The following is a 52,298-nucleotide window of genomic DNA, read 5'->3' as shown; positions in this document are numbered from 1 at the left end:
CCGAAAACTCGTTACACAACACAAGCATACAACACACCCAAACAAAAATTTAAAGGCCCTGAAACACAATATCAATACACCGGCTCGAAGTCGGTTAAATTAGCAGGAAAAATTGACTAACATCAAGCAAGCAACAGTGCTCCAGTGGGTAGAGGTTGCATTCGAGAAACGATTCCATCGATATCGATGTGTGCGCTTTTCAATTTGACTTGGATGAAACGTGCCTGTGCTTGTCTGGGGGCCCCTTCACTTGTTTTGCAGATGTGTATCGAAAACAGACAGCTGTTTTCACGCAAAAAATGGTATTCACATCTCAAGCCGGAGATCGTGGAGCGTGCCTGCTTTTTTGCGTGAAGACAAGATGAACAACCGTTAAAGCTATACTGAAGTCAAAACTGAAAGGTGGTTTACGGGGCCCCAACGATTATGTGGACTCTTCGATGAAGGGGCTCCGTCGGTAAGGGCTCACGTCGGTAAAGAGGCCCCGTCAATAAGGGGCCCCGTCAATAAGGGATCCCGTCCATTTGGTATCTTGGTGTGGATGGTCGGTGCACGAGCTCACCAAAAAAACGCGGAGACACTTGCTGCTAAAATCCAATGCACAGAACACAGAACGGAACGCTGCGTTTAACCACAAAGAAACCCCGTTTCAACAGCCACAAGCACACATCATACACTGACAAAAATTTAAAGGCCCCTACACAAAATTTCAATACACCGGCTCGTAGCCGGAGAAATTAGCAGGAAAAATTGACACCAAGCTCGCGTCGCTTTAAAAAGCCTAGGAAGGTCGTTTGGTCAACGGTGCTTCAGTGGGTTGAGGTTTCATTCGAGAAATGGTTAAATCGATGTCATTGTGTGCGCTCTTGGCTGGGATGAACCGTCCTGTTCTTGTATATGGGGCCCCTGCTACCGTTTTGCGATTGTGTGCCGAAAGCAGACAGCTGTTTCACACGAAAAATAGTATTCACATTCCTGGCCTGGGATAGTGGATTGTGTGTGTCTTTTAATGCAAAAACTAAAATTTTCATTCTTGGCCCTAATCGAACACATCAAGTTTGTAACCGAAGAGAAGGGGAAATGGGAAAGGTTTCAGTTAGAAGGAAAGGGGGAATGGTATAAAAATACTCAAGGAACCTATGTACCATGTTCATTTATACATGGTTTTTATCGACTATTTCAATTTTTGCGAATACAACAAGACCAAAAACCGTTACAGCTGCATCTACATACAGCCATACACAGCCATAATACGAAGAACAATCTCCATTGCCTCGGCCATCTGGGGCCCTGTTGATGATCCCGTCGATTGAGGGGCCCCTTCCATTCGGTGTTGTCAACCCAATATACCCTCATTTTCCCCCCGGGGGTTATGTTTACAATCAAATTTACTATAACTACCAGACCTATCAGAAGCATATTTATTTTATTTAACAGAAGCATTTACTATCAGAAGCAGAAAACATTTGCCTTTTTAACATGTGAAATATTTTTACCTTATTGGAAGCGCAGAACGCTGCAATACATGCCCACAGCTCAAAACAATATCATTTCATCATCGTTGGCCCAAAGCGTTGGATCAAATGCATTGAACGTTACGCACGAGTTGGGTAAAGTGAAAATCCGTTACAAGAGATGCCTCACGCAAACTACATGCACATACGACAATAAAAGGCTCTGAACCCGATCTCACAACGGTTCGTAGCCGTAGGAATTAGCAAGAAAAATTGGCTGACACCAAGCACGCTCTTTTTATCTGTTGAGGCTTCATTCAAGAATCGATGCCGTTGTCGATGTGTGCGCTCTTTAATTTGGCCTGTGTCTATGTTATCACGCAAAAACTAAGAACTCGTGCCTCGGCTAATCTTTGAGGTCCCAGTCAAAATTGTGGACTGGATGAAGTGATGGTGGAAAGGCAAGCTGTTGAAGGGTTTTAGATCAGATTTGGAAGGGTCGACGGAAAGGAAATATCGATATGAATGATCGCGTAAAATTTGAACTAATTAAGCTGTCGGTAGCGGTCGGCAAAGTCTGGCCTGCCACAATATGCAGTCAGGCCCGAGAAAATATTTGCGTGATTTTGAAAGATAGGAAGATCCTATTCATTAAAATTAGCTGAACATATTTTAATATGACAATTCATATCGTTGAACTCTTCCAAATTTCATCACCATAACATGGATTGTCGGACCATTCAATATGGTCAAATTTGAGGAGAAATTAGAAAATAGAAACGAATAATTCCATAAAAACCTGACTGTTGATTGTACGAGAACAATGGTTACACACTATTGCTTTTTAAAGATGCAACGATTTTCTAGGAGCTTTTTTATTTTGAGAGAGAAATTGACTGTCAAACTGAGTGGATGTGCCTTCCTCGTGCTCCTGATTTTTTATGCTGTTTTGCCGTGTTATTTCTGGAATTTCAACATTTGCAACAGTGGTGCTGCTGAGTTGTTCGTACTGGCTAGTGCGTGCCTTCGATTAATATAAAGTTGCACTGGAGTTCTTCTGTTAATTCAACATTTTTGCCGAGAAAGTGTTTGGCTTCGTTTCTGCTCCTGTCACTCATCAGTGTAGAGTTGCGTACAAGCAGTGTTGTATACAAGAGAGAGAACAAACATAGAATGAGAGGAAGTGTGAGAACGTTGACTAAAAGAGAGGGAATTGTGGGAGAGAACATTGGTCACTGTTGGAAGTTATATAAAGAGAACGTTGGTGAGAATCGAGGAGATGGTTAATAAACGGTGACGAGGAAACATCAACGATACCGTGTTTATTATTTAAAAGAGGAGGATTCTACAATTGGCGCAGCCGGTAAACGAAACAAGAAAAGAGGAAATTTGAAACGAGAAAGGTGAGTCAAGGAATTTGAGTACAAGAAAAAAAAAATGGTTCAATTAATCATGATAATTATTATAAAATAATTGTGATATGTGCGAGTGATAAACATGATTATGGTAGCAAAGTGTGGTGAAACCGGTTATAATCCCGAACGAACAATGTGAAGTCCGTTATAAAACGTAAAAACGAATAAGCGTGTGGTAGTAGTTAGCAAGCGAAACAGTCCGACTAACAAGAGAATAATAAAAGAGTGAGAATTTAAAAGCTAAAAAAAAAAAAATAATAATGATAATAATAATAAAAAAAAAATTAAAGATAAACGAAGATGTGACAGGTTAAAACAAACAGGGTCCGGATATACCGTAGCAAAAGTGGCTGAGACCGGTGTAGTACCGTAGCGCCCAGGAAAGAGTCCGGATATCCGTAGCAGAATTGTGAGACCGGTTCATTCCGTAGCACGTATTTGAGTCCGGCTATTCCATAGCATAAAAGAGTCTGGAAAATCCGTAGCATAGCGAGGAGGAGTCCGGTAGAACACCGCAGCACCAAGGGGTCTGGATATACCGTAGCAAAAGTGGCTGAGACCGGTGTGGTACCGTAGCGCCCAAGAAAGAGTCCGGATATCCATAGCAAAATTGTGAGACCGGTACATCCCGTAGCACGTATTTGAGTCCGGTTATTCCATAGCATAAAGAGTCTGGAAAATCCGTAGCATAGCAAGACCGGTAGGATACCGCAGCGCAAAGAAAATTTGATAAAGCGAAAAGTAACCGAAACCAGTGCGGAACCGTAACATTAAAAAAAAAGATATATAAAGCGAATGAAATTAAGGAAATTAGAAAAGATAAATAATGTGCGACATCAAAGTGTACAGAGTGGAAAGGAATGAAAATGTTGCAAAAGAAAGGACAAATTCGAATAATGTAAATGGTCAAACAGAGCGTGTGGTCAAATCGTATTGCTAGAAGTTGGTTAAAATAGTCTGTGCCCGAAGAAACAAGTGGCAATCTAGACAACTGAGGCACGACAGATTTTGTAGAAGACAAAAAGAAAAAAAAATGAAAAGGCATGTGTGGTCCGACGTGCATTCGCGGTGAGAATAGGTAAATTTTAAGTTCTTTGGAACAGTAAGACAACAGCTATTGTGTGACGGATTCGAACGAGGGGACAGCGTGTGTGTGTGATATAATAAACAAGTGACCATCTGGACAACTGAGGCACGACAGATTTTTTAGAAGACAAAAGAAAAAAATATGAAAAGACATGTGTGGTCCGACGTGCATTCGCGGTGAGAATAGGTAAATTTTAAGTTCTTTGGAACAGTAAGACAACAGCTATTGTGTGACGGATTCGAACAATGGGACAGCGTGTGTGTGTGATATAATAAACAAGTGACCATCTGGACAACTGAGGCACGACAGATTTTTTAGAAGACAAAAGAAAAAATATGAAAAGACATGTGTGGTCCGACGTGCATTCGCGGTGAGAGTAGGTAAATTTTAAGTTCTTTGGAACAGTAAGACAGCAGCTATTGTGTGACGGATTCGAACGAGGGGACAGCGTGTGTGTGTGATATAATAAACAAGTGACCATCTGGACAACTGAGGCACGACAGATTTTTTAGAAGACAAAAGAAAAAAATATGAAAAGACATGTGTGGTCCGACGTGCATTCGCGGTGAGAGTAGGTAAATTTTAAGTTCTTTGGAACAGTAAGACAGCAGCTATTGTGTGACGGATTCGAACGATGGGACAGTGTGTGTGTGTGTGTGTGTGTGTGTGTGTGTGTGTGTGTGTGTGTGTGTGTGTGTGTGTGTGTGTGTGTGTGTGTGTGTGTGTGTGTGTGTGTGTGTGTGTGTGTGTGTGTGTGTGTGTGTGTGTGTGTGTGTGCTTGTATGTGTGTGTGTGAATGTGAGGCATAATAAACAAGTGACAATCAGTGACAATAGAACCAACGAATTTAGCGAGGGTTGAGAACCCTAAGGCGAATTGAGCCCAAGGCGGGGCAGTAGATTAATATTTTATTGTTTATTTATTTTCTTTACTACATGTAGCAATTATTAGTAAATGATATTTGAGTAAATATTATTCCACATAGGTTTTAAATTACATACAAGTGTGAGTGTAGGTGCATTTCATATTGATCAAGTTATTATGAAAGAGATAGAGCGAAGTTTATTGCGAAATATTATTGCTGGTTCAGTAGTGTATTTAGAGTATGGGAAATAATAACAGCAATAAATGTCATAAAATTAAAAAAAGGGAAAATAAACAATTAATACAAATACTAATATTTATAATTTAAAAAATTAATTACAGATGGATACTGAACATTGGCCTTTGCAGCCATTCAATGATATTGCAGATGCATCGGATTTACGTCGCGAGTGGGAAGAATGGCATAGAGCATTTGAACTGATTGTCACACTGAAGAAAATCGAAACACAAAGCGAGAAATTAGCATACATGCTGGCACGTGGAGGTCGGGGCTTGCAGCGGATATATTTCAACTTAGCAGCGGTGCCAGGAGAACAACATCCAAGGGCAGTTTCGATACCGTTTAAACAATTACCAGTACCGGAATACGACAATGCCATCAAGCGACTGAACCACTTCTTTCTCGGGAAAGAAATGAAAGGATAGAGTTAGAAGTGTTTCGGTCACTTAAGCAAGAGAATGAAGAGTCCGTTAATCAATATGTTCTGCGTCTTCGGGCACAAGCTTCTCGATGTGACTTTCAGGACCGAGTAACAAAAGAAATATTACATCAAATAACAATAGGAGCAAAAGACGAAAGAGTTCGGGACAAAGGCTTAGAAGACATAATGGAATTAGATGAGCTTATTAATTATGCAACTAACAGGGAAGTATTAATAAGCCAGAAAATGAAAATTAAGGACAAAGAAATTGAACCGTCAATTGCATACGTCAAACAACAACCAATGATAACAAAAAGAAAATGGCAAGATACTAGCTGCCACCGTTGTGGGTCATGGCGACATAACGGAAATTCTAATGAGTGTTATGCTAGAAAAGCTCGTTGTAATGCTTGCGGGCGCATAGGACATTTCGGTAGATGTTGCAAAACGGAAGGAGGAAATGTAACAAAGAATAGGTTTCAATGGAAAAAACCGAAAACAGAATCATCAGGACATATGCAGCGAAATCAAAGACGAAACTCAGATGCGGTAGACAACCTTAATGAGGTAATATAATAATAATGAGGGCTCGTAGAATCCTTGTAGATTTGATAATTAAAATAATTAATATTATTATAGCGATTAACGACATCACGGCTTTGGGAGAACGGTATGGTCACATGTACATTGGATCATGTTCCTGTTGAATTTTTAATAGATTCAGGTGCGTCTGTGAATACCGTTACGGAGGAAGTATGGAAAACATTACAAGAATTCAAAGCAGATATTCACGATATCACGTACGACTGTAACAAGAATATAACTGCGTATGCGAGCAAACAACCCTTAAAAATAATTCTTAAATTTAAATCATTAGTAACAGTTAACGAAAATAAGCCAACGGTATATGCGGAATTCTTTGTAGTGCAGAATAGCAACAAATCATTGTTAGGCAAAACTACTGCCGAGCAGTTAAAAGTGTTGAAAGTAGGTTTAGAGGTACAAAATTTAGAAGAACAAATACAACCTTTTCCAAAATTTCCAAATATTCAGATCCGATTATCCATTAATAAGGCAATACCTCCAAAAAAAATATCGTATATTAGAGTTCCAATTGCGTTAGAAAAAAAAGTAGACCGTAAAATTCAAAACATGCTTGATTCTGACATAATTGAACCAGTCTTAGGCCCTCCGGAATGGATATCCCCAATGGTAGTAGTACCAAAGGGAAAAGATGATATAAGAATTTGTATCAATATGAAATATCCAAACCAAGCGATCCAACGCGAACATTTTCCGTTACCAGTTATTGAAACATTGTTAAACAAGTTACGTGGATGCAAAATATTTTCTAAACTCGATATTACTTCGGCATATCACCACATTGAACTTCACCCAGACTCAAGAGCAGTTACCACTTTCATGACTAGCAAAGGGCTTATGCGTTTCAAGAGATTAATGTTTGGAATTAATTGTGCCCCAGAAATATTCCAAAGAATTATGACTCAAATGTTAATAGGAATAGATGGAGTGGTAATTTACATTGACGACATAGTTGTAGCAGGTGAAAATAAAACAGAACATGATAAACGCTTAAGGCAAGTGTTAGGAGTCTTAAAACAAAATAACGCAACCTTGAATAAGGAGAAATGTGTAATTAGTGCTGACAGTTTAGAAATACTTGGGTACAAAATATGTTCGTCAGGTATTGCACCCGCTGAAGATAAAGTAGAAGCCATTAAGAATTTTAGAAAACCAGCAACAAGGGAGGAAGCTAGAAGTTTCTTAGGTTTGGTAAACTTTGTAGGGCAATTTATCCATCATCTATCGAGTAGGTCAGAACCTCTACGTAAGTTTATTAGAGGAGAAGTAGAGACATTTGGCAAAGAGCAGGAAACAGCTTTTGATGACCTGCGTACAGAGTTGTCCAACAATGTTCGTGAATTGGGGTTCTATAAGCCCGAGGATGAGACAGAATTGTATGTTGACGCATCTCCATCGGGATTAGGAGCTGTTCTTACCCAGAGAGATAAGGAAGGAAAATCTCGCATTATAAGTTTCGCGTCAAAGGGTCTAACGAAAACAGAAAGAGTCTATCCTCAAACTCAAAGGGAAGCTTTAGCAGTTGTATGGGCAGTGGAAAAATTTTATCCATACTTGTTTGGGATAAAGTTTACAATTTTCACCGACCATAAGACGTTAGAATATATCTTTGAAGGAAAACACCAACATGGTAAACGGGCATGTTCAAGAGCGGAAGGATGGGCTTTGAGATTACAACCATACAACTTTGTAGTTAAATACATTCCCGGAAACTGTAATATTTCTGATAGTTTATCGAGATTGGGATCAAATTGGGATATCAACAAACCATTTGACGAAGCTTCAGAGCATTACGTCTATACTATTGACAATGAATACGAGGCGATCACATTAAGCGAAATCAGGTCAGAAACAGCACAAGATGAGACAATGAAGAAAGTTGTCAAAGCTATAGAAAATCAGACATGGGGCCCAAACTTGGCACATTATCAGGCGTTCAGCAAAGAACTAGGAATTATACAAGGTATGGTTGTGAGAGATGACAGGATAGTTCTACCAGGAAAGCTGAGACAAAAAGCATTACATATAGCTCATGCAGGACACCCAGGAGAGGTAACAATGAAAAGAAAATTACGAGAGAAAATGTGGTGGCCATTTATGGACAGGGAAATAGAGTCGTACGTCAAAACGTGTAGTGGATGTGCAGCAGTAAGAAAAATGGGCACAGCAGAACCAATGATACGAAAAGAAATGCCTGAACGACCATGGCAAGACATAGCAGTAGATTTTTTTACGGTAAAAGAATTTGGAACGTTCCTGGTACTAGCTGATTATTATAGTAGATTTTTAAAAATTGTGGAAATGAAAAACATTACAGCAAGTAAAACTATTGAAGCTATAGAAACGATATGCAAAGATCAAACATTCCCCGAATCGATCAGGTGTGACAATGGGCCTCCATTTAGTAGTGAAGAGTTCAGAACGTATTGCAAAACAAAAGATATAAAGATAGTACATTCAATTCCCTATTGGCCCCAAATGAACAGACTAGTAGAGCGAAATAATAGAGGAATACTAAGAACATTAAGAATTGCAAAGGCACAAAACAGTGATTGGCGTAAAGCTATTGAAGAGTATGAACATATGTACAATACTACACCACATTCCATAACAGGTAAAGCCCCCCTAGAATTATTAAATGGGAGGCCAGTTAAGGGACTATTACCATCATTAAAAACAGCAACAGATTGGAACCGCGACAAAGATGTGAAAGAGAGAGATGCGATACGGAAAATGAAAGGAAAAATCTATGCGGATGAGAAGAGACGATCCAAACCTTCTGACATTGAAGTAGGAGATATAGTTCAAATATGGAACTATCACCAAGGGAAGGCAGAGCCAAAATATGGAACTGAAAAATTTAGAGTCATAAAAAGGGTTGGAAACGATACTATAGTAGTAAGTGATGAAGGAGTTAAATATCGCCGGCCTGTTGCACATTTATATAAGATTCCCCTGGTAGAAGCGATAAAAACAAAGAATTCACAAAATAGTAAACAAAAAGATGATAACCAAAGTGTAGGTAATCGTCCAATAAGAGTTCGAAGAATTCCAAATAGGCTAAAGGATTGAGATAATAGTTTTTTTTTCTCTCGTATATCAATGTAAATATTAAAATACAATGTAAGTTTTGTAGTACTTTTGAAATTGGATTAACTTCAGAGGAGAAAAAGGATGTAGAGTTGCGTACAAGCAGTGTTGTATACAAGAGAGAGAACAAACATAGAATGAGAGGAAGTGTGAGAACGTTGACTAAAAGAGAGGGAATTGTGGGAGAGAACATTGGTCACTGTTGGAAGTTATATAAAGAGAACGTTGGTGAGAATCGAGGAGATGGTTAATAAACGGTGACGAGGAAACATCAACGATACCGTGTTTATTATTTAAAAGAGGAGGATTCTACAATCAGTTTGTGCTGAGTCATCGTTATGCAGTGCTCAACCTGCAATGCACCCACCGATAGTGCTAATTCGGTGTCTTGTGCCGGTGTTTGTGGTTCCAAGCATCACACCCATTGCACGGGGTTGTCCCGTGATTCTACTCGTGAGCTTGGGCGTAATAATCAGTTATTGTGGTTGTGCAAAACATGTCACGAGTTTCGCAATGGCACAAATTCACTTCTCACAAGTGAGATAGCAGCCCTACTCGAATTGGTGAAAGCAGATATTCTCACCACAATTGACTCATCTCTCTCTTCTCTTAGATCGGCTATCAAGAGCGATTTGCTTCCTGAGATCCTCGCTCTCGTTGATAAGCGAGCGCTAGCACCCATATTAGCTAAGCCGTCTGTTAGCAACGCATCGCGAACGCACACATCCACTAATGTATCGTCGCTCAATGCCACAAATACATCCAGAACGACTTTCGCAGACAGCTTCCGCTCGCCGTACATTTACTAACTCAACGGAGCTCACTGCTGATATCCAAGCTGCGAACGATACCAACACTGTGGAAGATTCTGACAACTGTAACCACTACAATCATCGTACTAAGCCGACTAGTGATGTTAGTGCTGGAAACTATCAAACATATACACAAGCATCTTCTGATCCTGTTTTGAACCAAAACACCACCAACACGGGCATAGCCGAGAAAGTATGGTTATACTTCACGAACATCAAATCGCATGTCTCTGCTGATGATATGCGTGTGTGGCTTAAAGCTGTGCTACCAACGGACGATATTAATGTTTACCGTCTCACGAAAAAGGGTGTGAACCTGGACTCGCTGTCCTTCATATCGTTCAAAGTGAGTGTTCCTAAATCTCTTAAGGAGCTTGCGCTGCGGTCTATTATTTGTCCAGTTTCACTTACTGTTCGGGAGTTTGTTGCTCGTGGCCTACCAAAGCAACGTGTACATGAAAGGGCTCGATTTGACCCTTCTGAGCTTATTTCGCATCGTAAAAATAGTGAAAATTGCTCTTCAGCTGTGCCAAAAACTACCGCTCATCCGGATCATTTTTTGGAACATCGATCGCCACCCCCACAGCGCGGGATTCTATCACCATCCCAGATGACCGAGATCCTAGAGGCTATTCAACTGGAGTTTCCTCCCACACCGCCTCAGTTATCACCGGGGGTGGGGCTTCATTCACAATCCAATCTCAGCAACAAGAACCGCTCACCACAGATCAGCCCGTTTGCCAAACGGATAGCTCACAATTAATAGACCCATTCGTGATGTATTACCAAAATGTTGCCCTTACTGAAACCTGGTTAAATGAATCGATTCCATCCAACATGGTCCTTGATAGTGATGCCTACAACATATACCGCTGCGATCGAAGCAGGTTATACAATGAACGTTCGCGTGGGGTGGTGTGCTACTTGCATGTTCCGTTCGATATCCTTCTGTGGCACTTAACATTAATCAACCCACGCTTGAAGCTTTATGTATACGTGTTTCTTTTTCTAAGTTTCGTCTTTATGTGGGGATTGTTTATGTGCCACAGTATTTGAGCAGCGACCGCAACTATTTGGAATCCCTTTCTGCTTTCATCAGTGATGCATACATGCAAATGAAACCGAATGATCATCTTATCCTTCTGGGTGACTTCAATCAACCTGCGTTAGAGTGGTCGCTTTCTACCGCAGTAAGGCCAGATTCATCTTCAGCTATAAGACATTATGTGCCACATATTTCTTCGAATACATTCAGTTCCTGCTTTTTGGATATGTTAAACTTGCATGAACTCTATCAGCTGAACGGGGTGCATAACCATTTAAATCATTATTTGGACCTGGTGCTCTCCAACTCTGCTGCAGCTGCTTGTTGTTCTGTGTATCCTGCTTCGTCACTGCTCCTGCCCCAGGATGCTCATCATCCTGCTCTAGAAATTGCGTTACCGTCTTCTTTATTTAGGGCTAGTAGGGTTAAGATTGTATTACCTTCTGCTCCTAATTCATTGAGTGTTCGTTATAATTTTCGGCTCACAGACTATCGTAAACTTAATTCAAATCTATCTCGTTCCGACTGGTCTTTTTTTATCAATGTACATCGGTCGACGAGGCTGTCCAATCGTTTAATGCTTTGTTAACCTCTGCACTTCTTTCATGTACACCTATTGTTCGATCCTCCTAATCCTCCCTGGTCCAATCGTACTCTTCGCAACCTGAAAAAGGATAGAATGAAATATCTTAGCAGGTATCGTCTGAACCGATCTGCTTTCTACTTTCGTTTATTTAAGTACGCTGCCTCTGCGCATCGACTATACAACAGGGCTCGTTTTGAGGCCTATTCGAGTAGACTGCAATCGCGTTTCCGTTCTGATCCAGCATCCTTCTGGCAATTTGTTAGGATACGAAGAGGGTGCAATACGTTACCTAATGAAATGGTACTTGATTCTCGAACTGCCTCTACGCCTGTTGAGATCTGTGAGCTATTTTCTGCACATTTTTCCCAAATGTTTGAGCCACCATTTTCAACCTTTCACTTTCTCTTGGGGTTTCTCCTGCTCTTTGGAAATCCTGTTGGCTTTTTCTGGTACACAAAAAGGGATGCCGTAGCATTGTTTCTAATTATCGTGGGATAACCCAAACATGCGCCACAGCCAAAACTTTTGAGCTATGTATCCTTCCAACCATACTTCATAGTTGTAGGTCAGCTATAAGCCCTAAACAGCAAGGGTTTATGCCTGGTAGGTCTACTTCAACTAATCTCATGTCTTTTGTTTCCAATATTTTTAGATCTTTTGAGGCCGGTACCCAACTTGATGCAATATACACCGACTTTCATGCTGCTTTTGATAGTTTACCTCACTCTTTATTATTAGCTAAATTGTCTAAACTTGGTTTTGGTGATGGCATTATTAGCTGGCTGTCCTCATATTTAAGTAATCGATCATGCAGGGTTAAAACCGGGTCGTACTTATCTGAGGAGTTTTTTTGTACGTCAGGTGTCCCTCAGGGTTGTGTGCTAAGTCCACTTCTGTTTTCTTTGTTCATCAATGATGTTTGTAATGTTTTACCTCCTGATGGTCATCTCCTTTATGCGGATGATATCAAAATCTTTTTACTTGTGTCTTCTTCTTCTGATTGTTTGAGACTTCAGCATTACCTTAAAGCTTTTGTTCATTGGTGTTCATCCAATTTACTTCGCCTGTGCCCTGAAAAATGTTCTATTATTTCTTTCTCTCACTCTCTTTCTCCTATTTTTTCAACTATACTCTATCTAACTCGTCCCTCTCTCGTGTTATGTCCATCCGTGACCTTGGTATTATACTTGACTGTCGTCTTAACTTTAAACTGCAGGTTGATGAGGTGCTACTAAAAGCAAATCGAACCCTTGGGTTTATCTTACGTTTTACCTCTATTTTTAGAGATCAAAGCATCCTAAGAATCCTTTATTGTGCTTTGGTAAGGCCTATTCTTGAATATGCTAGTATCATCTGGAATCCTCCCACTATTGATGGCTGTTCGAGAATTGAAAGCATTCAGCGCCTCTTTACCAGGATAGCCTTTCGTCGTTTGTTCGGTGCTGCCTCACTAACTCCCTATGAAACGCGATTGCAGTTATTCAATCTTCACTCTTTAAGCTTCCGCCGCCAAGTGTCTCAGGCTTGTTTTATTCGTGGCTTATTACTTTCTGCTACTGATGCTCCTGATTTACTCTCGTCCATCTCGCTGTATGTTCCCTCTCGTTCTCTTCGTGCACGTGATCCTCTGTCAATTGAAACACGTCATACTCTTTATACTTTCAATGACCCTCTTCTGTCCTGTTTCAGGTTGTTTAACCACTTTTACTATCTCTTTGATTTCGACTCCTCTCTTAACTCTTCCCGTAACCGGATTTTTTCTTCTAATTCCCTTTAATTATTCTCCTTAGTTTTCTATTACTCTCTTTTTTTTGTTAAGTTTATGATAGTCTCTACGCTCTACCCTTGTTTTTTTTTCTTTTCTTTTTTGCTAGATCAAGACTAGGCTAGTTAGGCTTAGTTTTTCATGAATTATTTTGTTTATTTGTTAGGGTTTATTTAGTTTTAAGTCTGCTTTATTTAGCCTTGATGGCGGATATTGTATTAAATAAATGAAATGAAATGAAATACGCTATCAATTTGTCTGACCTGGCCTTATTTGTCGGTAAAGCCTCATAATAGTTGTTTACGTTTTTTGTTATTGTTGCGTTTTGACAGCTAGGGCTACGTTCATCCAGCATATTGTGTGCGTATTTTCACTGGGTGAAGCGTTAGCGTTCGTTTGAATTGTCTATGTATTAGTGTTAGGTCCGTTAGGCTAAGAACAAAATTGTCAACCATTGTCTTAAAAGGATTCGTAATATACTGACGCGTACGCCAAACGGTCACCTTTAAACCCTAAGCATTTTTCACTGCACTTTAACATAAAATATTCACAACGTAGGGCCGATCACGAACATTTGGTGCCGTGACCAGGATTGGTGTATTGTGAAGTGAAATTGTTGCTCGTTTTTTTGTGATTTTGCTGCGTGTAAAAATCTGTTGACTTTACGTTTTTCGTCACCGACCATAGACAACGAACAGTTTCTTTCGAAATTCGTTGTCCAGTGCTTGTTGCGTGTTGTGACTTGATTGTTGAACATTGTGTAATTGTTTGATTGGTGTGATAATTGATCATACGCACGGACAGAACATTTGTGAATTTGTGTTTCGTGTTCAGTGTCCTGTGTTTTTAGCGCCATTGTTCCATCTGCCATTACGAGACTGATATGGCTAACGCTGTAAATTTGCTGTCCAGACGGCGAACCCTGGATGAAAAAATTCAGCGAGTTATAGCATTTGCTGATAATTTTGTGCCTGAGCGGGATGAATTTAGGCTTGGCTTGTTCATCTCCGACACCGAACGTGTTGCAGCAGAGTTCGATACAGTGCAGCAGTTGATCGAGGATGGAGCAGCACCCGAAGCGCGCGAAATGGAGAGCCATTTTCGCGCTACGACTGAGGACGCCTTAATGGCCGCGAGGGCCAGCCTACAAGCGTTGTCGCGGCCATCGCATAATGCTATTCCCGCCTCATCGACCATTGGTACATCTGGAGTGAGGCTGCCAACCATTTCTCTTCCAGAATTTGACGGCAATGAGATGCAATGGGCGACATTTCGGGACACTTTTGAAGCACTAATCCACTGCAACGAAGAGGTGCTAACTATCCAAAAGTTCCATTATCTTCGAGCTGCGCTCAAAGGTGAAGCTGCAAAGTTGCTGGAATCGATTCCGTTGTGTGCATCTAACTACAACATTGCCTGGAAATCGTTGGTGGACAGATACGCCAACGAGTATCTACAAAAGAAGCGTCATCTACAGGCAATGTTCAACATCGGCAAGGTGACCAAGGAATCGAACGCATCGTTGCACAGGCTGGTTGACGATTTTGATCGTCACGTTAAGATGCTGCATCAGCTTGGCGAACCAACAGCGCAATGGAGCACCGTGCTAGAATATGTGTTGTGCACCAAGCTTCCCGATGAGACGCTACGGACGTGGGAAGATTATGCTTCCACCCTCAGCAGCCCGAACTACAGCATGCTAATTGAGTTCCTGCAAAGAAAAATGAGAACATTAGAATCGATTTCTATGAACCATCCGGCAACGAGAGAAGCTACTCATCCTAGTTTTGTACGGTGAGCCCCACAGCACCTTTCTTCCTGCTCAACCATGGCGAGCAGTTCAAAAGGTGCCCGCATTGCCAGCATGATCATGCCTTAAGCAGTTGCTATAAGTTTTGCCGTCTTCCTCTGTCTGAGCGTTTTCAGATAGCTATTGAGAAGAAAGTTTGCCATAATTGCTTAAGAAAAGGTCATTTGGCAAGGAACTGCGCTTCATCGTCCCGGTGCAAACACTGTAGTGAGAGACATCACTCTCTTTTGCATCGTTCGTCTGCAGTCGGTACGGAACCGAAACTCGTGTATGCGGAAGGACAAGAATCTACAGGAAGGAATGATCGTTACCAAGCACAGTCGCTCAACGTTACTAAGCATCCTATTCGATCGGAGGAAGTGTTTTTGCTCACTGTTCGTTTGAGCATAGTTGATGCTGATGGTAAAGAGCATTCGGTACGCGCTTTGCTAGACTGTGCTTCTCAACCCAACCTCATGACAGAGAAACTTGTCAAATTGCTGCAGCTACAACGGTGTCCTTCTAACGTTAAAATATCGGGAGCTGGAAAGATATCTCGTGACGTTCGGGGATCAGTGTTTGCTGAGATACGCTCCAGGAGGCAACCATTCAGCTGTGGTGTTCAGTTCCTGGTAATGGACAAGCTGACATCCAATTTGCCTTCTGAGACTATAAGTGTCGGTCACTGGTGTATCCCAAAAGGCCTCGAGCTAGCTGATCCCGAATTCAACACATCGCAGCCGGTTGATTTGGTGATAGGTGTCAAGCACTACTATTCATTCTTCCCCAGTGCAGCCAGAGTTCATTTGGGTGATGAGTTGCCGCTATTGATTGATAGTGTGTTTGGTTGGATTGTTGCTGGTTCGGCTACGTTACAATGCCCGGAACCACAGGTAACAAGTTCAAACGCTATCTGTATGATGTCGCTGGAAGAGAGCATCGAACGATTCTGGAAGACAGATTCATTAGTGATGAAGGATGGCTACTCGCCTGAGGAACGAAGATGCGAGCAGATATTCCGTGATACAACGGCGAGAAATGAGACTGGGCGTTATATCGTACGCTTACCCCGTCATCCCGATTTCGGCATCAGACTGGGTGCTTCCAAGGTAAGCGCAGTACGAAGATATGATCTGTTGGAGAGGAGATTCGCTAAAAATGCAAAGTTGAAGGAAGAGTACCATGCGTTTATGAAGGAGTATCTTGAACTCGGGCACATGAGTTTAGTTCGGGATGGAGATGCAGTACCTGCTGAGTCGTATTATTTGCCACATCATCCTGTGTTCAAGGAGTCTAGCACCACAACGAAAATCAGGGTCGTGTTCGACGGTTCTTCTAAAACCACCAGCGGGTACTCGTTGAATGATGCTTTGTGCGTGGGACCAGTGGTGCAGGACGACTTGCTAGATCAGCTTTTGCGGTTCCGCACGTATAAGGTGGCATTAGTTGGCGATATAGCAAAAATGTACCGCCAAATACTTCTTCATCCTGACGATCGACCGTTGGTGCGAATCTTGTTTCGCTTCGATCCGCAGCAGCCGGTGCAGACCTACCAGCTGAATACTGTTACGTATGGTCTCGCACCTTCATCCTTTCTCGCTACGCGCGCTCTTATTCAGCTGGCTGATGATGAGGGTAATGCATACCCACGAGCGGGCCCCGCTCTACGAAAGAATTTTTACGTCGACGACTTCATCGGTGGGGCCCAATCAGTTGAGGAAGCCACCTGCCTACGAACTGAATTGGCTGAGCTACTACAAAAGGGCGGATTTGAGCTGCGGAAATGGACGTCGAACTGTGTTGATGTGGGTTGAGGTTTCATTCGAGAAATGGTTAAATCGATGTCATTGTGTGCGCTCTTGGCTGGGATGAACCGTCCTGTTCTTGTATATGGGGCCCCTGCTACCGTTTTGCGATTGTGTGCCGAAAGCAGACAGCTGTTTCACACGAAAAATAGTATTCACATTCCTGGCCTGGGATAGTGGATTGTGTGTGTCTTTTAATGCAAAAACTAAAATTTTCATTCTTGGCCCTAATCGAACACATCAAGTTTGTAACCGAAGAGAAGGGGAAATGGGAAAGGTTTCAGTTAGAAGGAAGGGGGGAATGGTATAAAAATACTCAAGGAACCTATGTACCATGTTCATTTATACATGGTTTTTATCGACTATTTCAATTTTTGCGAATACAACAAGACCAAAAACCGTTACAGCTGCATCTACATACAGCCATACACAGCCATAATACGAAGAACAATCTCCATTGCCTCGGCCATCTGGGGCCCTGTTGATGATCCCGTCGATTGAGGGGCCCCTTCCATTCGGTGTTGTCAACCCAATATACCCTCATTTTCCCCCCGGGGGTTATGTTTACAATCAAATTTACTATAACTACCAGACCTATCAGAAGCATATTTATTTTATTTAACAGAAGCATTTACTATCAGAAGCAGAAAACATTTGCCTTTTTAACATGTGAAATATTTTTACCTTATTGGAAGCGCAGAACGCTGCAATACATGCCCACAGCTCAAAACAATATCATTTCATCATCGTTGGCCCAAAGCGTTGGATCAAATGCATTGAACGTTACGCACGAGTTGGGTAAAGTGAAAATCCGTTACAAGAGATGCCTCACGCAAACTACATGCACATACGACAATAAAAGGCTCTGAACCCGATCTCACAACGGTTCGTAGCCGTAGGAATTAGCAAGAAAACTTGGCTGACACCAAGCACGCTCTTTTTATCTGTTGAGGCTTCATTCAAGAATCGATGCCGTTGTCGATGTGTGCGCTCTTTAATTTGGCCTGTGTCTATGTTATCACGCAAAAACTAAGAACTCGTGCCTCGGCTAATCTTTGAGGTCCCAGTCAAAATTGTGGACTGGATGAAGTGATGGTGGAAAGGCAAGCTGTTGAAGGGTTTTAGATCAGATTTGGAAGGGTCGACGGAAAGGAAATATCGATATGAATGATCGCGTAAAATTTGAACTAATTAAGCTGTCGGTAGCGGTCGGCAAAGTCTGGCCTGCCACAATATGCAGTCAGGCCCGAGAAAATATTTGCGTGATTTTGAAAGATAGGAAGATCCTATTCATTAAAATTAGCTGAACATATTTTAATATGACAATTCATATCGTTGAACTCTTCCAAATTTCATCACCATAACATGGATTGTCGGACCATTCAATATGGTCAAATTTGAGGAGAAATTAGAAAATAGAAACGAATAATTCCATAAAAACCTGACTGTTGATTGTACGAGAACAATGGTTACACACTATTGCTTTTTAAAGATGCAACGATTTTCTAGGAGCTTTTTTATTTTGAGAGAGAAATTGACTGTCAAACTGAGTGGATGTGCCTTCCTCGTGCTCCTGATTTTTTATGCTGTTTTGCCGTGTTATTTCTGGAATTTCAACATTTGCAACAGTGGTGCTGCTGAGTTGTTCGTACTGGCTAGTGCGTGCCTTCGATTAATATAAAGTTGCACTGGAGTTCTTCTGTTAATTCAACATTTTTGCCGAGAAAGTGTTTGGCTTCGTTTCTGCTCCTGTCACTCATCAGTTTGTGCTGAGTCATCGTTATGCAGTGCTCAACCTGCAATGCACCCACCGATAGTGCTAATTCGGTGTCTTGTGCCGGTGTTTGTGGTTCCAAGCATCACACCCATTGCACGGGGTTGTCCCGTGATTCTACTCGTGAGCTTGGGCGTAATAATCAGTTATTGTGGTTGTGCAAAACATGTCACGAGTTTCGCAATGGCACAAATTCACTTCTCACAAGTGAGATAGCAGCCCTACTCGAATTGGTGAAAGCAGATATTCTCACCACAATTGACTCATCTCTCTCTTCTCTTAGATCGGCTATCAAGAGCGATTTGCTTCCTGAGATCCTCGCTCTCGTTGATAAGCGAGCGCTAGCACCCATATTAGCTAAGCCGTCTGTTAGCAACGCATCGCGAACGCACACATCCACTAATGTATCGTCGCTCAATGCCACAAATACATCCAGAACGACTTTCGCAGACAGCTTCCGCTCGCCGTACATTTACTAACTCAACGGAGCTCACTGCTGATATCCAAGCTGCGAACGATACCAACACTGTGGAAGATTCTGACAACTGTAACCACTACAATCATCGTACTAAGCCGACTAGTGATGTTAGTGCTGGAAACTATCAAACATATACACAAGCATCTTCTGATCCTGTTTTGAACCAAAACACCACCAACACGGGCATAGCCGAGAAAGTATGGTTATACTTCACGAACATCAAATCGCATGTCTCTGCTGATGATATGCGTGTGTGGCTTAAAGCTGTGCTACCAACGGACGATATTAATGTTTACCGTCTCACGAAAAAGGGTGTGAACCTGGACTCGCTGTCCTTCATATCGTTCAAAGTGAGTGTTCCTAAATCTCTTAAGGAGCTTGCGCTGCGGTCTATTATTTGTCCAGTTTCACTTACTGTTCGGGAGTTTGTTGCTCGTGGCCTACCAAAGCAACGTGTACATGAAAGGGCTCGATTTGACCCTTCTGAGCTTATTTCGCATCGTAAAAATAGTGAAAATTGCTCTTCAGCTGTGCCAAAAACTACCGCTCATCCGGATCATTTTTGGAACATCGATCGCCACCCCACAGCGCGGGATTCTATCACCATCCCAGATGACCGAGATCCTAGAGGCTATTCAACTGGAGTTTCCTCCCACACCGCCTCAGTTATCACCGGGGGTGGGGCTTCATTCACAATCCAATCTCAGCAACAAGAACCGCTCACCACAGATCAGCCCGTTTGCCAAACGGATAGCTCACAATTAATAGACCCATTCGTGATGTATTACCAAAATGTTGCCCTTACTGAAACCTGGTTAAATGAATTGATTCCATCCAACATGGTCCTTGATAGTGATGCCTACAACATATACCGCTGCGATCGAAGCAGGTTATACAATGAACGTTCGCGTGGGGTGGTGTGCTACTTGCATGTTCCGTTCGATATCCTTCTGTGGCACTTAACATTAATCAACCCACGCTTGAAGCTTTATGTATACGTGTTTCTTTTTCTAAGTTTCGTCTTTATGTGGGGATTGTTTATGTGCCACAGTATTTGAGCAGCGACCGCAACTATTTGGAATCCCTTTCTGCTTTCATCAGTGATGCATACATGCAAATGAAACCGAATGATCATCTTATCCTTCTGGGTGACTTCAATCAACCTGCGTTAGAGTGGTCGCTTTCTACCGCAGTAAGGCCAGATTCATCTTCAGCTATAAGACATTATGTGCCACATATTTCTTCGAATACATTCAGTTCCTGCTTTTTGGATATGTTAAACTTGCATGAACTCTATCAGCTGAACGGGGTGCATAACCATTTAAATCATTATTTGGACCTGGTGCTCTCCAACTCTGCTGCAGCTGCTTGTTGTTCTGTGTATCCTGCTTCGTCACTGCTCCTGGCCCAGGATGCTCATCATCCTGCTCTAGAAATTGCGTTACCGTCTTCTTTATTTAGGGCTAGTAGGGTTAAGATTGTATTACCTTCTGCTCCTAATTCATTGAGTGTTCGTTATAATTTTCGGCTCACAGACTATCGTAAACTTAATTCAAATCTATCTCGTTCCGACTGGTCTTTTTTTATCAATGTACATCGGTCGACGAGGCTGTCCAATCGTTTAATGCTTTGTTAACCTCTGCACTTCTTTCATGTACACCTATTGTTCGATCCCCTCCTAATCCTCCCTGGTCCAATCGTACTCTTCGCAACCTGAAAAAGGATAGAATGAAATATCTTAGCAGGTATCGTCTGAACCGATCTGCTTTCTACTTTCGTTTATTTAAGTACGCTGCCTCTGCGCATCGACTATACAACAGGGCTCGTTTTGAGGCCTATTCGAGTAGACTGCAATCGCGTTTCCGTTCTGATCCAGCATCCTTCTGGCAATTTGTTAGGATACGAAGAGGGTGCAATACGTTACCTAATGAAATGGTACTTGATTCTCGAACTGCCTCTACGCCTGTTGAGATCTGTGAGCTATTTTCTGCACATTTTTCCCAAATGTTTGAGCCACCATTTTCAACCTTTCACTTTCTCTTGGGGTTTTTCCTGCTCTTTGGAAATCCTGTTGGCTTTTTCTGGTACACAAAAAGGGATGCCGTAGCATTGTTTCTAATTATCGTGGGATAACCCAAACATGCGCCACAGCCAAAACTTTTGAGCTATGTATCCTTCCAACCATACTTCATAGTTGTAGGTCAGCTATAAGCCCTAAACAGCAAGGGTTTATGCCTGGTAGGTCTACTTCAACTAATCTCATGTCTTTTGTTTCCAATATTTTTAGATCTTTAATCCAATATTTAGCCGGTACCCAACTTGATGCAATATACACCGACTTTCATGCTGCTTTTGATAGTTTACCTCACTCTTTATTATTAGCTAAATTGTCTAAACTTGGTTTTGGTGATGGCATTATTAGCTGGCTGTCCTCATATTTAAGTAATCGATCATGCAGGGTTAAAACCGGGTCGTACTTATCTGAGGAGTTTTTTTGTACGTCAGGTGTCCCTCAGGGTTGTGTGCTAAGTCCACTTCTGTTTTCTTTGTTCATCAATGATGTTTGTAATGTTTTACCTCCTGATGGTCATCTCCTTTATGCGGATGATATCAAAATCTTTTTACTTGTGTCTTCTTCTTCTGATTGTTTGAGACTTCAGCATTACCTTAAAGCTTTTGTTCATTGGTGTTCATCCAATTTACTTCGCCTGTGCCCTGAAAAATGTTCTATTATTTCTTTCTCTCACTCTCTTTCTCCTATTTTTCAACTATACTCTATCTAACTCGTCCCTCTCTCGTGTTATGTCCATCCGTGACCTTGGTATTATACTTGACTGTCGTCTTAACTTTAAACTGCAGGTTGATGAGGTGCTACTAAAAGCAAATCGAACCCTTGGGTTTATCTTACGTTTTACCTCTATTTTTAGAGATCAAAGCATCCTAAGAATCCTTTATTGTGCTTTGGTAAGGCCTATTCTTGAATATGCTAGTATCATCTGGAATCCTCCCACTATTGATGGCTGTTCGAGAATTGAAAGCATTCAGCGCCTCTTTACCAGGATAGCCTTTCGTCGTTTGTTCGGTGCTGCCTCACTAACTCCCTATGAAACGCGATTGCAGTTATTCAATCTTCACTCTTTAAGCTTCCGCCGCCAAGTGTCTCAGGCTTGTTTTATTCGTGGCTTATTACTTTCTGCTACTGATGCTCCTGATTTACTCTCGTCCATCTCGCTGTATGTTCCCTCTCGTTCTCTTCGTCCACGTGATCCTCTGTCAATTGAAACACGTCATACTCTTTATACTTTCAATGACCCTCTTCTGTCCTGTTTCAGGTTGTTTAACCACTTTTACTATCTCTTTGATTTCGACTCCTCTCTTAACTCTTCCCGTAACCGGATTTTTTCTTCTAATTCCCTTTAATTATTCTCCTTAGTTTTCTATTACTCTCTTTTTTTTTTGTTAAGTTTATGATAGTCTCTACGCTCTACCCTTGTTTTTTTTTCTTTTCTTTTTTGCTAGATCAAGACTAGGCTAGTTAGGCTTAGTTTTTCATGAATTATTTTGTTTATTTGTTAGGGTTTATTTAGTTTTAAGTCTGCTTTATTTAGCCTTGATGGCGGATATTGTATTAAATAAATGAAATGAAATGAAATGAAATGAAATACGCTATCAATTTGTCTGACCTGGCCTTATTTGTCGGTAAAGCCTCATAATAGTTGTTTACGTTTTTTGTTATTGTTGCGTTTTGACAGCTAGGGCTACGTTCATCCAGCATATTGTGTGCGTATTTTCACTGGGTGAAGCGTTAGCGTTCGTTTGAATTGTCTATGTATTAATGTTAGGTCCGTTAGGCTAAGAACAAAATTGTCAACCATTGTCTTAAAAGGATTCGTAATATACTGACGCGTACGCCAAACGGTCACCTTTAAACCCTAAGCATTTTTCACTGCACTTTAACATAAAATATTCACAACGTAGGGCCGATCACGAACATTTGGTGCCGTGACCAGGATTGGTGTATTGTGAAGTGAAATTGTTGCTCGTTTTTTGTGATTTTGCTGCGTGTAAAAATCTGTTGACTTTACGTTTTTTCGTCACCGACCATAGACAACGAACAGTTTCTTTCGAAATTCGTTGTCCAGTGCTTGTTGCGTGTTGTGACTTGATTGTTGAACATTGTGTAATTGTTTGATTGGTGTGATAATTGATCATACGCACGGACAGAACATTTGTGAATTTGTGTTTCGTGTTCAGTGTCCTGTGTTTTTAGCGCCATTGTTCCATCTGCCATTACGAGACTGATATGGCTAACGCTGTAAATTTGCTGTCCAGACGGCGAACCCTGGATGAAAAAATTCAGCGAGTTATAGCATTTGCTGATAATTTTGTGCCTGAGCGGGATGAATTTAGGCTTGGCTTGTTCATCTCCGACACCGAACGTGTTGCAGCAGAGTTCGATACAGTGCAGCAGTTGATCGAGGATGGAGCAGCACCCGAAGCGCGCGAAATGGAGAGCCATTTTCGCGCTACGACTGAGGACGCCTTAATGGCCGCGAGGGCCAGCCTACAAGCGTTGTCGCGGCCATCGCATAATGCTATTCCCGCCTCATCGACCATTGGTACATCTGGAGTGAGGCTGCCAACCATTTCTCTTCCAGAATTTGACGGCAATGAGATGCAATGGGCGACATTTCGGGACACTTTTGAAGCACTAATCCACTGCAACGAAGAGGTGCTAACTATCCAAAAGTTCCATTATCTTCGAGCTGCGCTCAAAGGTGAAGCTGCAAAGTTGCTGGAATCGATTCCGTTGTGTGCATCTAACTACAACATTGCCTGGAAATCGTTGGTGGACAGATACGCCAACGAGTATCTACAAAAGAAGCGTCATCTACAGGCAATGTTCAACATCGGCAAGGTGACCAAGGAATCGAACGCATCGTTGCACAGGCTGGTTGACGATTTTGATCGTCACGTTAAGATGCTGCATCAGCTTGGCGAACCAACAGCGCAATGGAGCACCGTGCTAGAATATGTGTTGTGCACCAAGCTTCCCGATGAGACGCTACGGACGTGGGAAGATTATGCTTCCACCCTCAGCAGCCCGAACTACAGCATGCTAATTGAGTTCCTGCAAAGAAAAATGAGAACATTAGAATCGATTTCTATGAACCATCCGGCAACGAGAGAAGCTACTCATCCTAGTTTTGTACGGTGAGCCCCACAGCACCTTTCTTCCTGCTCAACCATGGCGAGCAGTTCAAAAGGTGCCCGCATTGCCAGCATGATCATGCCTTAAGCAGTTGCTATAAGTTTTGCCGTCTTCCTCTGTCTGAGCGTTTTCAGATAGCTATTGAGAAGAAAGTTTGCCATAATTGCTTAAGAAAAGGTCATTTGGCAAGGAACTGCGCTTCATCGTCCCGGTGCAAACACTGTAGTGAGAGACATCACTCTCTTTTGCATCGTTCGTCTGCAGTCGGTACGGAACCGAAACTCGTGTATGCGGAAGGACAAGAATCTACAGGAAGGAATGATCGTTACCAAGCACAGTCGCTCAACGTTACTAAGCATCCTATTCGATCGGAGGAAGTGTTTTTGCTCACTGTTCGTTTGAGCATAGTTGATGCTGATGGTAAAGAGCATTCGGTACGCGCTTTGCTAGACTGTGCTTCTCAACCCAACCTCATGACAGAGAAACTTGTCAAATTGCTGCAGCTACAACGGTGTCCTTCTAACGTTAAAATATCGGGAGCTGGAAAGATATCTCGTGACGTTCGGGGATCAGTGTTTGCTGAGATACGCTCCAGGAGGCAACCATTCAGCTGTGGTGTTCAGTTCCTGGTAATGGACAAGCTGACATCCAATTTGCCTTCTGAGACTATAAGTGTCGGTCACTGGTGTATCCCAAAAGGCCTCGAGCTAGCTGATCCCGAATTCAACACATCGCAGCCGGTTGATTTGGTGATAGGTGTCAAGCACTACTATTCATTCTTCCCCAGTGCAGCCAGAGTTCATTTGGGTGATGAGTTGCCGCTATTGATTGATAGTGTGTTTGGTTGGATTGTTGCTGGTTCGGCTACGTTACAATGCCCGGAACCACAGGTAACAAGTTCAAACGCTATCTGTATGATGTCGCTGGAAGAGAGCATCGAACGATTCTGGAAGACAGATTCATTAGTGATGAAGGATGGCTACTCGCCTGAGGAACGAAGATGCGAGCAGATATTCCGTGATACAACGGCGAGAAATGAGACTGGGCGTTATATCGTACGCTTACCCCGTCATCCCGATTTCGGCATCAGACTGGGTGCTTCCAAGGTAAGCGCAGTACGAAGATATGATCTGTTGGAGAGGAGATTCGCTAAAAATGCAAAGTTGAAGGAAGAGTACCATGCGTTTATGAAGGAGTATCTTGAACTCGGGCACATGAGTTTAGTTCGGGATGGAGATGCAGTACCTGCTGAGTCGTATTATTTGCCACATCATCCTGTGTTCAAGGAGTCTAGCACCACAACGAAAATCAGGGTCGTGTTCGACGGTTCTTCTAAAACCACCAGCGGGTACTCGTTGAATGATGCTTTGTGCGTGGGACCAGTGGTGCAGGACGACTTGCTAGATCAGCTTTTGCGGTTCCGCACGTATAAGGTGGCATTAGTTGGCGATATAGCAAAAATGTACCGCCAAATACTTCTTCATCCTGACGATCGACCGTTGGTGCGAATCTTGTTTCGCTTCGAGCCGCAGCAGCCGGTGCAGACCTACCAGCTGAATACTGTTACGTATGGTCTCGCACCTTCATCCTTTCTCGCTACGCGCGCTCTTATTCAGCTGGCTGATGATGAGGGTAATGCATACCCACGAGCGGGCCCCGCTCTACGAAAGAATTTTACGTCGACGACTTCATCGGTGGGGCCCAATCAGTTGAGGAAGCCACCTGCCTACGAACTGAATTGGCTGAGCTACTACAAAAGGGCGGATTTGAGCTGCGGAAATGGACGTCGAACTGTGTTGATGTGCTGCATGGGCTGGATGAGGCACAGGTTGGAACCACAACCAAAATGAGCTTCGATTCTCACGAAGCCGTGAAGACACTTGGCATCAGTTGGGTTCCACAAGGTGATTGGCTGGTGTTTGAAGGTGTGTGCCAGCCAGACGACGATGTGATCACCAAGCGATCTGTGTTATCTGCCATCGCAAAAATGTACGATCCTTTGGGGATGATAGCGCCGATAATCATCCGTGCTAAGATGATTATGCAGGAGATATGGGTGTCGTCACGTGATTGGGATGAATCGTTGCCAGAAGACATCGTATGCAAGTGGAAGCAATTTCAGAAGGAGATACGATCTCTATCACAATATCGAATGGACAGATTCATACTGCTTCCTGAGGCGCGAAACATCGAGCTGCACACTTTTGCTGATGCATCTTCTGCAGCCTATGGTGCTTGCACATATGTGCGGTGTGAAGACGCTGGGCGAGTTCGAGTCATGCTTTTAGCGTCTAAGAGTAAAGTTGCTCCGTTGAAAAATCTGACTATTGCTCGGTTGGAGCTGTGCGCCTGCGTTCTAGCCGCGCACTTGCATCACCGCATAAAAGGTGCCATTGATGTGGCCGTAAATGCATCATATTTTTGGACCGACTCAGCTATCTGCATGCATTGGATCAAGGCGCCACCGAGCACATGGAAAACGTTTGTGGCAAACCGTGTAGCGGAAATCCAGCATTTCACTAGTGGTGCCAAGTGGAGGCACGTAGCTGGAGTCGAAAACCCTGCTGATTTGGTATCGCGTGGGATGGAGGTGTCCGAGTTCAACAACAGTCGAGCGTGGAGGCATGGACCAGCTTGGCTTGAGCATTCGCAGGATGCTTGGCCCATGCCCAATCCACAAAGCATTCCTGAAGTGGCAGAGCAAGAGAGGAAGGAGTTAATTTCGGCAGTTACCGTATGCCACAACGAATTGTTTCTGTATTGGTCATCTTATACTCGCCTGGTGAACGTTGTCAGCTATTGCATGCGATTCATTGCCATGCTCCCTCATCTAAGGCAATAAGGAGGAAGAAGAGTTTTACGATCCTCCGAGGGGAATGCGCAACTGAAGGACGTTTCATCTCGTAAAGTTCTCAGCGCTCGGGAGCGAGCAGCAGCAGTTAATGCCTTAACACGCCTTGCCCAACGTGAGTCTTTTGCTGAGGAGCTACGCGATCTGCAAGGAGGAAAGAGGGTCAAAAAACAATCAGAGCTGAAAAGACTCACCCCGTTTGTGGACGAAAAGGGTATCATCCGGGTTGGTAGACGACTGAATTTGTCACAGCTGCCGTATCAGTCGAAACATCCCGCACTGCTGCCGAAGGGTCATCCATTGGCTCGATTGATTGCTGAGCATGATCACAAGATGCTTCTTCACGGAGGAGGACGGTTGCTGCTGTCAGTCATACGAGAGAAGTTTTGGCCTTTGAACGGAAGAATGTTGGTCAAAAGCGTAGTTCGGAGCTGCATAAAATGTATTCGGTACCAGCCTACTCTTGCAGAGCAGCATACTGGCCAGCTGCCCGCTGCCCGAATTATACCAAGTCGGCCCTTTGCTGTTACCGGGGTCGATTATGCAGGTCCCCTGTACCTAAAACCTGCGCATAGGCGCGCAGCATCGTTGAAAGCGTACCTGTGTGTCTTCGTGTGCTTTGCAACAAAGGCGGTGCATTTGGAGCTAGTGGGAGACCTGTCAACTGACGGTTTTCTCGCGGCTCTACGGAGGTTTACGGCGAGGAGAGGTGTTCCGGATCATCTCCATTCGGACAATGGGAAAAACTTCGAGGGAGCGAGGAATGAGCTACGAGAGCTTTTTGCGACTTTGACGAGTGAAGCTGCGCAGAGTACCATCGCTTCATCGTGCGCGCACCAGGGAATCTCCTGGCACATGATTCCACCGAGAGCTCCTCACTTTGGCGGCCTTTGGGAAGCCGCGGTGAAAACGGCCAAACGTCATCTGTTCCGTCACCTCGGAGCTACTCGGCTCTCCTTCGAGGGTTACTACACCGTACTGCACCAGATCGAGGCAGCTATGAACTCTCGTCCTCTCTTACCGCTTACGGATGATCCCAATGATTTAGCCGCACTAACACCTTCTCATTTTTTGATAGGCTCCTCATTAACGGCACTTCCGGACCCTGATATGACGATGGCACACACTAATGCACATGAGCACTTGGCGAAGCTGCAGCTATTGGTGCAGAAGTTTTGGAAACACTGGCAAAAGGAGTACTTGCAGGAGTTGCAAAGGACCCGCGCGTTGCCAGGCAGGCAGATCAAATCCAACCCGGTCGAATGGTTATCCTGATGGACGAGTTGCTGCCTAGTACCCTGTCATATACGTCTGACAGCTGTCCATCGACAGAAACTGCTAGTTGGGTAGCAAACAGCTGTCAGTGAGAATAAACGGCACTCTGTGTCTGAACTACGAACGAAACACATGTGTCTTCCTTCCACGAGTTATAACAATTGGCGACGAGTGACAAATTCTGAGAACCCTGGAACGCTAGCGCTACGCAGTTAAAGAAAAGCTGAAACAATCGGGTATAAGTGGAGACAGTGTCATGATCGAAGAGAAACCAACAAGCAGTGGTACAAAGCAGAACATCGCACAGAGTGAACAACGCACCACAATGGCAAAATTCGATATGGAACCTTTTAACAAAGGGCTCATGCAATGGGCCCGCTGGGTGAAACGCTTCGAAGGAGCAATGTCGGTATTTGAGGTTAAATCGAATAATAAAAAGCCATGCTTCTGCATTACATGGGTGTTGATTCATACAATTTATTGTGTGATCATATTTCTCCGGAAGAACCAGAAGACAAAACATACGAACAAATAGTGAAGTGTTTGGATGAGCTGTTCGACCCGAAACCCCTCGAAATGGTGGAACTATGGAAGTTTCGTCAACGACTTCAGACTGAAGGCGAAACTGTAACGGAGTTCATCACGGCTTTGCAAAAAGTGGCGGCTTATTGTGATTTCGGGCAATATTTGACAAAGGCGCTCAGGAACCAGCTAGTTTTTGGTGTACGGAATCCAAGAATACGCAACCGGCTGATTGAAGAAAGAAATCTAACACTGGAAAAAGCTAAGCAAATTGCTTTAGCCATGGAAGCCGCCGGAGATGGCGCTGAAGTGCTGAATAGCAGAAGTGCTGAAGTGCTGAATAGCAGAGGTGCTGAAGTGAAAGAAGTAAACATCGTGAGCAACACAACGAAGAAAAACGTCGAGTGTTATAGATGTGGAGAATCACATTTTGCATATGTATGCAAGCACAAAAGAACCGTCTGCAAAAAGTGCGGGAAAATTGGACATTTGCAGCGCGTCTGTCGCACGAACAATAGAAGCAAAAGTGTGAGGTTAATTGACGAACAACATCAAGACAGCGAGGAGAACGAAGAGGTAAACTCAATTTTGATCAACAATTTATACCAAAATGCAAACCATACCGCAAAAATATACATAACACTAAAAGTCAATAATACTAAAATTAAATTTGAAGTAGATTCAGGATCCCCGTTTTCTATTATCAGTATGAACGACAAACAAAGATGGTTTAAAGATATCCCTATTAGAGAATCAGATATAAAATTACAAAGCTATTGTGGAGGATCTATAAAGTTATTTGGTACAATTAGTGTTATAGTGGAAAATGCTAAAACAAAATTAACACTATTTGTGGTAGAGTCTAAAAGAGGACCTATTGTAGGAAGAACATGGATGCGAGATTTGAAATTTGATTGGAACGAATTATTAAGTAAGGGGAACTCGTACGTAAATCAAATTGTCACCCATTCTAATACTAATCAAGAAGTGATAAAAAAATTAAAAGAAGAATTCGAGGTAGTCTTTCGTAAGTCATTAGGAGAGATTTCAAATATTCAAGCATCTCTTATCCTAAAAGAAAATGCGTTGCCAATATTTCTAAAAAATCGTACTATACCATTTGCATTAAAAGAAAGTGTCGAGAAAGAAATTAACGATTTAGTAAATCAAGGAATTTTAATAAAAGTCAATCGCAGTGAATGGGCTACACCAATAGTACCCGTAAAAAAAATCAGGAAACCGTGTACGATTGTGTGGAGATTATAAATTAACGGTGAACAAAAACTTGGTAATAGACGAGTTTCCTTTGCCCACAATAGAGGAGCTTTTTGCTAACATGGCTGGGGGAGAAAAAATTCTCGAAAATAGATTTAGCGCAGGCATATTTACAGATGACAGTTAAACCTGAACATCAGGAATTTTTAACACTGAACACTCACATGGGACTATTCAGACCAACACGGTTAATGTACGGGGTTGCTTCTGCCCCAGCCATATTCCAAAGAGAAATCACACAGATTCTCCAAGGAATTCCAGGCGTTTCTGTATTTTTAGATGATGTTAAAATAACAGCTCCTGATGACAAGACCCATGTGGAAAGACTGCGCACTGTTTTAAAACGATTTCAAGACCATAATATGAGAGTGAATGATAGCAAATGTAATTTCCTTGCAGATTGCATAGAATACTGTGGATACAGGATCGACAAGTACGGTATTCACAAAATGAAGGAGAAAATTACTGCCATTCAACTAATGCCAAAACCAAGAAACAAAGATGAGGTAAGAGCTTTTGTAGGCCTTGTGAATTATTACGCGAGATTTATCCCAAATTTAAGTGAAAAGATCTATCCCATAAATAATTTACTTAAAAACGAAATTCCTTTCGAATGGCATGAAGGTTGCCAGGACGCATTTGAATGGATCAAAAAGGAAATGCAATCTGAACGGATCTTGGTACACTACGATCCTAGCTTACCAATAGCTCTAGCAGTAGACGCTTCGCCCTACGGAGTTGGCGCCGTTTTAAGTCACATCTATCCAGATGGCAAAGAATATCCAATTCAATACGCATCTCAAACACTATCACCAACCCAACAAAGATATACTCAGGTGGATAAAGAAGCATATGCGATTATTTTCGGAGTTAAAAAGTTTTACCGATATCTTTATGGAAGAAAATTTATCTTAATAACCGATAACAAGCCAGTTTCTCAAATTCTATCACCACAGAAAGGTTTGCCAACGCTATCAGCAACTCGCATGCAACATTACGCTGTATTTCTAGAATCATTCAATTTTGAGATTAGATATCGACCATCAAAAGAACACGGAAATGCTGACGGAATGTCACGATTGCCAATCCGAGACATTCAGCTGGAGGATACAGAAGAACCCGATGAAATTGAACTAAATCAAATAGAAAATCTTCCCGTATCAGTAGAAGAACTTAGTAAAGAGACTAGCAAAGACATAAATGTTCAATTACTAATAGACGGATTAAATTCAGGGAGAACAGTATCCATTAACGATCGTTTTGGAATCGACCAGACACAATTTTCTCTTCAAAAGGGATGTCTTATGAGAGGCGCTAGGGTCTACGTTCCACCTCAATTACGAAATCGAGTCTTAGACGAACTTCATGAAGGCCATTTCGGCATATCACGCATGAAATCTCTTGCTAGATCTTATTGTTGGTGGAAAAATATGGATAACGACATAGAAAGATTATCAAAAACTGTGTTTCTTGTGCAAAAGTAAGAAAAGATCCTCCTAAAGTACCAACTCATGTATGGAAGCGTCCACAATCAGTTTTTGAAAGAGTACATGCGGATTACGCTGGGCCATTTATGGGTATATATTTTCTTATTCTAGTAGATGCGTACAGCAAATGGCCTGAAGTAAAAATAACACCGGATATGAATACAGACACTACTATAGACAAAATGCGAGAAATTTTTGCCACTTTTGGCTTGCCATCAATTTTAGTGACCGACAGAGGTACACAATTCATGTCAGAAAAATTCCAAACATTCTTAAAATCTAACGGAATAACCCATAAAACAGGAGCTCCTTACCATCCCGCAACAAATGGTCAGGCAGAAAGATATGTACAAACAATTAAAGATAAAATTAAAACTATGCAATGCCATAAATCTGAAATTCCAAAAAAGTTACAAAACATACTGCTAGCGTACAGGAAAACAACTCATCCAAGCACAGGGGAAAGTCCCTCGCGGTTAATGTTAAACAGACAGATACGGTCTCGGCTTGATGTTATGGTACCAAAAATCGAAAAGAAATCCAATCCCGAAGTAGTACACAAAACGACAAGATCATTTGCAGTAAACGAAAGAGTAGCAGCAAGAGATTTCCTTTCCCAGACCGAAAAGTGGAAATTTGGAACGATTACAAAGAAGCTAGGAAAACTGCATTACGAAATACGATTAGACGATGGAAGGATGTGGAAAAGGCACATAAACCAAATGAGATCTGGTCCTGAAGAAATATCAATCCACCATAGTAGTAACCAAAACATAGAACCTTGGATAGATGAATCAGTTTATCTGCCAGATAGGATGGAAGAGTTTCAACTCCCTCATGATTCAGAAACGGAGATGGTTAGATCTGATAATATCAATGAAGATTTAGCTTGTGGAGAAGAATCTCAAACTCAAGTTAGGAGATCAACAAGAACTCGACAACCACCAATTCGATACCGTGATTAGGGATTATTAGTTTAATTTAGAATATAAATATGAATTGTCTTTCACACTTTAGCAAGTAATCACTTTATATTGTTAGGAGGAGAGAGTTGTCATATACGTCTGACAGCTGTCCATCGACAGAAACTGCTAGTTGGGTAGCAAACAGCTGTCAGTGAGAATAAACGGCACTCTGTGTCTGAACTACGAACGAAACACATGTGTCTTCCTTCCACGAGTTATAACATACCCGTTGGCCGTTAGCGCGTGTGATAGAGGTGCACCCCGGTCCGGACGGGCTGGTGCGAGTAGTTACCTTGCGTACGATAATAGGTTTAATTAAGCGTCCGTTAGCCAAAATATGTCCTTTGCCAGTAGAAGAGAGAGGAAATAACACTTTGCCAACAGCTTCGAAACCGAAATGTCCGTATTTGTCGATTTAATGTTTGTGCACCGCGCTTCGTCGTTGTATAAAGAAAACCACGCGGTTTATGTCAGGTCTGAGTTAGTGTTAGTGTTAGTGTTGATGGTACATCAAGGCGAGGAGTATGTTTACGTTTTTTGTTATTGTTGCGTTTTGACAGCTAGGGCTACGTTCATCCAGCATATTGTGTGCGTATTTTCACTGGGTGAAGCGTTAGCGTTCGTTTGAATTGTCTATGTATTAGTGTTAGGTCCGTTAGGCTAAGAACAAAATTGTCAACCATTGTCTTAAAAGGATTCGTAATATACTGACGCGTACGCCAAACGGTCACCTTTAAACCCTAAGCATTTTTCACTGCACTTTAACATAAAATATTCACAACGTAGGGCCGATCACGAACAATAGTAATGAACGATTGTACGCTTGTCTCGATAACTTTTCAGCTGTTAAGGTTTTTGTACCATCTTCAGATATATCCTGAAAACAATTTGCAACATGGAAGGAAGAGTACATTAAGAAGCGATATTGTGATTTTGCTTAATTGTTTGGAAGTTTTTATGACTTTTGCACACTATGCTGCTGACTCTTAATTGAAGAATCTTTACAATCAATTTTAGTAATTGTAATTTAATAAAATGAATTTGAAACTTGCTTGGATGATATAATAATTTAAGAAAAACAACAATATTGTTTACGTTTCATGTTTTTAAATGCCCATAGTTCCGAGTGAAATATTTCAATTGCGTTATTTGCATATGCGTTTCACCGATAAACGAAACGATTGACAGGTGCTGTTTTTGTGTGTATTGGTAGGGAATTAGATCGCGGGAATAAGCTGCCATAATGATATTGATTCTTGTAACCGACCACGAAGGAGAAACTGCTCTCGACAGCGCGCGTTATAATAAAGTTTTGTAAAATTGTGAAAGCGTGTTCTGGTTTTCATAAAAATATAACACAACGTAGGGGTTTGCGTGATCATAAATTGGTGCCGTGACCAGGATTGCTGCGGAAATTTAATTAAATAACTTTTGTGCCTGTTTGTCCGTTTATTTGGTGCTCCATCCCTTCACAGTACCGTCTTTTTGTGAACATTTGTGACACTACTTTCTCCTTCGTGATTTGTGAACATTCTTTTCGGTTAAATCGTGGACCTTACACATCGTTATTTCGCTAGTTGCTGATTCACGTTTTTTGGTTTAAAGTGTTTGTGCGCCCGTGTTTTGTCCTGCTACGTCTGTACGTTTGCTGCGTAGCAATTGCGACAGTTTTTTGGACACACCTTTTTTTGGACACCATTTTCAAAAATCAGGACTAAGATTTTGTGCGTTACGTTTTCCGTGAGTGTTTGATTTATTCGTCGTGTAAATCGTCTTCTACGTTAGGATACGATTCTTTGAACATTTACGCGTTCGTGTTGTAACCCCGTCCCGCGTTCCGCGTCTCGCGTCCAATATTTCCGTATTCTACACGTCGGTTTAAGTGTCGAGTGGTTTCGCGCGCAAAATCGTCATCTTAGTTCATCGTCCTCAGCGCATCAAAAATGGCCAACATGGAGCTCCTGCTTTCCCGCCGCTTAACCCTGGAAGAGAAATTGAACCGAGCATCTGTTTTCGTGTCGAACTACGTTCCTGCTAGAGACTGCTCCCAAGTACCGTTTCGGATTGCGGAACTTGAGAATCTGGCGGCCGAATTCGACAATGTTCAGCAGCATATCGAAAACTTGGCAACATCAGAGTTACGTGGAGAAGAAGGCCAAGTTCGTGCTGTCATCGAAGAGAAGCTGTACGTCACGAGAGCATCATTAAGTGCGCTTTTGCCGCACGCGTCCTCTGCTACTTCATCTGCCAGCAGCGTAGCAGTGTCCGGCATAAAACTGCCTACCATTGCCCTACCGGAGTTTAGTGGAGACGACATGCATTGGGCTGCTTTTCGTGACACGTTCGAAGCGCTTATACACAACAATTCCGAAGTAATGGAAATTCAAAAATTCCATTATCTTCGCGCTGCATTAAAGGGTGAAGCTGCGAAGCTCATTGAATCGGTTCCATTATGCGCAGGAAATTATCAGATAGCTTGGAAGTCTTTGGTAGATCGCTACGCTAATGACTATCTGCAAAAGAAGAGACACCTGCAGTCAATATTTTGTATGGCTCGTGTAACTAGGGAATCTAATGTGCCCCTGCATAAGCTCGTGGACGATTTTGATCGTCATGTAAAAATGCTGCAGCAACTCGGCGAGTAAACGGAGCATTGGAGCACCATGCTAGAGTATGTGCTGTGCACCAAGCTGCCAGAAGAGACCCTAAAAACGTGGGAAGATCATGCCTCCACATTAGAAACGCCTGACTACAATACTTTGATCGCGTTCCTGCAACGAAAAATGAGAATACTTGAGTCAATCTCCATGAACCATCAATCAAGCAGAGAGCCTACCTACCCACAGATGAGACGAACGCCAACGCATCTTTCTTCGTGCTCGTCTGTTGTGAGTACTACGAGAAAATGCCCACACTGCCAACATGACCATCTGCTGGGAAACTGTTACAAGTTTATCCGCCTTCCGCTGTCTGAACGTATGCAGATAGTCCATACGAAGAGGGTATGTAACAATTGTTTAAAGGTAGGACATGTAGTACGTAGCTGCCCTGCGGTACATAATTGTAGACATTGTGGAGAGAGGCATCATTCTTTGTTGCATCGCGGTTCGAATAGCGCACCCGAAAGCCGAACGGAATCTAGTATGGCGATGTCAGCCTCTCCCGGTCCTCACAAAGCCATAAATGAAACTGTCGTGCACAGCCAAAATGCTGCTGGAGACATCGAAATAAATGAGCATGTTTTTCTTCTCACTGTGCGATTAGTTATCGTTGACGCATTTGGCCAGGAACATCCGGTTCGCGCTGTGCTGGATAGCGCGTCGCAGCCGAACTTAATGACCAAACGGCTCGCATGTTTACTTCAACTACCACGAGAGAGAGCGAATGTAAAAATCAACGGTGCTGGCAGTTGTACATCTCATGCTCGAGAAGCGGTCGCAGCTGAAGTGGTGTCAAAGAAGCAACCATTTAGTTGCACAATGAAGTTTTTGTTGAAGTTAACTGCTAACCTTCCTGCTCAAGACGTATCTATGACGCTGATTGGAAAATACCAGAAGGAATCGTGTTAGCAGATCCTCAATTCAATAAAGCGCAGCCAGTTGATTTGATCATAGGGGCTAAACACTATTACTCGTTGTTCCCCTCCTCTGCGCGTTTGCAGTTATCTGATCAACTTCCGTGGCTGATCGAGAGTGTATTTGGTTGGATCGTAGCCGGCTCAGCAACTGTGCAATTTCCTCCCCATTCTCCTGTGTCACAAGTATCTGCAGCCGTGTGTATGTTGTCGCTGGAAGAAAGTATGGAGCGGTTTTGGAAGATCGAATCGCTGCAAAATAAAGATGGATACTCTCCCGAAGAAAAGAGGTGTGAAGAGCTGTACCAGAAGACGACGGAGAGAAATGAAGAAGGTCGATATATCGTACGCATGCCACGTCATCCGGACTTTGGACTAAGGCTTGGCGAATCTAAGTCAGGAGCACAGCGCAGATTTCACCTTCTGGAGAAAAGGTTTGAACGCGATTCAAAAGTGAAGGAGGAGTATCACGCGTTCATGAGAGAGTATCTGGATCTTGGGCACATGACAGCAGTAGGTAAAGGAACGCCGGAACCTACAGAATGTTATTATTTGCCACACCACCCTGTATTTAAAGAAACAAGTACCACGACCACGAGTACCAAAATACGGGTAGTATTTGATGGCTCGGCGAAAACCACAAGTGGCTTCTCTCTTAATGAATCGCTTTGCGTTGGCCCAGTGGTGCAAGATGATTTGCTGGATCAATTGTTGCGTTTTCGCACATACCGTGTTGCATTAGTTGGAGCCATTGCCAAGATGTATAGGCAAGTGTTAATGCACCCTGATGATCGGGCTCTTGTACGCATTTTGTATAGACTAGTTAATTTGGCCCGGTTACAGGGTTATGCAAGATAATTTCTGGGGTATATAATAACCTGCAGGCAACGGATTTCTTAAAATACAACGCAAATTCCATGTGGTTTTTAATTCCAAGTGATGCATTAATCCCGAATCCATGTAATCCTGAAATTTTATAGAACTTATTCTGGTGCTGGAACTGATTCCATTCCCGTATAGGTATTATAATTTGTCATAAACCTGATCGTGGAACTGATCCTAACCCCTTACTGATCCTAACCCCTTACTGATCCTTTTTACTGATCCTGATCCATTCCGGTCGGGAAGTTGATCCCATTCCCATACCGGATCTGAAAAATATCTTGACCCTATAGGGTAAACGTACCTATAGTGGTGTAGTAACAATAGTGGTAGTATGGCTCTAAAATGTGATAATAAGATTATGAAGAACAATTAACTTATTTATTTCATTGTTTAATGTTCTCTGTTCTTTTAAAAAAGGCTATAAAAGTTAAATTGGGCCATTCCATTGCAGTGATAGAAACACAACATATTTTGTGAAATGTGTCAACATTCTTCCAAAATCCTTAGGATTTCAAAACTCATATTTTTGCTAACGTTTTAAATGACCACATAACAATGCAATTATTATTTTTTAACACAACTTTCGTGAAATGTTATTGATTTACTAATATTTATTGCCTTTTGACCATATTTTCGCATTTTTATTTGTTTTTTTTTACCATAGTGCCATTATAGGTACAAAAAACAGCCATGTTGCTATAGTGGTCATAATTATAAAATTAGTAAATACCGAACATTTTAGATTTTTTTCCGCGATATTGTTAACATTTCGTATTGTTTACACTAAAATAAGCAACGGAAGTTTCCTGTAAGTAATTTACCAAAAAAGTCAAAAATTCGTATATTCAACTGAGTGAATAACCGACTTCGAATCAAGCTTACTCTTACTGGTTTTTAAAGACTACAGTTATAAAGTTTTTAAGTTAATATTTCAATCACTAATCACACTTAATACATTTTTACGATCAAATTATGTAAGAAAACAATATTATGGAAGTGATTTATACTATTCATTTGAAAACAGCTTCAAACTAAGTTCCGTGTTTATTATACACAGTTTTTAAGTATCTTTGTTTACCAACACGATAGTAACACAATACTACGACTATAGGAACCATACCACCATTATAGGTACAACGAAGCAGTCACAAAAATATACATTTTTCGTAAATTTGTTGTGTTTGATGGTTAAAATGCTTGTGATTGCGAAGATAAAACATATTCCCATTGCTTTCTGTTAAAATATTCATAAATTTACCTTCCTGACACTTTAAATCTATTAAAGTACATTTGTACCCTTACATTGATATTTTTACCCTACCGGTACTTAAATTGTATATATATATATATCGGTATAACAGCTCCAAAAACCGTACCGGCCTTGGAATTGATCCCAAACCCACACCAGAACCTACAATGAACCCATAACGGTCCTGGAACTGATCCTGACTCCATGCAGATCTTGCAACATATACATTTCGGTACTGGAACAGAACCCCCTACTGATCCTTGAAATGATTAAGATTCCATGTCTGTCATGGAACAGATCCTGATTCCTAGCCCAGATACTGCTTCCTTATATACTTCGGGACCTGAATAGTACCTGAATCTGATTCACTAATCGAACCACCCAGTCCAATGTTCCTATTTTTATCTCTTGTTGCATCGAGGGGTCCCGCGGTACTATCGTCAACTCGGACATTTTAATAACATGCCCGTACCATGGACCGTCCCATGGACCGTCGCCCTAATCAAGGATTAACTATCCGGCTAAGTGGTACTAAGTATCGAAAACCTGTATAGACCGGCATGTCCTGTTACTCCTAAAAGAAGGTTATTTGTTTCAGTTACTTTTTCGTATAAATGTTTTCGCAACGTTTTCATACATCCGGATCCAGTTCTTTGGACCACTGATTGGAACATTTTACTTACATGTAGTAGAAGACATTCTTTAGCTTTGCTTAAACAAAAAATTAGGCCCATGCATAGAAAAAGACCACGGAAAAAAGTTCAATTATTCAATTCTGACTGTAATTTGTATCATTCTTCCTTTCATACCTTTCAAAACACTAAAAACTAAGTCGGCGTTGCGTTTTCTACAGTCGATGTGGTTGCCATTGTATGGATGTAAACTAAACAAAAATCATCCAACCGCTGGAAAGTAACGCTGATCAGCCTTTACTAGAATTTTATAATAGAGATTCTCACCACAACACCCTTTGCAAGAATATGAGCTGAATACCGTAACGTATGGACTGGCTCCTTCTTCGTATCTTGCGACACGAACGTTATTGCAATTGGCAGAGGATGAAGGTGATGGCTACGCTCTTGCTGGATCCGCGCTGAAGAAGAATTTTTATGTCGACGATTATATCGGTGGAGCGCAATCCATCGAAGCTGCCATCCAGTTACGGAAAGAGTTGAGCGTTCTACTGAGCAAAGGAGGTTTCGAGCTGCGAAAATGGACGTCCAATCGTCTAGAGGTGCTTGAGGGTTTGGATGGTTCTCAGATCGGTACAAAATCATCGTTGTGTTTCGCTACCCATGAAACGGTGAAAACCCTTGGCATCAGCTGGCAGCCTCAAGAAGATGTGTTGCAATTTGATTGCATGATACAGCCAGACAGTGCAGTCGCAACAAAACGGTCAGTACTTTCCACTATAGCTAAAATGTATGACCCTTTAGGAATGATGGCTCCAATAATCATTCGCGCCAAAATCATTATGCAGGAGATGTGGGTGTCTTCGTGCGATTGGGACGATCCTTTGCCTGATTGTATTGTTGCTAAATGGAAGCAGTTTCAACGCGAGGTATCTTCTTTGACCAATTGTAGCATGGATCGCTATGTGTTGCTTCCTAATGTAACCAAAATGGAACTGCACACGTTTGCTGATGCGTCCATCGCTGCGTACGGAGCATGTACTTATGTGCGGTCGGAGGAAGCTGGTGTTGTTCGTGTTGTGCTACTGACATCGAAGAGCAAAGTAGCACCACTGAAGCGTTTATCCATCGCTCAACTTGAGCTGTGTGCCTGCGTCCTTGCTGCGCACTTACATAACCGCATTAAGCGTGCTATCGACATGAGGATAGATGGATCGTGGTTTTGGACTGATTCATCAATTTGTTTAAATTGGTTAAAGCTGCCGCCGAATACATGGAAGACATTTGTTGCCAATAGAGTTTCCGAGATACAGCATTTTACCGCCGGATGCAAATGGAAACACGTTGCTGGAATTGAGAACCCAGCTGATTTAGTATCTCGTGGCATGTCAGTTGCTGATTTTAACGAGAGTCGATCGTGGAAACATGGGCCTTCGTGGCTCGCGCTCTCAGAGAAGTTTTGGCCCGTATCCGATCCTTCTGAAGGAGATGATGAGGAGAGAGCGCTGAAGGTGTTGCAGACATCGATTCATACGGCGCCGAGTTACAATTGGTTTTTCCTGCGTTGGTCATCGTATACTCGCCTTGTAAATGTTGTTGCATATTGTTTACGATTTGCCACGTACCTTCGGCAACTTGTTCAGCAAAAAAGGAGCAACAATTCTGCGGCTATTTCGACGAATTTGTTATTTGTTATTTATTAATTAAAATTCAACGGACCGCAAGTGGCCCACTTGAAGCGAATTCATTTACATTAGCATAGTCACATTTCGGTCATTCATTTGTCACGCTTAGTCTTAAGTAACATAATTAACATGTAAAAGGTCGCACGACACGAATACTATTTAACAATGCGGTGCGCGACATGTCAGGTTGATGACGATCACAAATAACATTAAACTCACGGCACATACGAATAAACGGATCAGAGGAGCCAAAGCGAGTGCGGCGTTCCTCCACGTCAAGTAGCGATCTAGCTCGGAGCGATCTCGGCGGGACATACATGTTGAGCCTCGAAAGAAGCGCGGGCGAGTCGATCCGATAGTCAAGAAGTCCCGCGACAAACAGCCTCTGAGCGTTGCAGTTCCGCTGCTTCAGCGTCTCGATGCCAAGCAACGCACAGCGTCCCTCATAGTCCAGTTGGACACTCCAGAAGCGCAAAGCAAACCGCGTGAATTTGCGCTGGATCGACTCTAAACGAGCTAGGGGACGAGCAGCTGTAGGCCACCATACTACTGAAGCGTATTCTAACACTGGTCGCACCAAAGCACAATATAGCGTCTTGATGCATATCGGGTCAGTGATGTCTCGTGCTATTTGTTTTAGTAAGCCGATCAATTGGTTACCCTTAGTGACAACGTGCTCTAGCTGGTCGTGGAAGCTCAACTTTTCGTCAAGGAGCACTCCTAGATCCGTGACACAGCTTTTGCGACCAATGGTAGATCCATTTAACGCATAGTCATACACTAAGGGGCACCGCTTTCTCGCAAACGTAACGACAACACACTTCTCGACGCACAATTCAAGACCATTCAAAGAGCACCATGACTGGAAGGCACTTAGAGTGGCTTGAAGGCGGAGTTGGTCTGACCGGTCACGGATAGGCAGGAACAGCTTCGCGTCGTCTGCATACAGTAGGTGGCCGTCAGGAGGGAGCAACCGTGTTACGTCATTCAGGAAAATGACAAACAGCAGCGGTCCAAGGTTACTCCCCTGCGGCACCCCCGAAGAAGCATCGATACGGCGCGACGTATGGGGTCCCATCTTCACGCAGTATGTGCGACCAGCAAGATAGGAGCGCATCCAGGCCAGCAGCTGCACGGGCAGACCAAGCGTTTCGAGCTTTGCGAGCAGCAAGTCGTGCGGAACGCTATCGAAGGCAGCCTTGATGTCCGTGTAGACTGCGTCGATCTGCGAGCCGGCATCGATGGTCCTGTGGCAGAGGCTAACGAACTCAACCAGGTTGGTGGTGGTTGAACGCTGAGGGACAAATCCATGTTGAGCTGTGCTAATGTAGTTCGAGGCAGCTGCGAGGAGAGGTTCGTACACCAGGAGCTCGAAGACCTTAGCGCAGGCACAAAGCGATGTAATGCCACGGTAATTACATGCAATTGATTTGTCCCCCTTTTTGTGCACTGGAACAAGCCACGAAGTTTTCCAGCAGGCAGGATAGATGCCCAAACGCAGCGAGTCGCGAAAAATCGAGGCCAGGATAGGCGCGATGGTGGTGCCACAACGCTTAAGCGTGGAAGCCGGGATCCCGTCAGGCCCTGGAGCAAACGAAGATTTCAGCCTGTCAATCGCTTTCGAGACTGAGTACTCATCGATGATCGGCAAGTTTGAAGTGAATGAGGATGCAATCTCTGCAGAAGTGCTCACCGTTCAAGAGCGAGTAGAAGCCGTCAATGCAGCCGAGTCGACCACTTGCAGTTACTGGGATTGATTATGCTGGACCGTTCTACTTGAAACCAGTACATCGTCGTGCCGCATCGTTGAAGGCGTACCTGTGCGTGTTTGTCTGCTTTGCTACAAAGGCAGTCTATTTGGAACTTGTTGGTGATTTGTCCACGCAAGGGTTTTTTGCTGCCCTAAGAAGATTCTGTGCAAGGAGAGGCTTACCAGAGCATTTGCACTCAGACAACGGGAAGAACTTTGAAGCAGCTAGGAACGAATTGAGAAGTTATTCGAGCGGCTGTCCAATGAGGCCGAGATGGGCGCCATCGCAAAATCATGTGCTGAGCAAGGTATCCGATGGCTCATGATACCACCGCGAGCACCACACTTTGGCGGTCTCTGGGAGGCTGCCGTGAAGACAGCAAAACGTCATCTGTTTCGTCACCTTGGGAGCACACGTCTTTCCTTCGAGGGCTACTATACGGTGCTGCATCAGATCGAGGCTGCTATAAATTCTCGTCCTCTATTGCCGGTATCTGATGATCCTAATGATTTAGCTGCACTAACCCCGTCTCATTTTTTAATAGGCACGTCCATGGTTGCCTTGCCAGATCCCGATTTCCAACACGTACCTATGAACACTTACGAGCACCTGCAGAAGCTTCAACTACTAGTGCAGAAGTTTTGGAAGCACTGGCAGAAGGAGTATCTCCAGGAAATGCAGAAGGTCCCGCGATCGAACGCACGAGCTGATGACATCCAGCCTGGAAGGATGGTGATTGTGGTCGACGAGCTACTCCCTACCACACGTTGGCCGTTAGCGCGTATAACTGATACTCACCCCGGACTGGACGGACTTGTACGAGTTGTAACGTTGCGTACCGCCAAGGGAACGATTAAGCGTCCGATTACAAAAATTTGCGTTTTACCAACTAGTAACCACACAGTTTAGAGAACGTTTAGCGGAGAGCACATGTTTATTAGCAGCGGAGCCGCCTTGACAGGTGAAAGTTTGTTATTGTTTTGCTGTTGATGTCCCATCAAGGCGAGGAGTATGTTTACGTTTCATGTTTTTAAATGCCCATAGTTCCGAGTGAAATATTTCAATTGCGTTATTTGCATATGCGTTTCACAATTAAACGAAACGATTGACAGGTGCTGTTTTTGTGTGTATTGGTAGGGAATTAGATCGCGGGAATAAGCTGCCATAATGATATTGATTCTTGTAACCGACCACGAAGGAGAAACGGCTCTCGACAGCGCGCGTTATAATAAATTTTTGTAAAATTGTGAAAGCGTGTTCTGGTTTTCATAAAAATATAACACAACGTAGGGGTTTGCGCGATCAAATATAACCAATCGCATTGTTTAATATCATAAACCAGTTATTTTGTGTATTAACTGTAATAATATAATAATGAATGTGTAAAAATTGCTTTCTCCTGGCCCTCAACGCTCGATCATTTAAAAAGCAGCTGATCTAAAGCAGTGGTCTCCAACCTATGGTCCGCGGATCACTTGAGACAAACATACTGCAATACAGGGTATTTCCAGTTACTTTTGAGTGAAAATATTGTTTTTCCCGCGTGCAAGAAGTTATCGCTCTGTCCGATTGAAAATGAAGTGGCCGTAATTCGAAGCAAGACGGTTCATTGTTCATTGTAATTTTATTTCACATTTTTCATTTGCATTTTGTGAGGGTTTATGCGAGATACAACGTGTTAGGTTTTCAGCGTAGTTTAAGTTGATGCCTAGGCAGTTGTATTGTTTTGTATATGAGGGTGTTTGTAATGGTATCATTTTATATAAATCTAATTTTATCTACTCTAAATCTAAATCTTAAAACTAATATCTAATTCAAGTCTATTTAGGGGAATGTAGGGGAATTCATGTTAATCAAAGAGGTTTCTAATCATATCAAAATGCGATGCTTGGCTAGTGGTTCGAATATCTATCGTATTGTGATAAGCTATTTCATGTAGGCTTAGCGTATTTCCTTTGTTATATAATTCAATTGATCGAATGCCGTAGGGTTCGTTGAGTACCATCCTTAAAATTTTGTTGAGACTTGCTTGTAGACGCTTACCATGGGAATTTGCGCAGTCATTCCAAATAGTAATTGCGTATGTTATGGCAGGTAATATTATGTTTTTATAGATCGCTAGTTTGTTAATCTGGGAAAGCTTAGATCTTCTATTAATGAGTGGTTTAATTTTTTGGTAAATATTATACATTTAGTTATAAGGTATATATGATATGATTATATGATCTCGAAAGAGTAGTTTTTGATCGAATATTATTCCTAGATATTTAATTGTGTTAGACCATTCGATTGTAGTCTTGCCTATTTTAATATTGTTACCTGTCGGTCTAAGAAGTGCTGTTTTCATTCTATAGGGAAATATTATTGCTTGTGTTTTGTCTTCATTAAGTTTCAGTTTCCACTCCTGGATGTATTTGGTTATAATATCTGTTGATATTAAATTAACTGAGGCCTTTGATTTAATGTGTAACAATTAATAGTGCTTTATTTCTTCACTGTACGTCCGTTCGGTAGAAAGTCCAAAACGCGAGAGAGTGAATGTGGTGCCGCTTGCACCGCGTGTAGTTTCCGGCTGTCAAAAGTTCAGATCGCTGTGACAGCCCGTTCTGCCAAGGTGGAGAGATTTTTCAAGCTGTGACAATAAGGCGGAACTTTTCCAACACCCCAACTCGGCTTATAGTCACAACTACTAAATTGCATGCATTCCAAAACCGTCGGTAGAACAAAGCATTTGGGATCCGCACACTCCCTTCGTTAAACAATCAGCTAGGTTGCTAGTAGTCGGTACATACATAGTAAGTAATCTATTTCGGACCAGATCGCGCACGAAATGGTAACTCACGTCGATGTGCTTTGCTCTCGGACTGAAAGCCTCTCTTCCCGTCATAACCAATGCACTTTGGTTATCACAACGCAGTATGACAGTATCAAGTTCTTTGAATTGTCGGATGAAGCGAAAAAGCCAAACAGCTTCCTTTGCAGCATGTGCAATTGCTACATACTCTGCTTCTGTACTGGATACAGCTACACACTGTTGCCGCTTGCATGACCAGGCGACAGCACCCTCGGCCAACTTGAACACGTATCCGGAGAATGATCGACGCTCATCCTGATCGTTTGCCCAGTCTGCATCAACGAAACCATTTACTGTTTCTTCAGAACCGCGCCGATAAGTAATTCCATAGTTGATCGTTCCTCTTACATAACGCAGGATTCTCTTCACTGCTGTCCAATGTGTCTCGTTGTGTTTTTCGTTGTAACGACTGACGTTGCTGACAGCAAATGCTAAATCTGGCCTTGTGCCCTGTACTAAAAACAACAATGCGCCGACAGCTTCTCGATATGGCACATTTATTCCAGGTTCTTCATCCGTTTTTGCCACGAGCTTTTGTGATGCATCGCATGGCGAAGAAACAGCTTTACAGTTTAGCATACCAAAACGTTCTAAAACTTCTTCAGCATATCTGCTTTGATTAATGCTTATGAAATCATTATCATAAGTTATCGTCATGCCTACACATGTTCGAGCCTTCCCCATGTCTTTCATTTGAAAAGTGCTGGTTAACTTCGACTTCAAACTGTCACAAACGTCAGCATCTTTCCAAAAGATAAGAATATCATCTACGTAAATAGCGATGAGAAGATTGCTCTTTTTATCAAAATAAAGGCATGGATCTTCTGCTGATTTGTGAAGTCCAAAAGACTGTAGGGCGTTATCCAGGCAAGTGTTCCAGCATCTTCCGCTTTGCTTTAAATCATACATCGCCTTATTCAGCCTGTAGACTTTTCCCGATTTGTCGTCGAAACCCTCTGGTTGCAGAACATAGATTTCTTCATCAATTGGACCTTGAAGGTAGGCTGAAATAGCATCCATTTGATCAATACCCATGCCTTGTTGGGCTGCTAAGGCAATTAGTAAACGTATGGACTCATATCGTACAACTGGAGAAAAAGTCTCTTTGTAATCAATGCCTTGTTGCTGACTGCAACCTTTGGCTACAAGCCTAGCCTTGTGTCTTATTACTGAGCCATCTTCAGCACGCTTGCGCTTGAAAACCCATTTGGTTTTAACAGCCTTACGTCCCTCAGGGAGTTCAACTAATGACCAGGTGTCATTCTTGATGAAAGAATCCAATTCTTCTTTCATAGCGTTACTCCAGGACATAGCGTCATGCGCATCATTTGCTTGCTCTAGGTCCACTGGATCCTCTGAATCGCAATCTCTTGTAAAGTAAGTCACAAAATCTTCCCGTACAATTGGATGCGGCGTACGTTGCGACCGTCGTGGCTCTTTGTTTGGAGTCGTTATTGCATCTTCGAATTGAGACCCTTCATCATAAGATATCTCGTTCTCTGTTTCTGACTCTTCTTTCTCTGATGTATTCGAAGCCCCAACTGAAGTAGTAACCTCTTCATAGGGTACATCTGTAATGAACTGTTTCTTGAAAAACTTTGCATCTCTACTAATGCAAATTTTCTTGTTTTTCTGATGGTAAAATCTCAGGTTTTTCTCCGTTTCCATGTAACCGACAAACGTCATCTTTTCAGCTTTTGGATCCCATTTCGAACGGTTTACGTTAGGGATAAACACCATTGCAGGCTCTCCAAAAGTACGCAATGTGGACAAAACTGGCTTTGTGCCTGTCCATACTTCTTCTGGGCTACGATCACCTAAGGATCGATTAACAGAACGGTTAATCAGATATGCCGCATGGTTTACCGCTTCGGCCCAAAGCTTTCTGTCGACCTTTGAATCTTGTAACATGCATCGGGCTCGTTCGATAAGCGTCCTATTCATTCTTTCGGAAACTCCATTTTGTTGGGGAGTATAGGGAACTGTTGTTTCATGTACGATGCCGTTCTGTTTACATATTTGGTCCATCTTAGAATTTACAAATTCCCTTCCGTTGTCCGAACGCAGGCGCTTTACCTTTATACCAGTCTGGTTTTCCATCTTTGTTATAAAGTTGTTAAATGCTGGGACCAACGCTGATTTTTCTGCTAAAAACGAAACGAAAACTTTTCTAGAAAAATCATCTACGAAAACTGCGAAGTACTTCGCTCCACCCAAAGATGTACTCATAGGCCCGCATAGATCAGCATGTACCAATTCAAGAATTTGCTTTGACTTGATCGTGGTGTTCTGGTTCTTAGAAAATAAATTTCTTGTCTGTTTACCTTCGGCACAACTTTCACAGTTGTTGATAGACTCACGCGTATCGGAGAAATTAAACGTCCCATCAGCTTTCTGGATCTTTTTGAGCCCGCCGTAACTCAAATGTCCCATTCTGCGATGCCATTCATTCGATTCCTCGTTCACTGCAAGTACACATTTGACATTGCTGGCATCAACCTTGTATGTTCCACCCGACGCCTTCGCCTCAATAATAAGCGTTCCTTCCGGTTTGCTAAAAATCCTGCAAATACCATTTTCTAATTCAATGCGATGCGATCGCGAGATCGAATCAAGCGACATTAAATTAGCTTTTAACGCGGGCACATACAAAACATCATTTAAGGCTATTTCTCGACCATCTATAGAATGGTACGCCGTACCAACACCAGCAACATTCAGCTTTCTATTGTCAGCGACAGACACTCGTTCTACGTTCGCCTTTCGGAAATTTCCAAGAATTTCCCGTCTCGCTGTCATGTGACGTGACGCGCCGCTGTCCAAATACCAATCGTTCATGTATTGGTGCTGCTTCGACGCCACCAAAAATGCTAACGCAAACCTTGCATCAGCCGACGCTGTTGTCTCTCGATTTCCGGAACCTGACGGACGCTGTGGACATTTGCTCCTGAAATGCCCCATTTTACCACATTCAAAGCATTTGATCCGGCTCAAATCGCGACTCGATCCACCTGATTTCTTCTCTGCTTCTTTGCGGGATGTGCCACTGTAAAATGCCGTGCTCTGGTTCTGATGGTTGTTCATAGGTGTCAACTCCAACAACCCTGACTTCACTCGCTCGACCGTGATTTCCTGCCCACTGCCAATTAAACTTTGACGAAAAGATTCATATTCATTTCCCAAATTACCCACCATAAATAGCGCCACTATGTTGTCTTCGAAAGTGATTCCCACTTCGGTGCATCGTCGCCATGCTTCCATCATCCGTCCGATGTATTCGTCGTTCGAATCGCACTCCGAACGATACGTGTGTGAAAGCGTCATGACCGCCTGCAGGTGCAGACCCTGGCCGGATTCAGCGTACGTCTTCCGCAGCATCTCCCATATTTGAAGAGGGGAATCATCCTTCCCGAAGTGATGCGTGACATGATCTTCGCAAGCCAGGAAAATCCATCCTACTGCTCGCGACAGCTTGTCCTCGTCCTTCTCGGTGTTTGGGGCTGGCTGAACACATTTGAACAGGTCACGCGTACGAAGAAACGAAAGCATCTTCTTTTCCCAGGTCGAAAAATTTGATCGCCCGTTCAATTTATCGAAATTGATAGTGTCTTGGCCCATCTTCACTAACAAAATTTCACTGATAAAATTGGAAAAGTCTCTAGCTCACAAAAAACACGACGAAATTACTTGTTACACACTTCACGGCCTGGGCCCATAACCTGTTGATATTAAATTAACTGAGGCCTTTGATTTAATGTGTAACAATTAATAGTGCTTTATTTCTTCACTGTACGTCCGTTCGGTAGAAAGTCCAAAACGCGAGAGAGTGAATGTGGTGCCGCTTGCACCGCGTGTAGTTTCCGGCTGTCAAAAGTTCAGATCGCTGTGACAGCCCGTTCTGCCAAGGTGGAGAGATTTTTCAAGCTGTGACAATAAGGCAGAACTTTTCCAACAATATCAACACATTTCTGGGCCCTGTTTTTGAGTTCGTTTACAGTTCTTCCCTTAACTGCTATGGCCGTGTCGTCGGCGAAGTGAAATAGTTCACAATAATGAGGAAGAGGTCGTATGTCTGATAGGTATATCATGAAGAGTGTGGGGGCCAGAATACTTCCTTGTCGAACTCCAGCCGGAATGATGGTGTTTCTAGAGGACTGTTTACCTAACGAGACTCGAAAAGATCTCTGGCAAAGATAACTCCGAATCACTTTAATGATGAAGGTTGGAATTCCCTTGTTGATCATTTTTGAGAGCAGCCCATCATGCCACACGTTGTCAAAATCTTTTTCAAAGTCTAGCATAATGACAGCTGTGGACCTTGCATGTTGTTTGTTGTGCTCGATAGTGTTGCGCAATCGAACTAGTTTGTGTATAGTCGAGTGACCCGGTCGAAAACCGAACTGTTCGGGAGGAAGGATCCGCAGTTCATCAATTATCTCTCTCAATCGCCAATGAATGAGTTTCTCGAAAAGTTTGCCTAAAGCCGCTGGCAAACTGATGGGTCTGTAGCTCGCTGGTTTTGTCGGGTCTTTCCCCGGTTTTAGAATAGGAATGGCTTTGGCGCATTTCCAACATTCTGGGAAATAGCCAAGCTCCATGCACCTCGAGAATAAATTTGCCAATAGTTCTAAAGCACGTGTGTTTAGCTTTTTGAGGAGTAGGTTGAAGATGGAATCAAAGGCTAGTGCCTTCATATTTGACAATGTTCTCAGCGTAGCTTTAACCTCGTTAACCGTTATTCTGGTATCTGATGGGATAGTTATCGTTGGTTCATCAAGACTACGAACAGTAGAAACAACAGAAACTTCACGGTGACTGTTAATGTTATTTCCAATTTCATGAGCACAAACGAATTGTTTAGCAAGTGTGTCGGTTTTTCCTGTAGCCTCTATCAGCGTTTGACTATTGACGGTAAGCGGTGGAATCGGTCTTGGTTTTTTTGCACAAACTTTGGCTATTTTCCAGAAAGCATTAGAATATGGTTTAAGCTTTTCTAAATGGTTTGCAAAGTTACGGTTGCGAATCTCATCAACTTTGAAGGAAATTAATCTACTTAGAAATGAGTTGCTTAGTCTCTGTATCGAGTTGGATTATCTTGTTCCTGATTATAACTTCAGGTATACACTCTTTTTCAGCAGTCTTTATGGCCCTTTCTAGAGTTTCGATAGCCTCATCGATGTCGGAAGTTGTTTGTACAATAACTTGACCGAATCGAGCCCAGTCAGCTTGATGATAGTTGAAACGCTTTGTTGGTGGATGTATAACTGCGCTGCTATCGATTTCGGTCAGTACCGGAAAGTGATCCGAATTTAAGTCATCAATTGTTATCGGTTTGCTGATAGTGGTATTAGTTATGAAAAAATCAATTATACTCGGGTTTCCTCGGTGTGGGATATGGGTGTAGCTGTCTGGGTATTCAAGTGTAAAACTCCCGAGTAGTGATAATTCTGAAAGTATTGCTCCATTTGTGTTTTTGACATTACCCCAAAGTGTGTTTCGAGCGTTCAGATCAGCTCCAATTATCGTACGGGTATTAGTATTAAGCAATGTTAGGAGACCTTTTTTGAACAAAGAGGCCGTACCGCTGGAAGGCGAACATTGTTTAGGACAGTAGGCCGATATTATATTAAATTTTCCAGTTAGCCCTTCAATTTTAATACCTATTGCCTCCATGACGCTGGTATTGAAATGTGGGAGTAAACTATGTTGAATCGATTTCCTGATTGCAATCGCTACTCCACCTCCTCTTGTTTCCCCCGGCCGATCGAGTCTATGTATGATAAAGTTTCCGATAAAGGTTCAGATCCGGTTTAAGAAACGTTTCCACCAGAAGTCCAATGTCGATGTTCTGTTGGTGTAGAAAGTCATTCAGTGGTATAGCTTTGGCTTTTACCGATTGGGTGTTCCATATTATAATTCTTAGCTTATCCATAGGTGATGATGTAATGTGATCGAACGTACGCGGGGCCGTCGTGCACCGTTTTTTTTTGCGGGGAGTCAGTCTTTACTGACATGAGCTGAGGTGGAACAAACTATTCGAGGCGGACTGATTTGATCGTCCAGGCGATCATGGAAACCCGGAAGGAGTTTCCCTTACTGGAAATGTTGGAGTTTAGAAGCCTTACCTTGGGTAGGGGGACATAACTAAACTCTTGAAATAAGTTGGTACACGAAGTTTTTAGGAAGCGTAACGTCCTATCTTGGCAGTCCGAACGAATCTGACTTGCCACGGTCGGATTTGGTTTTATTTATACTCAATGGGTTTCGAAATATTGGTTTTGGAATGTGTTTTTGTCCTAATTAAAGGTTATTGATATGAGGTGCAATTTATTCATTCTATCGGAGTGAGGTGTCTGTCAATTTGTGCTTATGCTGCGCTTTTAGTGTTTTTACAAAGGTTCTGGAAAGTTTCAACTGTTCTAGCCAAATAACGAGTGCGTTCGTTGATCATTGCCTACACTGCGCTTTTAGCAATAAGTTGCTATGCGTTCTCTGTTTGTCCACTTTGCTGCAGTAACGCTTGAATTGCTTATGTTGCGCGTTTCGGTTGTTTTCGATAAATGTCTCAATGGTTTTTTCTATGGATGGTATGGTCTAGGTATGTTGCTATGGTGTGGATTGATTTGCTGATGTAATATAATGAATGTGTTGCAATAGTGTGATTTGGCTTTCCGAAGTGTGTTACAATGTGTCTATAGCTGATAGTTTGTATTATAATAAGTTCTGTATAGCAGATATGCTACACCTCCTCCCTTTAGGAGAATAACGTAAATAATAAAATGATTGAAGTTATTCTTTTGATTTAATTAACCTGTTATTGTGTACTGTTGACGATTTGTTGGTGGTTTTGTG

General features: G+C 42.5%; 6 protein-coding genes across 6 annotated transcripts; all 6 read left to right on the top strand.

The window, feature by feature from the left end:
* The first annotated feature begins 5,476 nt into the window (after positions 1-5,476).
* LOC120908327 (uncharacterized protein K02A2.6-like) lies at positions 5,477-9,450 on the top strand. Its single transcript, XM_040319237.1, has 2 exons — positions 5,477-6,049; positions 6,122-9,450. Exons 1-2 carry the CDS (start codon positions 5,669-5,671, stop codon positions 9,155-9,157), a joined length of 3,417 nt encoding a protein of 1,138 aa, XP_040175171.1. The 5' UTR covers positions 5,477-5,668; the 3' UTR covers positions 9,158-9,450.
* Positions 9,451-14,266: 4,816 nt separating this feature from the next.
* On the top strand, positions 14,267-15,181 carry LOC120908321. The gene has a single exon (XM_040319231.1). The coding sequence runs from the start codon at positions 14,267-14,269 to the stop codon at positions 15,179-15,181; it is 915 nt and encodes a 304-aa protein (XP_040175165.1).
* Positions 15,182-16,092: 911 nt separating this feature from the next.
* Positions 16,093-16,986, top strand: LOC120908320. Its single transcript, XM_040319230.1, has one exon. It carries the CDS (start codon positions 16,093-16,095, stop codon positions 16,984-16,986), a length of 894 nt encoding a protein of 297 aa, XP_040175164.1.
* Positions 16,987-23,532: 6,546 nt separating this feature from the next.
* Positions 23,533-24,447, top strand: LOC120908319. The gene has a single exon (XM_040319229.1). The coding sequence runs from the start codon at positions 23,533-23,535 to the stop codon at positions 24,445-24,447; it is 915 nt and encodes a 304-aa protein (XP_040175163.1).
* A 911-nt stretch (positions 24,448-25,358) lies between these two features.
* On the top strand, positions 25,359-27,283 carry LOC120908318. Its single transcript, XM_040319228.1, has 2 exons — positions 25,359-26,073; positions 26,151-27,283. The coding sequence occupies exons 1-2, from the start codon at positions 25,359-25,361 to the stop codon at positions 27,281-27,283; spliced, it is 1,848 nt and encodes a 615-aa protein (XP_040175162.1).
* Positions 27,284-29,236: 1,953 nt separating this feature from the next.
* Positions 29,237-31,060, top strand: LOC120908326. The gene is made up of 2 exons (XM_040319236.1): positions 29,237-29,665; positions 30,764-31,060. The coding sequence occupies exons 1-2, from the start codon at positions 29,372-29,374 to the stop codon at positions 30,770-30,772; spliced, it is 303 nt and encodes a 100-aa protein (XP_040175170.1). The 5' UTR covers positions 29,237-29,371; the 3' UTR covers positions 30,773-31,060.
* Positions 31,061-52,298: the final 21,238 nt, after the last annotated feature.

This window comes from Anopheles arabiensis, unplaced genomic scaffold (genome assembly GCF_016920715.1).
Source record: "Anopheles arabiensis isolate DONGOLA unplaced genomic scaffold, AaraD3 Autosomal_pericentromeric_contig0024, whole genome shotgun sequence".
In the NCBI taxonomy this organism is placed as follows: domain Eukaryota; kingdom Metazoa; phylum Arthropoda; class Insecta; order Diptera; family Culicidae; genus Anopheles; species Anopheles arabiensis.
The sequence above is the reverse complement of the archived record's forward strand: the minus strand, read 5'-3'. Positions and strand labels throughout refer to the sequence as shown.

Coding starts and splice junctions, on each gene's coding strand:
- LOC120908320 (XM_040319230.1), top strand. CDS start 16,093: ATGTCGCTGGAAGAGAGCATCGAACGATTCTGGAAGACAGATTCATTA.
- LOC120908327 (XM_040319237.1), top strand. CDS start 5,669: ATGGAATTAGATGAGCTTATTAATTATGCAACTAACAGGGAAGTATTA. Junction 6,050..6,121: donor CGGTAGACAACCTTAATGAG/GTAATATAATAA, acceptor ATATTATTATAG/CGATTAACGACATCACGGCT.
- LOC120908319 (XM_040319229.1), top strand. CDS start 23,533: ATGGCTAACGCTGTAAATTTGCTGTCCAGACGGCGAACCCTGGATGAA.
- LOC120908318 (XM_040319228.1), top strand. CDS start 25,359: ATGTCGCTGGAAGAGAGCATCGAACGATTCTGGAAGACAGATTCATTA. Junction 26,074..26,150: donor TCAGCTGGCTGATGATGAGG/GTAATGCATACC, acceptor GGGCCCAATCAG/TTGAGGAAGCCACCTGCCTA.
- LOC120908326 (XM_040319236.1), top strand. CDS start 29,372: ATGGAAGCCGCCGGAGATGGCGCTGAAGTGCTGAATAGCAGAAGTGCT.
- LOC120908321 (XM_040319231.1), top strand. CDS start 14,267: ATGGCTAACGCTGTAAATTTGCTGTCCAGACGGCGAACCCTGGATGAA.